A 72089-nucleotide genomic window follows, 5' to 3' on the forward strand; every position below is an offset into this window, starting at 1 on the left:
AGACGAAATTGGGAAACAAAAAACGCCTCCAGTATCTCTTGTTTTACTACAAATACATTCAAAATATCTCAAAAGAGTCATTCGCGGTTTGAAATCAGATATAAAATCATAAGAAATGCAAAATCAGAAAAGTGTTGCAAGTAACCCCGTTTACTGGGTAACTTGCAACACCCCTATTTTCGGTTCATTCTGCAGATTCATTTAGTTTATATTTTTTCTCATAGTCATAAATCAAAAGTATTCACCACTATACAAGTTTTGACTACTTACATTTGGACCTAAACGCTATACTTCGAAAGTTATACTAAGTCAAAGTTCAAAAGTGTTGCAAGTATCCCCGGATGACGGTACCTTCAAAATGGATTGAAGAGCTCGTTGGTCATCTATCATAAAAAAAATTGGTAAAAATGTTTCTCACTGTAGACGTCTTTCCCCTATAATTTAAAATGTTAGCTATCAATGGTTTTATTTAAATAAAAATAATTAAAGAATGTGCTAGGTGCAACAGTGATACAGTGGTAACCCGATTTTGTCACTCTCAGATTTTGTCACGTTTTCGACCCGTTTGTGTGATTTTGTTGTAATTTGTTTTTTCTTGTTCATTGACTTCAATTAATGCTTGTCGGATATAAATTTATCAAACACAAGGTATTTGTCACAAGGCAAGAAAATTGCTTTCGTTGTATGACAAGCTTTATAAAGAAAAGAAATGAATTTTCCGATTCAATTTATATTGTACCAATAGTTGCGTTAATGTTCCCCTAACTAAGTTTGGTGTTCCTTGAATTGTACTATTCCGTATACATTGCTAGGTTGCTAGGTGAAAAAACATTTTAGCGCAACTATAGAAATGAGTGTCTATAGTTGTGCGCTCCAACTGCGCCTATAGTTGTGTTAAATTTTAGAAAATCGGCATTTTAAGAAATATTGCTTTAATTTTAAATAGTGTAGTCTAATTACTACCAATACTCCTAAGAACTTGGTTTATATAATGAACGTAATTGTTTTATTTAAAATGCTACGGTGACGAAAATATGCATTAATAATGAATAGTAGCGCAACTATTGGTACTACCACATCTATTGGATCAACTACACTATAAAAGCTAGAAGGTTACTTTCTTTGATAAAGTTCTTTATAATAATCTTCTCAAAAATTTTGTAGAATATTGTTTTGCTCTAACTCTTACTGCTTGAAAAATAAATTTTCTATCTCTCTTTTAGGGGGGTTAATCAAAGAATCGTTCATGCCATAAGAAAGAGCTTTTTACGCTGTGAAATTTCTCTGAATATAGTTAACCAGTATAATCAACCATTTCTGCGCAATTAAAAAACGCATGTTTTCATACCTTTGGGACCTGTGCTGTGAAAAGGCGACAAATGTCCACAGAGGCGTAGAAGGAAGTGCGAAATGTCCTAAAAGTGATTAGCATGAAATATATGTAGTTCGTTCTAAGTTATCTGCAAAAAAATAAAAATTGAAAAAATACCCGATTTTGTCACTGTCCCGTTTTTGTCACCCCTAAATTCATCATGGGGGTGACAAAACCGGGCCATTACTGTATTTCTCTTCCTGGGGTGCGTAAATATTCCTTAGCGTCACCCAGTTAATTTATTTTATCAACACCTTTATTAATTTCAAATATATTCGTATGGTTAGGAAAATATATCAAATAGATGATAATTTATTCAGTCCTCAATGAAAAATGTATGTAAAATACAGGTAACTACGGAAACAATATGAAATTGAATGAGATAAATAATTGTTTGTCCAGTGCAAGTCTGTTGTTTGCAAGAACGCAATTTTTTTTTTTGAAATTTGTACAAATTTAAATTTGTATAGGAGAACTAGTTCTTGCTATTTTAGTTCTACGAGTAACTATTTGTATAAACCAGCTACAGATTGAATCGATTTTGGTACGTTTCACGGATTATTTTTGACACGGCCGTATTCGAAAATCAGTTTTATTCTTTTTTAAAAACAAAACTGACATCTCAGAATATTTCTTCGAGGCCGACCAGGCAATTCTGATGGCTTAGCGGACAATTCCCGGTTCGGTTTGGCGAATTCTGCGCGAAATTTCGTAATAACATTAGAAACAAAATATATCAATGTTGTACGTACATACAAGCACACGTACATACATCACAAATACACACATACTCATACACATACATGCAAGCACACATATATGCAAGCACACATTCATGCATCAATACATAAAAGCGACTCTTGATAGATGTTTTGGTTATCCACGTTTTGACGGTTTTATATACGTTCCTTACGTGTTCAAGCTTAAATATAGTTTATTTTCGTTTGATAGGTCTAAACAGAACAGTTTTCAAATAACGTATACTGATATAAAATTCAATTGTGATCTTTCATTTGTCACCAAGATCATCCAAATCTATCAACCGACTCTGACAAAAATGAGTGCAAAACTTTCATAAGTACACACATACGTACCCACGTACATACGTACACTCACACATACATACATACACACTATCTAATAAGGTTTCCAAAAATAAAATACGGAAACAGTTTGCTTTTACATTTTATCTGTTATCTGCAGCCAACTGAAGTAAACTATTAATCATCGCCTCGGTGATAAATTTTTGTTCGCTTCTTCATGAAGATCGATGCATTCGAAGAAGAGTGAAGAATATCATGTACGCTTCGCACCGCAAACGGACCGAAGGCGAAGAATAGAAAGCGCAAAGATAAAACACCAATGTTCGGCCTATGTATTACTCTCACGCAAGTCGCATCGCTGCAAGCATTCTAGTGTTAGGGTAATTGATCTTGAATGGACCTATTTAGCGCTTTTTAACACCACCACTCGCACTCCTGCTCAATTTACTCGTCATTTATAAATAATATGTGGTGATGTTACTATTTGTTGGAAAGTACCACCTTTTTTCTACATTATCAGTACTTTAAAAATGTATAATTGATGTAACTTTTATTAAATATATTGTTTTTTGCCAAAGCCTTTTTTTGATCTTGAATGGACCCAACATGATCTTGAATTGGACCTATTTTTGATTTTGAAATGGACCTAAATTAGGATTGTCATAGTTTCTTCCATGTAAATGAACAAAATAATAACAAAGAATTTTTTTTAATAGTACAACTATACTACTGTTATTTATTAATCGGACACAAGGTTGAACAGCTTTTACCTTTCTTATACTCTGTTAGAAAGGTATGAAAGTCGGTTGAAAAATTTGAAATCGGTCACAGTCACCGAGGGTCTTGTTTTTATGTCAGCCCAACAATTGAACAATGTTTCAGTGACTTGATATACGTTGTGTATGTATCTGTGTGTGACATTTGTATATTGGGAATTTATTATTACCTGTTGTTCAGATATGGTTGAAACGATTTCCACGTCATCAAAAAATTATGTCGCCTATTAGTTTCAAAAATTTAAACCATTCATTAAAAATATGTAATATAACTTGTATTAAACGTAGTTTATCAAGTACAATGGGGTTCGAGTTTTTATTTAGTGACTACATATTTCGAAAGGTCAGACTTTTACTGACGTAGGACTACGTCTTACTGCAAAGCATCTAAAGGTTTGCGACAGCCCCTGTCGAACATTTTGAATATAAAACCGTTGCGATCGTGAAAAATTCGTTAATTAGTGGTAATTATTCAATTTTTGACACATTTATATGCAATTTTTTCAGTTGAAAAATGGTCTAGATTTTTCCACGGTTTCGATTTTGGCAACATAGGCGACTCGCATTTGTTGTCAAATTCGAAATCATACTGTAAATGGTGCTTGAAAAAATTAGACTTGGTAATTCTACTAGGTTTAAAGGTAAGCTTAGATACTAGGTTTTAATTTTAAATGATAGTCGATGAAGAACTGTACCAGATAGAAAATAGGAAGTTTCAAAAATGAATATTTTGGATCTCAGAGTCACTCAATTCCGGTGGATAAGGAGGTATTAATTTTGTCACAAGTTAGAGGGGAGAGGTGCTTAAAGAAAACTTTACATCCCCCAAGAAAAAAATCAGAGGGGTTGTGTATAAGATACGACCACGGATGACGTAGTACAACGTTAGTCCGGGTGCATGATTTTGAATATTTTACTAAACTGATTTTTAATCTATCTGTCAATCGACCAAAAGGTGATGTGAAATCAACCTGCTTACTTATCGGCGGAATATAAGGCCTTTGCAAAATATTTTTTAAGTTTTTGTCAACCCCCCCCCCCTTTGGAAATTGGCTTGAAAAATCGGGGGGCTAAAAAATATTGGAGGATATGAGTATAAAATCAATTGTCCGTGGGCTCTACAGCCTGAAAAACTCGAAAAATGAGTGTACTTAACACTTCTAGCACGAAACAGAAATGGAAATTCGAATACGGAGTTTCCGAAAATCGTCCAAAAAAAATTCTCTCGTTTTTGTCTTCTTTTCGTACATTTTTGCATGGAAAATAATAACGTATATATTAAAAGCAAGAACAGATTTGGTGTTCACGCTTAAACTTTAAATAAAAATACTTCAAACCCATGTTTTTTGCTCGATTAAAAAAATCACTTTGTCGCCCCCCCCCCCCTTTAGTGGCCCAACACCGGAAGGACAAAAACTTTATAAAATATTTGTAATGGCCTAATTTTACTTTATTCTGAGCCTCATAATTATTTAAATTAAACTAGAAAATTATCAAATACAATATTATTTTTTTAGGCATATCCAGTTCGAAAATGGTCCAGATATTGATCCAAATTTTATATTTTTTGCACCAAATCATTATCCAGGCCTTTACCTAATTTCTAAATCCTCCATTGATGCACAGATGATTTTATTGCCAAACCGGGTAATTTTGTAGGACGGTTGGGCATCACAAAGTTTTACGAGGGTGAGGAAGTTGGCGTTCTTAACCATCAGAAGTGGCTGCTTCTTTTTACTCAGACGAGTCTGATTTTGTGACTACAGGATCCGGTTGAATTTTATTGGCCTTAGGGTTTTCGGTCAGCGCGCTAAAGGTGTTTTGAAGCTTTGGTATATGCTTGATTAACGTGTTTAAACTATTTCTCATCTGAGTTTTGTCAAAACTTAAACTTACAGCAAAACTTTTTGCTGTATTTATATGGAAAATACAGGACGTTATTTGTCCATGAAAAAAATTTTGATTCCAACCATTTTTACGATGTTGCCTGTAGATAGTTAAGCAGGGATAACCACTTTAAATAGAGTTTGGAATATTAGCTTTGTAACTCAATTCGAAGTTCCAATATTAGAGTTTCCTATACAATAAAGCTATATATAAATCTTCAGAATTGTATTCTCAAATAACTTGTTTCATTCTTCTGTGCATTACTTTTAATGATACAAGAATTGTCCCGTTTAGCATAATTTGGGATTTTTTTTACATAGGACGAACAAATTGGGAAAATTTTGCTCTACTTATACAGATTACTTATATAGATTATATAGATTACACTTTTACTTCGTGCTAAAACAAATACGTAAAATCCAATTGAAAAATTTAAGTGTAACTGGTTTTGTGCTAAATGCAAATGAAGCAAAAATAGCTCTTTTTTAAGGGGCATAGTACCTTTTACACCATATTTTTTGCCTAATTTCAAATAATTTTTTCTCGATAACGCGAAAGGCAAATTAAATCGGGTTTTTTGCATTCGAAACATTGCATTTTATACTAATATTTGCAATTTTGTTTTCATAAGGGAACCTCTTCTCCTTGCCCCTACGGCTCCTTGAAGATAGTCGTTCAAAAAAACCATGAATTGCGGTACCATGGATTGGCGCTGGGGGGCTTATCCGAATTGAAAAATTCCAAAACGACATGAAAGAACATTAAATTATCTCGTGTTTGATCCATCCTTTTTTAGAATTCGAACACATAACAAAATGGCGGACATTGAAACATAAAAGTATGGTTTTTAAGCGAAAAAATTGACTTTAAACATTTCTAAAAAATTCAAAAATTACAATATCAAGAAAAGGATGGGTCAAACACTAGATAATTTTATTGGCTTTCAAACAAAAAAAGAATCATAAGAATTGCTTGAGCCGTTCTTGAGATATTTATGGTACCGACTTTCAAAACCTGGTTTCGAGAAAACGACGTTGAAGTTTTTACTCGTTGTTTAATCGCTCCAGACATGCGCGGTACAAATAGCTGTAACTTTGTCAATATTTGGAATTCATGCAAACGACTTCAAACACATATGGTCAAAATGTTAATCTTTCGAAATAATCAATAAAAAAATTTAGGTTTTAAAAAATTGAAAAAGTACTATGCCCCCTTAACAGAAGGCAGTTAGTATCCCTCTTATCTTTTGATCCATCTTATCTTTTAATCAATGATGGTTAAAATTTACAATACTACAATACTGAGAATAAATTAAGTTTATATTGTTTTAAGCATAAAATGACATATGTTAGCTAACTAATTAGGAAGACTTTTTAGTTTCAAAACTAAAGGCTACAATGTACAAACACTATGAAGCAACTACGAAAAAGGATGAGTGATAGTTACTTTTATCAATATAATTAAGTTTTTATTTAGGCTATAAATCAAACCTACTTTCAATATCCCGTGCTTATAGATTAATTATAAACGGAGATACTATAGTGACAACAAGCAGTTACAATGAATATACAACGACGAGTTCGTTAGTGGTAGGCAATGATAGCTACCATCAGTGATGTCTCGGAGCGCAAAACTAGGTCCATTCTAAAATCAATACTAGGTCCATTCAAGATCAAAAAAGGGGGTTAACATTTTTAAGGAATTTGAAGATTTTTCTGGTTTTACTGAACTTTTAAATACCTAAATTGAAATTACACATATTTTAGCATCATTTTAAGAGTATTTTTTTATTTCAAACCAGAAGGGTTCCGGGTAGTAACAGTTTGAAAATACTCTATGGTGACTGCCAAAACGCTGAAAAACAGCTACTTTTAAATACGCGGCAATAAAGTAGTTTTGGCTATAATTTTAATTTAATTTTAGTATATTTACGTTCAGAAATGATTAAAGATAAACATAAAAGCTAAATACAGTACAAAGACTTGATAATTATATCCTAAAATTCTTATTTAAAAATAGGTCCATTCAAGATCAGAATTCGACTAGGTCCATTTCAAAATCATTTACCCTATTATTATCTTCATTCTGGAGCAGTGAGGCGTTATTGAATCTTCGAATGCGTTCGTGCCTGAAGACTAAATATAGGCGTTATGATGCGATTATCAGCAAGCCTGCTTGAAATATCAACAATTAACCTTTAACACAATGCACTATGGGCAAAAACGAGAGATAAAACGGACGCAATTAAGATACGGCTTGCAGGCTTACAAAATATAGGTGATCTTATGTAAAATTTTCCGGAGAATCGCGTGGTGCCGACCCCTTTCCTGTTTATCATCGGGAAGTGCCCCATTTTGCTCATTTTCCCCTATTTTTAATATTTTGACGTAGGACTACGTCTTACGGCAAGTTTTGAGATAGGGTGTCATTCCAAAAAATCGAAAAATGCGAGCGTCACGAAAAATGAAAGGTTTTGAGCGCTAATAGCTCAGCGGTTTTCCGATCGATTTTCAATATTCTTACACCAATCGATCGGAAAATCTTCTAAGAATTGACCCAAATGAAGAAAAGTATGGATTCTTGATGTTGAACTATTGAAAAATTGAAAATAACTAATCTATGTTTTACCAGAATTCTCGCTTCGTGATTGGTTGGAAGATTCTTTACGATGATCTAAACCTATTCCAATTTGATATCTGTGCTTGGGAAGTAAGCCAAAACAAGTCACAAAGTTTCCTCATTTCAACAAGATTTCTTAACACCGCGATTAAACCTAGACCATTTTGATGTCCTTGCTTGGGAAGTACGCCAGAAAGAGTGACAAAGCCCCTTCGTGCCAACAGATTTCTTACGAACGCGATTAAACCTAGTCCAATTTGATGTCTGTGTTAGGGAAGTGTGCCAGAAAAAATGACAGAAATCCGTTGCCCCAACAGATCGTAAATTCTTTTCTGCGAGACGATTAAATCTCGGCGAATTTGATATCTGTGTTGGAAAAATGTGCTACAACTGTAGTGTTCGGTTATAATACGACTCTGTATTCGCGTTGTCGGCATTAAACGATCTCTTGCACACTCATAGAAATACCCGCCTGTACGTGTGGGTGAAAATCTGCCAAAATGTTTCGATCTCTTGCGCTCTTTAAGAAATTCCTATTCCGCTTCACCCCTACAGTAAACTTTTGGAGGTGGCAGCAGCTTACGTTCGTCAACGCGAATGAATACGCATGCTTGCCGTTTCATTAGAAGTGTAGTGAAAAGATGTGCTGTTGATAAAATAGGATTGAATTGGTGAACTCCCTTCAACGTGGGGAAGCATGGGTAATAAAAACAATCTTTAATTTCAGTAAGGTAGCAGGAAAGCAATAGTTTGTGTTCTTCTTCTTGATTTTGTTATTGTCAATTGCAAGGAAAATTGTACCATGCAAAGTGCGATATCGCTCATAAAAGTGCTATTTTGCATTAAATCGTTTCGGTATCTTCGGCGCACTTATTGCTTGGAAGATAACGAAAAAGTGCGCCGAAGATACCGAAACGATTTAATGCAAAATAGCACTTTTATGAGCGATATCGCACTTTGGATGGTACAATTTTCCTTGCAATTGACAATAAATTGTTTTCAAATGCACAATCTTTTGAGAATTGAACGTATGCAATGTACTTTAATAAATGTTACATACAACGCATGTAGCATGTATATATGTTGCATATAGCACGTATATATGAAGAATCGAATGATTACAAGCATGAATACATGCTACTATCACTACAAAGAGACTTATGTAGTCCTGCGTCACCTATATATGCGGTCGTGTCTTGTACACAACCCCTCTGATTTTTTACCCTTATTGGACTGTTCCAAGCAAGGCTTTGAGAAAACAAAAGTTAAAAACCTAATAATTTTGTGTAAAAAAGTCCGCAGAATCGAATAGGGTTTATCTCATTTAGTTTAAAGCACATTTTTTATTTGGTTGAGCTCCCGTTAACAAACCGACCATACCAAAGGGGAATTTAACCAAAAAAATTAATGTGCTCTAAAATAAATAAGATAAGCCCTATTCGCATTCGCTCTTCATCATTCGACGAGTACGGTTGTGTTTTCGATTTAGTCGTGCTTCTATTGTGCTGAGTGATAAAGAGTACCTAACAATCGCTTTACTATTATTATCAGATAAGCTTTTATTCTATTGTGTGCAAGTGAATAGAACGAGATTTGCATTGGTTGTGACCCATTGTTTGGTGGACGAAACCTAGCTTGAAGCGCAGATCATGGACGAGGAAGATCCCGTGATGGACGTTGACGATCCTTCTAGTAACCGAAAAAGGAGTCTGCGGTCAGAAGAATCACCTGAACTACCGCAAGCGCGTGCTCGCTTACAAATCGAGTCATCTCCGCCGCCCTCTCAGCTTCCAGTTTCGCAAACATCTGCACCACCTTCCTTAGCTTCCTCTTCCCAACATCACCAAGCATCAGTACCATCTTTGCCACCATCATTATAATCCAAAAAAACGAAAGCGACCTCTAGCAAATCTCCGTCCAAGGAAATCGAACCCACTCCTAATGACATGCAACCAGCAGTTCTAAAAAGGTTGTTTCGAACCCGTCTAATTTTAGGAAAAAAGTAACTGAGCCTTCTGCTCGCCAGGATAGTGAAACCTTATCAAGTCCTGACCACACAAACAAGTTCACCATCACCCAACTAATTCAGCTGATTACAGATATATTTAATCTAGACCCTACTTGGGTCAACCTGATGAAAAAATTAACTCCTATTTTGAACACACTTTTCGCGAAACTCGTTGCAGCTTGGCCCATCCTTGGTTTTTTCTTGACTTTCGATGGCTAATGTTGGTCAAGAGAAAATGTTCTCCATTCTGCAGTGGAACTGTAGAAGTATCCTACATAAACAACCGAATCTCCGTTCTTTCCTTGACGAAGTAAAGGCAGATTGCTTTGCCTTATCTGAAACGTTCCTTGTGGAGGATTTATCCTTCAGCGTCCCATCATTTCAAGTTGTTCGACTTGATCGTGAAAATAGAGCCGGAGGCGTGTTATTAGCGATAAAGAATAATTTTTCGTTCAATCGAATACATTTGTTAAATACGTCTCCTATTGAAATTGTCGCATGTTGCATCAAAACAGGAAGAGATTTGATTTCTGTTGCATCTATTTACATTCCCCCAAATGTAAGGCTAGATGCAAGTAAGATTCGTGGTGTAGTCTCCCAACTGCCTCATCCAATATTGTTGCTAGGCGATTTCAACTCCCATAGATGCGCATGGGGTGAGTTAGACGATGACTCTAGAGCTACTATAATATACGATCTGTTAGAAAAATTTGAGTTGACTGTTTTAAACACTGGGCAAGTGATTCGAATAGCTTGTCCTCCTAGAAGATGTAGTAGGGTTGATTTAACATTATGCTCATCTACTGTCGCTTTGAATTCTTCTTGGTCAGTACTAGACGATCCTGCTGGCAGTGATCATCTGCCAATACATGTGCAGTTTCAATCACAGATGATCTCGAAAGTTATAATCCCGTTTGATTTCTGTAAAAACATTGATTGGATTAAGTATTCATCAATGATATCAGAAGCTGTGAGTAATACAGAATCATTGGCAGATGAGGAGATTTATCCATTCTTGACGTCTGTGATTATACATGTGGCTACTCAAGCGCAAACTAAACCAATTCCAAAGAATCCTATTCTAAGAAAACCGCCCACAATTTGGTGGGATAAAGAGTTAGAGTTGCCAAGTCTGAAAATTACAAAAACCGGCCGGTCGGTCCGGCCTTCCAAAAAAAGCGGCGAGGGGGGGTAGTAGTGCAAAAAAAAGTGCGTTATTTGTCGCAGAGAGTAATTCAAATATCGGTAGCAAGAAGCCAAAATTCGTTGAAATTTTTACCCAAAATTTCAGTTTGTACACTTTAAGGGCATTTTGAGTAGTTTCAACCAAGTTTTAACTAAATCTGACTAATTTACAGGTAGAATCACTTAAGAGTGTATATTACCGCTAGAAGCAACGTATAGAGCTTTCCAGTTATGTGTGTGTTGGTGGTGGTGCTTGAAAATGAGGCAAACAACAACAATAAACAAGAGAGAAACATTCTTTTGTCACCAAGGTACAGAATGAATTTCGTCTTCCGCTGGCTTAAATGCCAGCAAATTTTTAAAATGTGTACTTGAATTGGAAACAAGATAACAAATTTGACCAAAATATGTGCTCTGCAGTATGGCGAACGAAGCCGAAGTTCCTCGAGCATCAGCTGTTCCCCAACAGTGAGGCAAACAACATGTATATACACGCGTATTTCGTGTTCGTTAGTGTGGGTGCCTGAGCTGTCAGAAAGCTCTATTGTCACTGCAAAACTGGCTAACTTCAATTTATCAGAAAATTTAGCAAATCAGGCAAAAAGTACAAATCCGGCTTTATATGTCGGAAACCGGTCTTTTTACCGGATTGACCGGCCACCGGCTTTGCAAGTAAAAAACCGGTCGGGCCGGTCAAAAACCGGCCACTTGGTAACCCTATAAAGAGTGCAGTGAAATTGTGAAACAACGTTCAGAAGCTTTTAAAACCTTTCGAAAATATGGTAAATCTGAGCAGTATTTAAAGTACAAATCAATCGAAGCTAAAAGTAAACGCATGTTTAAGATGAAAAAAAGAAATTATTGGCAATCATATGTAGATTCACTGAATAAGGAAACAGCTATGTCCAGTCTATGGAACACTGCACGGAAAATGAGAAATTATAATCCTCCTCCTAATAACACTGAAAGCAATAATACAGATGGATAGATCAATTCACCTTTAATATATGTCCTATGTTTGTACCAGTTGAAACACCTGTTCTCAGTGAAACTTCACACTCGTATAGGACACTCGTACCTTTCTAATGATTTTTCTCTGTCAGAGCTCGAACATGCTTTGGAAGCATGTAATAATTCCTCCCCCGGGTTGGATGAAGTTAAATTTGCCCTGATTAAAAATCTTCCACCACTGGCTAAGACCTTGTTAGTTCAGTCCTTTAACTGGATTTTTAAAACAAACATCATTCCAGACACATGGCGTGATGTAAAAGTTGTAGCAGTTGTGAAACCGGGCAAAAATCCAAATCATGCCGAATCTTACCGTCCGATTGGCCTTATCTCATGTCTTAGAAAGACATTTGAAAAAATGATTCACTTTCGTCTCGAATGTTGGCTAGAAAGTAATAATCTCTTATCACCATCTCAGTATGGTTTTAGACAATCCCATAGCACAAGAGATTGCCAAGTCATGTTGGCAACTGATATACAAATTAGCTTTGAATCTAGAGAAGAACTTGCTTCGGTATTTCTTGACATAAAAGGAGCATATGATTCTGTTTTGATAAATGTATTATGTAAAAAAAATCAGAGGGGTTGTGTACAAGACACGACCGCATATATAGGTGACGCAGGACTACGTAAGTCTCTTTGTAATGATAATAGCATGTATTCATGCTTGTAATCATCGCTCGCCCTGCTGTTCGTACGTTCCACCGGATAGAGCAAGAGACATCGATGTTATTGAAAGTCATATCTCATCGGTTTGTGAGCTGTGGGACAAATGCTCTGATGGTGACTCGTTACTGGTGTGTGGTGATTTTAACCAACCTCGTATTAAATGGGGATCGGATGGGATTAGAAATGTATCCACTGCTCAGTTGCCTGGTGCTAGTGCGGCTTTGATTGACGGCATGAACTTTTTGAATCTCACTCAAGTCAATACACATCAAAACCATCTTGGGCGTATTTTGGACCTGGTGTTTTGCACTTCTGGTTGCTTATTCTCGGTCGATCGTTGTGCCGCCCCGTTGCTTCCTGTCGACCCTCACCATCCACCACTTGTAATATCGCTGCCGGCTGGTGACAATGGTATCGATCCGGTTTTGATTGATGAACTAAAAAAATTGAATTTTCGTAAGATCGATTTTTCTGCACTGGAACAGTTTTTACTTTCTATCGATTGGAGTACCTTACTTGCGTGTGCCGATGTTGATGAGATGGCTCTGCAGTTTTGTGATATTATATTGCAATGGATGGATTCGAACGTACCTCTCGTGAAGCGACCGGCTACGCCTGCGTGGGGCACCCCGCATCTTAGACAATTGAAAAGGCAGCGCAACCGAGCACAACGTGCATATCGTAGATATAAAACAACAATAACTCAACGTGATTTTAAACAGTCTAGTGACGAATACCGTCGTCTCAACGCCGCTCTATATAAATCTTATGTATTACGTGTGCAAACTGACCTCCGGAAAAAACCGAAAACGTTTTGGAATTTCGTCAATTCGAAAAGAAAAAGTTCTTCTATTCCTTCCCGTGTGTACCTTGATGGAACTGAATCTACAACCGTTCCTGACTCCTGTGAGCAGTTTGCAAAGTTTTTTACGTCTGTATTCGCCGATAAGACTGCTTCTAATCTGGACGCACAAATCGCTGCATCATATGTTCCAGCTGATTTGATCGACTTGAGCGTGTTTGAGGTCAATAATGAAATGGTGACAGCCGGTGCAAAAAAGTTGAAGCGTTCTTTCTCCGCCGGACCTGATGGTATTCCAGCTGTGGTTTTGAGTCGTTGCATCGTACCATTGGCCACTCCTCTACGCACTATTTTCAACAAATCGTTTGAACAATGCAAATTCCCGAATATTTGGAAGCAGTCGTTTATGTTTCCCGTTTATAAAGCTGGCGACCGTAGAAACGTAAGAAACTATCGTGGAATTACTAGCTTATCTGCAGCGTCAAAGCTATTTGAGATAATCGTGAGTGGAGTGATGTTGTCCCGCACAAAAAATTATATATCTACAGCTCAGCATGGTTTCATGCCTGGTCGTTCCGTTTGCACAAACATGATGATGATGATGATGATGATGGTCCCGCCTCATACCCCCACAAAGGTTTGAGCAAGACGGTTTATCTATAAGATAATTGATATAATAACCATTTGAACCAGTTATGCAAAAAAGACGAACTGATTTCATAAACAGGTATAAATTCCTTCAAAAACAGTTTACTTGAGATCTAATAAAAAAGCTTTTGATGTCTACCACAAAAGTTTGCAAGTTGGCCCAGCAGTCTGCCGGATAAACCACTAATCATTTATGATTTCTCTCAAAGCATACAATATGAATTATTTTTCATCAAAATGTAAAAATGTCCTTTATACCTGTATTCCGCGCGCGAGGCTCAAACTTTTGTAGACTACTCTTTATTTTTTTTTTTTTTTAATTACTACAATTTAAAAGAAAATTCCATCATCACCATCGTGGTGAACACAGCAGTTAATGTGATATACAATAAAAATAAAAATAAATAAATAAATTCTATACAAATACAAGTTAAAAATATTCAATACAGAAATGAGAGCCGTTCATAAAAACTTTGTTAGTTACAATCTTCGAATTATTAAAAAGAAAAAAAACAGAATAAATATAGGTAATGCTATGCAAAATAAAATTATCCACATGTAAATTAATCCTTTTTGAAATTTCGTCAAATGCATGCTACAGCAATGAGTAAAATATTTTCTTCCGTTTTTAAAAAATTGTTTTAACGTGTGAAATGCATAGTCTCTTAAACTCGGCAAGTGTTAATGCCCGGTTAATGTGTCTTGGCATTGAATTGAAAACGTTTATTCCTTTGTAAAATAATGAATTTTGTGAAGCACCTGACAAAAAATTCGGTGTCCTTATTTCATCCGCGTTTCTGGTGTTATATCTATGAAAATCTCGTCCTCTTTCAATTCGATTACACAAATATTGAGGCAACATACCGTTGACTACTTTGAAAATGAACACCATAGTTAAATAAACAATTCTTTGCTTCACTGACAACCATTGCAAAGCGTCTAACAGAAAAGTTGAGGAGGTGAATCTATCGCATCTTAAAATCAACCGCATTATTTTATTCTGCAAACGCTGTAGTCTCAATATTTGCGTTTCATTGGCCAAAAATAAAATGGAAGGGCAAAAGTCCAAATGAGGAGAGATGATTGATTTGTATAGTTGTATTTTACTACCAACAGTTAAATCGTTTTTCAATCGGCATAAAATTCCATACTTCTTGGCAATTTTCTTGATGACATTGTCAATGTGAGTATTGAACTTTAGTTTGTCATCAATAGTCACGCCAAGATATTTTATCTCCCGAACGCGTTCAATTGTCTCATTATCAATCATCACTGAGACATTTTCATTTGATCGATTCCGCGAAATGACCATAAATTTTGTTTTAGTTGTGTTCAATTTCAGTTGCTTATACTTCAACCATGTACTTAGACAACGTAAATCTTCATTCAAGTGTAAAACGGCTTCATCTAAATCTTTAGCTGCAATGAACAATACGGTGTCATCTGCAAAAAGATTGATGTCACAAAAACGCAAAACTCGCCGCATGTCATTTATATACATAATAAATAAAAGGGGCCCTAATACACTTCCCTGGGGTACACCAAGATTGTTACCCACAGGATCAGATACGAAATCATTAAAGGCAGTCCTTTGAGTTCTGTTGGACAAATAGCTTTCAAACCACTTGAAAGCAATACTCCTAATTCCAAAGCGCTTTATTGTTTTCAACAATAAGGGCCTAGAAATTGTCTCAAAAGCGCGTTTTAGGTCCAAGAAAACAGCAACTATTGAGTCTTTACGCTCTAAGTAGTCGTTCCATTTTGCTAACACCAAGTTCAATGCGGTTTCACAAGAATGGCCTTCTCGATAGCCCGATTGTTCCGGAATCAACAAAGAATTACTACTTAAGTATTGCAGTAGCTGATCTTTAACAACAAGTTCTAGGATTTTTTCTAAAGTGTTCAACATGTTGATGGGACGAAACTCTTCGGCTTTAATCGTTCCAGCAACCTTTTGAATTGGAACAACCAACGATTCTTTCCATACTTGAGGAACGTTCCCAGTTTGCAACGATTCATTAATCAGGTCTAGTACGGTATAACCTATAACATGAAAGCAATCTTGAATAACTCTAGCATTTACGTTATCTACGCCAGCCGTTTTTCCTAATGAAAAGCAGATTTTTCTAAGTTCACCTAATGTGATTGGTTGAAAACCTTCAAATCTACAATTACTATTAATCGGCTGTTTTATTTCATTGGGCTCATCGACCAATTCAATAGACTGGTTGATTAACGACACACTTTCGACGAAATAATCGTTAAACTTAGAAGCAATTACTAGTTCTGACTGTTCTAACGTGCCATTAAAAGTTATGGACCGCGATCTACAATTACTTGGTTTCAATAAAGCTTTTAAAATTTTCCATAACTCTTTGCTGTTATTTTGATGCTGATTAATCTTCCTCTGGATATATTCACATCGAGTTTTCTTAATCTCTTGTGAATATTTATTACGTGCGGTCGTGTACTCATACCAATGATTTTGACTATTCGATCTGCGAAATTTTTTGTACCATTTGTCCCTCTCACGTTTAAGACGCAAGAGATCCAAATTATACCAGCTGTTCGAGTTTTTCAAAGAAACAAATTTTTGTTCAACTAATTGATTCGTACACGTTTTCAAAGCATTCGTAAGAACAGCCGCAGATTCATCTAAACTTCCGGCCGCGAGTGGAAAATCTACGCTTCTCTCAACAAGATTCGAAATAGCATGTTTCGAATATTTTCTCCAGCATTTCAATTTTACAAAATCCTCGCTATTGTTTAAGTTATCCACAACTTTAATAACTAATGTTTCATGATCGGTTATTTTCAAATTTATATCCGTGACTGTGCAAACAGTATCAAAATTGGAATAGACATGATCAATCAAAGTTCTGCTATGCTGGGAAATCCGCGTGTGATTATCTACGGTTTGTCTTAAATTGAAAAATTCAGCAAGACGTTTCAAGCGATGCGAAATTGAGGTATCGAGCCAATTCATATTAAAATCTCCAGCCAATATGTTTAATTTACCTGCATCAAGGAATGTCCCTAGCCAGTTCTCTAAGATTTCAACAAAACGCTGGTTACTAGAGCTGGGAGAATGATACAAAACACCATAATTACCCATCTTTATGCCACGTACAACCGTAATGCCTAAGAACCAGTTACCTTCATTCACTTCGTTGAGACAAAGGTTGAATTGAACTGATTCTTTGACATAAATAGCAACACCGCCAGTATGTCTAGAATGTGATAAACAAGCAGCAACATTATATCCCGGAATAGTGTATTGATCAAACGCTTCAGTTTCAATAATGTGAGTTTCTGCTAGAAAAACCATAAGTGGACGTTTTTCTTCAACAATCTGACGTAATGCAACGTAGTTTGTTGACAACCCCGCAATATTCAAATACAAAAAATCGATTTGATTCACACTTTTCTTGGAACTTTGTTGCTATTTGTTGAAACGCAAGCTGCTTTGCTTTTGCTCAAACAATCTTTTATAAATTGAGCACTCTGAACTAAATGCGGCATGGTTGACTTCCAAATTCATTTTTCGTTCTTTATTAATTTTCAAACAATTAACACATTTCAATACAGTTGATGTGCACTCTGATGTCTTATGTGTTTGGCTACACTTTGAGCAGGTATCACAATTCTTGCAATCCGTACTCTTGTGTCCAAATTCCCCACACTTGAAGCATCTTAAAACATTAATCGCGGGAACAACAAAGCACCGATCAAACTCGACATTTACTTTTTTCGCAGACAGCATAGACTTATACGTCGCCAAATCGACCTCAATCACTGCGCTAAACTTGTTATACATGAAGCGTGGATTTTCATATATATTTATAACTTTTACATCATTAATTTCGATACCATCATTTTGACTTTTTAAAAAATCAATGAAGACATCGGAGGAATATTTATCGCTCATGCCCACTACCTTTAATCTTGGCACCGACATGGGAACAACAGCGCTATAATTTTCACCCAGATTGCTTTCGATACTATTCTTCACCTGGTCAATATTTTCGCCCGAAGCACATTCAACAATAATGGAACCACCTTTACCGTTCCTGAAATTACTTATTTTGTGTGTTCTCGGATCTAAAGCTCTCTTTAAAAACTTACGAGTGTCATCGCAAGCTTGTTTGGATTCTTTCGGTTTAATCACAATGACCGGTCGAGTTTTACGTTTAACCGGTTTAAAACCGGCATTATTATAGTTGCCAGTATCGGTAACATTAGTATCACTAATAGTTTTAGGTTTACTTTTACTGTGATTTTTAACGACTTCCGCAAATGTTGCGTCGTCCGCAAAAACATTATCATCATCACTACAATTTCGTAATTTACGCTTCTTTCCAATTTGGTCAGATTCAGAACGAATCGTCCCCGACAACCCGCGAGCATTATTCATTGCAGCTAATTTCTGATGCGCAGTAATTTCTGACACTGAACAGTTCAATGATTCAAATTTGTCACAAATTAATTTTTCAAGGGACTCATTCATGTTTAGCCTCACTTGTTCCATAGCGTTTCTCAACGCGTTCTCTATCTGGGCAGAAATTTGATCCCGCATGCCAGTGACCGAGTCGGAGAGTGCAGTCTTCATCTCTTCCTCCATTCTCTTGACGTCCGAGATCAAATCGTTCCGCTGCCCACTACAACACTGATCTGATCGATCAGATAAACAATCATTACACTTGAAGCAAAGATTGTCGTTATCTGTTATCATTTTTGCCACTGGCTTGTTGAGTGGCGTACACTTGTAGTGAAATACTCGTGCACACTTACCCACGCATTTCAGCGGCAAATCTGACAATACAATTGCTAAATCACAGGCCGAACAAATCATGGCTCAATACACATTAAACACGGGACGTTAACGTTACACCAACAGACATGCAGTGTGGCACAGAGACAAGAAGAAAAAAAAAAACAAAATCACCGCCGCAGCTGCTGTATAGTAGCGCGCTGGGGGGATAAAAATATATCAATATTTAATAAGAACAAGCTGTAATTGCAACTATTTTTCTACTTAGCTTGAAGTAACTTTAGTTTAGTCACACGGTAGGAAGTTTCTACGGTGGAACACTTCACTATTTCACACGAAAAATATCAATTTATTAGCACCACAAAATCACACGAACTACTGTGTTCGCCATTACAAAAGAATTGATGGAAATTTACTTCGGCTTGCATCTCGCATATGGAGAACAAGAAGCAAGTGGATGTAATTTACACAGACTTGAAAGCAGCTTTTGATCGAATTGATCATGCAATATTATTGCGGAAACTTTCCCGGCTCGGCGCTTCTCCACAGATGATACAATGGCTTAGCACGTACCTGCGTGGTAGAGTGTTGCGTGTGAAGCTTGGTTCCTGCGTTTCCTCTCAATTTACTAACGTTTCTGGAGTTCCACAAGGCAGCAATTTGGGCCCGTTGCTTTTCTCGCTGTTTTTCAACGACGTCACCTTCCAGCTGGCTACCGGATGCAGACTTGTGTATGCTGATGACCTTAAACTGTTTTTGGCAGTTGAAAAAGTTGATGATTGTCGCCGCCTACAAGCTCTACTCGATATTTTTGTTGTTTGGTGCAAACGAAACTGGCTCACAATAAGTGTTGCGAAATGCGAGGTGATGAGCTTTTATCGCTTAAAAAATCCGATCTTCTTTAGTTACCGAATTGATGGGACAGAGTTACGCAGGGTCGAGCGTGTTACTGACCTTGGTGTTTTGCTAGATACTAAACTCACATTCAACGCGCATCGCGAAGCAATAATTTCAAAAGCATTGCGTCAGCTTGGATTTATCTTGAAAATTGGACGGGACTTCAAGGACCCCTACTGCCTCAAAGCATTATATTGTGCCCTTGTCCGACCGCTGCTTGAGAATTGTAGCTCGGTATGGTGTCCTCAACAACTAACGTGGACTTTGCGTATTGAACGAGTACAGAGGAAGTTTATCCGGCTTGCCTTACGGCACCTACCATGGAATAATCCTCAGGACTTACCACCATACTCTGACCGTTGCCGCCTGCTTGACCTCGAGCCACTAGAATACCGACGTAAAACCCACCAGGCTGTTTTTGTAGCAAAAATCTTTTATGGTGAAATTGATTCTCCCTGCCTTTTGTCACTCTTGAGTTTCCGCGCTTCGCAACGTAACCTAAGATCAACCGATTTGCTGCATACACCGTTTCACCGCCCCGCTTTTGGATATAACGAGCCAGTTACGGCATGCATTAGAACATTTACGAGAGTGGAAGAATTATTTGATTTCGGACAGCCGTCACATAGGTTTGTGCAGAGATTAAGAAATAGCAATCTGTTATAAGTAATTGTATTCATGTAGACTAGTGTCAGATGAATTAATAAAATAAAATAAATAAAAAAATTCGATTCTTCATGTACACATGCTATATGCAACATAAATACTTGCTGCATGCGTTGTATGTAACATTTATCAAAGTAGTAACATTGCATACGTTCAATTCTCAAAAGATTGTGCATTTGAAAACAATTTAACAAAATCAAGAACACAAACTATTGCTTTCCTGCTACCTTACTGAAATTAAAGATTGTTTTTATTACCCATGGTTCCCCACGTTGAAGGGATTTTACCAATGCAATCCTATTTTATCAACAGCACATCTTTTCACTACACTTAATGAAACGGCAAGCATGCGTATTCATACAGAGTCGTATTATAACCGAACACTACAGTTGCAGCACATTTTTCCAACACAGATATCAAATTCGCCTAGGTTTAATCGTATCGCAGTAAAGAATTTGCAATCTGTTGGGACAACGTACTTGTGTCATTTTTTCTGGCACATTTCCCTAACACAGACATCAAATTGGACTAGGTTTAATCGCGGTCGTAAGAAATCTGTTGGCAGGAGGGGGCTTTGTCACTCTTTCTGGCGTACTTCCCAAGCAAGGACATCAAAATGGTCTAGGTTGAACCGCGGTGTTAAGAAGTCTTGTTGAAATAAGGAAACTTTGTCACTAGTTTTGGCTTACTTCCCAAGCACAGATATCAAATTGGTATAGGTTTAAATCATCGCAAAGAATCTTCCAACCAATCACGAAGCGAGAATTCTGGTAAAACATAGGTTCATTATTTTCAATTTTTCAATAGTTCAATATCAAGAATCCATACTTTTCTTCATTTGGGTCAATTCTTAGAAGATTTTCCGATCGATTGGTGTAAGAATATTGAAAATCGATCGGAAAACCGCTGAGCTATTAGCGCTCAAAACCTTTCATTTTTCGTGACGCTCGCATTTTTCGATTTTTTGGAATGACACCCTATCTCAAAACTTGCTGTAAGACGTAGTCCTACGTCAAAATGAACACTCTTGGGTTGCCAAGCCAGGTAACATATTTTTTGTTTTCTTTGCTCTCTTTCAAAAGAATGCATTTTTCTCATAGAAATGAAATAAAAGCTATACGTAATAGTTTTCAAGGGCTGACACAAGGTTCTGTGTTAAGTCCGCTTCTTTACAACGTGTATATCAATGAAATTGATAGCTGCATCCATAGCGAATGCGTTTTAATACAATACGCAGACGACAATTGTCTGTACACACATAGAAAAAATGCCACATTGATGAAAAGAAACTCACAAATTTCTCTAGATAACCTTGCTATATGGGCCATGTAACTTGGATTTGAGTTTTCGTCAACCAAAACTGAATTTATGATGTTCTCCAGAAAACGGTCTCCTTCTTCAATTGTGCTTCAGTTGAATGAAATCAACATCTCACAATCTATGTGTTTTAATTATTTAGGAATATGGTACGACAGTAAATGTACCTGAAGACCACATGTAGAATACCTTGTTAGAAAATGTCAAAGACGTATGAACTTTTTACGAACAATCTGCGGTACTTGGTGGGGCTCCCACCCAAGCGATATGGTTAAACTATATAAAACAACCATTTTATCGGTAATTGAGTATGGCTGCTTTGTCTTTCACCAAACGTGTAAAACCCATTTCTTAAAATTGGAAAGAATTCATTATAAAAGTTTGAGAATATGCTTAGGCTTACTGACATCCACACACGTTATGTCTGTCGAAGTCTAACATATCCAGTGATAAAAACATAAGGAAATTTTCGACCCTACCAATGACTAACTCATCTTTGTTCATGCGGCCTACCAATGAGCAAGAAGTCATACTCCTTATTAGAAACCTTCAAAATAATAAATCTCCTGGACCGGACCAGATACCATCATTCCATCATTAAGACACACCATCAAATTATCGCTCGAATTCTTGTGGAGGTTTTCAATGAGATAGCTGAGACCGCGCAGTATCCCGCATCCCTGAAGATTGCACGTGTAATTCCTGTTTTTAGGTCTGGTGATGTTACGGACATGAATAATTATCGACCAATATCGATTCTTTCTGTGCTGAACAAAATATTAGAACAGCTACCAGATTGCTACCAGAATCAATAGCTTTTTGATGACGCACAACCTACTATTCTCTCGCCAGTATGGGTTTCGTCGCGGATGTAGTACGTTGACTGCTAACAGCGAGCTTCTTGAGGATATATACAACGACTTGGACAATCAACGCTTCGCCGGAGCGCTGTTTTTGGATTTGAAGAAAGCATTTGATACCATCTACCACGGCCTGCTGCTGCACAAGCTTGAGAGATATGGAATAAGAGGAAATGCTCTTGAGTTACTGAGAAACTATCTATCGGGACGCACACAATTTGTTTCAGCAAATGGATGCAACAGTGGTCTACAAGAAGTGAAGGTCGGAGTTCCTCAAGGCAGCAACTTTGGTCCGCTTTTATTTTCGATTTTTATCAACGACCTATCGAATTTGCAATTACACGGAAAAATTCGTTTCTTTACGGACGACACCTCACTTACATACAGTGGACACGAAAGTGAGCATATCGTGAATCTTATTCAACAAGATCTTCTGAAACTACTGGAATACTTCAACTCCAATCTGCTGTCGCTAAACCTAAGCAAAACAAAATTTATGACATTTCGTTCCCTGAGACGCCCAAAAGCCCCTACATCAGTTGTTTCGGTCAAGAATACGATAATAGAGGAGGTTGATTATTTCAAATACTTAGGACTCACCTTGGACAGTACTTTAAACTGGGCATTCCATGTTAAACAACTAAAACGTAAGATTGCTCCAATTTGTGGTGCACTGCGCAAAATAGGATCGTTTGTACCCAGTAAATGGCTGTTGAAACTATACTTCAGCATGGTTCACTCTAGACTACAATATTTAGTAGCTCTATGGGGCAATGCCAGTTATTCTAGGCTAAGAGAATTGCAAAGTCTTCAAAATCGCTGCCTAAAAGTTTTTTTCCGTAAACCTCATCTGTACTCGTCGCAGCTGTTATATAATGATGAAAGCCACTCAGTTTTGCCTATTCGTGGGCTTCACTTGCACCAGCTTGCTACTCAAATGTTCAACATAATGAACAATCCCGCCATTCACCATAACTTGGAGCTAGAAAGAGTTGAAAATACCCGAAGAACGCGAGCTGCTGATAATCTTAGACTAGCTCGACCTAACACCGAATATGGCAAGAAAAAGCTCAGCTACTTTGGTAGTAAAATGTTCAATGACCTACCACCAACCATCAAGCAGTCAGGCACCATTGGAATCTTCAAAATCCGCCTCAGAAGTCACCTTAAGCTTAATATCCCCCAATTTCTAAGATAACGCCACTAATTACGCCCCTAAATATCTGCTTATTTTCGTTTCCGCACCGCCACAGCCACCGCCAACGTCAACACCACCGCCATCGAACGCCACACATCACCCAAGCCGCCCACCGCCACGACACCGCACCACCTACAGACCAATATAAATATATGTGATATATGTATACAATAAGTAACATCCTTTTTAAAGAGCATTACTGCTCACTAAGGATGCAATGTATTGTTTGTTAAAAGATGGAGGTTTTTATGCCCTGATTGAGACAAGAAATTAATAGTCCTATTTCTATCTCAATCTAAGTGCTTTTTGCCTCCCACGATACAAGTGAAATAAATAAATTAATTAAATTAATTAAAGTCTTGGCAGGTGTTCTCCCATTGAATATCAGGTTTTACCAATTAAACTGCCGTTACTTGGTTACCATGCATGTTAGATCTTCAAAAATATTAAATAGAATCGAATATTTGTTTAACTTGAACCCAGAATCTGCCTATCTTAAATCTTATAGACAATGTCTTGTAATTCCCTCATCTCAGGAAAATCGACTCAATTACTATGACATAAATGAAGAAAATATGTTCCCAAACATAGAAATTGACACCTCAATTTTAGAAAGTGTAACAAAACTACCAAAAAATTGGCCTAATACGTTTGTGCAAGTCATTTGCAATGAAAAATTATCCAAATATCCTGAGGAAAACCAATTTTTTACAGACGGTTCATTCAAGGATGGAAATGCTGGTTTTGGGATATATAATTCAAATCATTCCGTGTATTACAAAATGAGAAGTCCAAGTTCAATATATGTGGCTGAGTTAACTGCCATTTGGCAAGCTTGTGCACTCCTTAGTATGTTACCGCCAAATCGGTATCTGAGTATTACGGATAGTCTGAGCTCATTAAATGCTATTAACACTCTGCGATTATCAAGTAAAACTAACCAAACAGTGCTGAAAATCAAGGAAGCAATATCACATCTTACTACGAATGGTTACCAAGTTTCACTACTATGGGTTCCATCTCATTCCGGAATCAAAGGTAATGAAAATGCTGATACCCTCGCGAAACGAGGAACCATAGAGGGTGAGGAATTCCACCGGCAACTAGAACCTACAGACTATAATACACTAGTAAACTCAATTGCACTAGACCTATGGCAGCAACAATGGAATGCAAGTTCATTGGGAAGGTTTTGCCATAGTATTATCCCGACTGTGAAGAACAAACCCTGGTTTTCAGACATAAATTGCAATCGAATGTTTGTGAAAAATATGTCTCGAATTATCTCAAACCATACCACCTTGAATTCGCATCTTTTCAGAATCAACCTAACGCCATCAAACATGTGTGACTGCGGCGACGACTATGAGGACATTGACCACGTTGTGTGGAACTGCACTAGATTTGAAGAAACTCGAACGGTGCTTACCACGGTGCTTAGAGATCACTCGAATCGGACGACGAATTGATGTACCTCTGAGAGATATCATTGGCATGAGGGACACCCGTGCCATGTCACTGATCAACGATTTTCTTATTAAATCAAGAATTAAGCTTTAAGAATCTGCTTATGATAGTCTTAATTATTTGAACTGTTCATTAATTAGCGGTAGTTATATTGTTATACTGGTCAATGATTATGAATAATGCATATAGAAGATTTATAAATTATTATATTGTAGTGTGAAGGATAGTCGGCTCAAAGATGGTTGATACCTGTAGAGCCTAATATTAGTTTTTGTGAATAAAAAAAAATAAGCCCTATTCGATTCTGCGGACTTTTTTACACAAAATCAGTAGATTTTTGAGGTTTGTTTTCTCAAAACCTTGCTTGGAATAATCCAATAAGGGTGAAAAATGTTAAAAATAGGGGAAAATGTGCAAAATGGGGCACTTCCCGATGACAAACAGGAAAGGGGTGGGCATCACGCGATTCTCCAGAAAATTTTACTTAAGACCACCTATATTTTACAAGCCTGCAGGCCGTATCTTAATTGCGTCCGTCTTTTCTCTCGTTTTTGCCCATAGTGCAATGTCTTACAATGAAGATAAAATCATTAGACGGTTTGTTATGAATCATGTATTAATTAGAGGCAGTTTAGTTATAATTTTTGATATTTTAACCACTTACGGAGGCTAATTTATACCAAAGGTTGTTATAATATGATCAAATATATCAAATCAATAACAACTGTTGTTATAATATTTGATAACAAAATAACAAGATCTGTTATTATTTTGTTAGGTCCTCCTGATCGGGTAGATGTCGTGTTTCAATTTATATTTAAACAACTTGATATTTAAAAGCCACCAAATTATTCGAAGTTCTCAAATGACGAATTTAGGAAACAAGATCAGGGCCCAGCAACATCACTTATAAGTAAATCACTACTCAACAATGAAGTAATGAAGCTTTAGTTTCAACTGAAGCAACGCCGCTTCGTTTTAAAACTGGCTTCAATCAGCCTCAATAAAACGGTTTTCACTTCATAATGTCGACCGATTTTAAAGTTTCATTTGTCAAATCATATGTCTATCAAATATTCAGTAGAAGGCCAGCAACTTTGAATGCAATTAAATTGAATTTAAGTAACATTTCCTACAATTTAGCGCTTATTATAATTAACCTACTCAGCATCGACAAATCGTGCCTGACTGTCAATCGTCGTCATTTGAAATAGTCACTAACTTCAGCTGAAACTTGCTTAAAACGTTCTGTTCATCAAATGAACAAATCGCTTCATGTATAAAGCAAAGGTAAGAAAAAGTACGCTTCATTTATTTGTTTCGAGGATGCCGAGCCCTAGTCAGAACACGGAAATCTTTCCGCTTTTTGGGCATTCTTGCCATTAAAGGATTTGCCAGGAGAGACTTTGGAATATTTTTTCAAGTATTTCGAGTGATACATTGATCAAACAAGCAGATAAAATTTCCAAGCTCTGCGAATAGTAGGATTGTTAATAGAGAAGAGTAGATATCTGTGAACGATGATGACGCTATGCAAGGGTTCTGCTCTGGGGATGCAGGAAAATTCGTGAAGAGACAATAGGAGACCGGGGCATTTAATATGCTGGAAGCTACAAAACCGGGACATTTAAAAATAGTTAAAAGCGGGTTTCCCTACTATAAATCTGAAGAAATGAAAGAAAAATTCGTGGTGCGCTTAGAGCCGTTTGTCAGACTTCGATGAAAGCAGAAGTTTTTTCAATCGTTGGAAGTGCTGGCAATAAGATCTAGCAAGGGAAATAAATCACTAAGCGTATTATATCTGCTTAAATTCTACTTTGCTAAGGAACAATACTGAAACTAAAGTTTGAAAATAAAGACATTTACTGAAAAACATCGACATTTCTATTGATTCCGAATAATCTGCCAATACCGGTATTTTACCGGTACAGGCCGGACTCGATTATCCGGGGATTCGATTAACCGGGGATTCGATTATCCGGGTTTTTAGACTCGATTATCCGGATGAAAAAAAAATTTTTTTTACACTAATTTATTTTAAACCCAAATGTTATAATTTTCATGCTACATGATGATTCCAACTAGACAAGCATTGATTAACCTCCCTAAAGCTACAAAAAAAACAAACATAAATCCTGCGATGATGAAATCAATTTTTTTACTTAAAAATCATCATTACCATCATCATTATCATCATCGTAATCATCAGTAAAAAAATTGCAAAAAAGGAATTTTATGACTTTAGGGGAGATTGATCAATAATAAAAAATAACATTTATAATACCTAAATATTGAAAAAAAATAATATTGTACAAAAAAAAATCATCAGTGGAAAAAATCGTAAGAAAGGATTTTTCTGACTTTTGGGAAGATAGATCAATAATAAATAAAACATTTCTGATACCTAAAAGTCAAAAAACTTGACATACCAAAAAAATCAGAGAGGTTGTGTACAAGACACGACCGCATATATAGGTGACGCAGGACTACGTAAGTCTCTTTGTATAGTAGCATGTATTCATGCTTGTGATCATTCGATTCTTCATATATACATGCTATTTGCAACATATATACATGCTACATGCGTTGTTTATAACATTTATCAAAGTAGTAACATTGCATACGTTCAATTCTCAAAAGATTGTGCATTTGAAAACAATTTAACAAAATCAAGAACACAAACTATTGCTTTCCTGCTACCTTACTGAAATTAAAGATTGTTTTTATTATCCATGGTTTCCCACGTTGAAGGGATTTTACAAATTCAATCCTATTTTATCAACAGCACATCTTTTCACTACACTTATAATGAAACGGCAAGCATACGTATTCATACAGAGTCATATTGTAACCGAACACTACAGCTGTAGCACATTTTTCCAACACAGATTTCAAAATCGCCTAGGCTTATTCTCGCAGTAAAGAATTGGCGATCTGTTGGGACAACGAACTTGTGTCATTTTTTCTGGCACACTTCCCTAACACAGACATCAGCTTGGACTAGGTTAAATCGCGTTCGTAAGAAATCTGTTGGCAGGAGGGGGCTTTGTCATTCTCTCTGGCGTACTTCCCAAGCAAGGACATCAAAATGGTCTAGGTTTAACCGCGGTGTCAAGAAATCTTGTTGAAATGAGGAAGCTTTGTCACTTGTTTTGGCTTACTTCCCAAGCACAGATATCAAATTGGTAAAGGTTGAGATCATTGTAAAGAATCTTCCAACCAATCACGAAGCGAGAATTCTGGTAAAACATAGGTTCATTATTTTCAATTTTTCAATAGTTCAACATCAAGAATCCATACTTTTCTTCATTTGAGTCAATTCTTAGAAGATTTTCCGATTGATTGGTGTAAGAATATTGAAAATCGATAGGAAAACCGCTGAGCTATTAGCGCTCAAAACCTTTCATTTTTCGTGACGCTCGCATTTTTCGATTTTTTGGAATGACACCTTATCTCAAAACTTGCCGTAAGACGTAGTCCTACGTCAAAAATTTTGTACCAAAAATGATGATTCGATTATCCGGGTGATTCGATTATCCGGGCTGAAAATAAAAATGAGCACCCGGATAATCGAGTCCGGGCTGTACTACCGGTATTTTCTACGCCAATACCGAAATACCGGTTTTCATCAAAAGCACCCAATACCGACAGTCCTAGTGTATGTAAACAAATTGGTTTGCTGTTGTGTCGCTCTGTGCTAATTTACACTTTTTACGTTTTTTCGGATTTTATTCGTTGCTGCATATAACTATTTGGAATCTGCTTATTTCATCGCATCGGAGTAATTTGGAGCGCAACATCTTCCTACGGTTATTAGTGAAAAACCACCAAAAATCTACACTGCTGTTTTACTGACCGCTGATCGTACAAAAAAGCAATGGAGTCGGTTTGTTGTGCTTGTGCTTGCGACTTAGCAAAGCCAGATGAAAATATTTGTAGTGGCTTTTGCAAATCGGCTTTCCACCTAAAGTGTGTTTATATGTCTGCTGAAATGCGCGATGCTGTTGCTAGTTGTCCCCAATTACTCTGGATGTGTAGAGCATATACGCAAATGATAAAAAACGATAGTTTTCGTCAAGTTGTACCGTCCACAAATATGGCGATGCAGACGATGGTTGACGAGCAAAACAAGGTGCTGGACGAAATACGAAAAGAAGTCGCTCTCAACACCACCAAAATCAATACCATACTCGAACGCACACCGCTACCGTCTACACCGCGTCTGCCGAGATCACAACACACGTTAAACTTACGAAAAAGGCCACGGTTGTTGATTCCGGACGAACCCCCGCAACGTGAGAATGCATACGAAGGTACTAGAGATATCGAACCAGATGAAGTAATACCGTTAGCTGCCGCTCGAAAAGAACAACTGTTTTGGCTGTATCTCTTTGGTTTCGATCCTCAGGCCACAGTTCAACAAGTCGAACAGCTTGTGAGAAATAATTTGAAAACCGACAAGACAGTGCAGGTTGTAAAATTGGTTCCTAAAGGAAAATCACTCGATGAACTATCATTTGTTTCCTTTAAAGCTGGTGTCGATGTTCCATTGAATGATGTAGCACTTTCCAAGCCGACTTGGCAGAAAGGAATCATATTCCGACAATTTGATTTCCAACACACGACTAACACACGCGCTCCATTTCGCTTCGTATCTACGCTAGGAGCGGATCAGTCTTAATGATCCAGTTGCACCATTGCCACTTTGTCACCGCACAGCAAATTGCGACACTAGCACCGAACGATCCACACTCCGGCCGAGCCACTCACTTTGTCCTTCCAATTGCTTTTTGACACCAAACAGATCTAATCAGACTGTTCCTATTAAGGGTTACCGCTCATTCAAATGCTATCAACAGAATATTCGGGGTCTTCGTACCAAAACAAACGACTTGCTGTTGGCTCTGACTCAAAACGACTACGACGTCATCGCACTCACAGAAACTTGGCTAAACGATAATATTCAAAACTCTGAGCTCTCGCACAACTATACCGTTTATCGATGTGTGGCGGAGGGGCTCTCATTGCCGTGAAGAACGAACATCGTAGCACAGCTGTTTGGATTGCAGACAGTGATCAGCTGGAGCAAACTATTGTACGAATCTCGATGGGAAATTTTGATTTATTTATTTGCTGTGTTTATCTGCCACCTAATACTGACCCAGCACTGTATGAACAGCATGCGATGTGTGTACAAAAACTGATTGATTTAGCCGGTCATCGCAGTCACGTTCTGGTGGTTGGTGATTACAATCTCCCACACTTATGTTGTCACGTGATGAAGTTCTAAACTATCTACTGCCAATGAATGCATCTTCTGACCAGGAAAATGTTTTGGTTGAATCGATTTATGTCGAATAAACAATATTACAAATTCCAATGGAAGGCTTCTCGATTTGGCTTTCATCAGTGATAACAGTCGGGTGGAATTGCTGGAGCCGCCGTTGCCGCTGCTGCCAATTGATCAACACCATCGTCCCTTTGTTGTGATATTCGAATTTGCCGATGTGAACAAAAATGTTTATAGTGCGGTTGACCCGCTCAGCTTTGACTTTAAAAGATGTAATTTTGAATTGATTAATAGACTGTTTGCTGAGACTCGTTGGGAGGAGTTTCTTGTTGGATGCAGTACTGATGAAGCCGTTTACCGTTTCTATGAACGCATTTATGGTATACTTCGTGATGTTGTACCTACAAAGTAACAATTTTGTCAGCGTGGTAGTAGACAACCGTGGTGAAACAACCAGCTACAGCGTCTGCGTAACCGTCTCCGTAATGCAATAAAAAATATTTTCGCTGGAAAGATGATAGCCGTAAAGCTGAGCTGCGTGACATTGAGAGCGAATACAACTCATTGCTTGCTCACTGCTTTCGTTGCTACTGCTCGCCTGGAAGACAACATTAAGCATGATCCTGCATCGTTTTGGACGTACGTGAAAAATCGCAAGTAACAAGGCGGAATCGCGTGCATTACAACGAAAATGTAGCTGAGTCCCCGTTGGAGTCTGCAAACTTGTTCTCATCCTTCTTTCGAAGTGTGCTAAGTAACAACTTACCACTTTCGTCTGAGGAGTATTAGAACAGTTTACCGTGGTTTGATTTGAGCATGCCGTTTTTTAATTTCTCGGATAGTGACAAGCAAGATTTCTTTCTTATTATGGACAGCAATTATTTACAAAAATCTATGCATGTGTTCTTTGAGTAGTGTGCAAGAGCTACCCAACTACTATAAAAAAAAGTGGAAATAGTTTGATTTATATACTGCCAGAAAATGGGTAGCAGCAGTACCTCTATGAATTGGTAGCGAAAGTTATCAAGCATTGTTTATTCATCAGTATTCGCTATGACGGCACCGCACGACATCTTTTCCACTTACAGAACTGCTCGTAGCTGAATGCGTGAAAGCGAATGCTGAAGCGAATATCAGCTCTCATGCAACGCTCTAAAAAGTTAATTTTTACCTTAACTTTTCTGAGAGTTTGAAGTTATTGGTTGTCCAAGCGTTCGTACACACATGTGTGTTTACCTTCTATCTTTATTTCTCATTTTTCGGTTTATTGTCGCCTTTTCACAGTTGGGATTAAATTAAACTCTTGTACCGGATAGTTGCAACAATAGCGTATTGAACTATTTGCTAGTTACACATAGTTACTTCAGGATTATTGTTAACATACTGGAAAAGCGCAAACTCAGATTGAATTTTAAATGCAAAAGAAGGAACAGCAGGAAACTAAAAATAAGCGCGAACATTATCAAAACGTAGTCGCAGACTATACAAAAAAACAAAAGTAAACTAGTGTAACCGACTATTTTAAACTTACTGAGAGGAACTAAGTATTAATTCATAAAGATCTTGCTACATATTTCTTCATTACAATTTCAAAATACATAAAAATGTGTATCCTATATCCCGGAGTGCATTTTTCGCTTTTGTATTTATCACTTTCAATGATTTTCAGGACTACTTGGAAAAGTTAATCGACCCATTCCCCAATCGATTAACTTTTCCGAGAGTTTACTGTACCACGAACTATATCAATATACTAGAACCATTTTGTTAGTCTTGTGATTGTGGGCAAATACTCAGTTAACCAGCGGCGCCAGATTTGGTCCAAGACATACTAGTTCCAGCTATGTTTGAGCGCTGCATCTGTTCTAGTAACCACTACAGACGGCAGATAAAGTACAGACGCCACCAGACGCGCAAAGTGCGTGGCATAAGGGGTTATAAACAGTTAGAAGACTAAAAAACTACAAAGTATACAGCCCTAAGGGTTGTACGAAAGGGTGACGTAGGACATATGTATGTTTATAAGAATCTCTGAGTGCCATTGTTGAGGTGAATGCTTAAAAGAGAAGAGCGAAATATTCAGATTTAAAAATCACTTGTGCGTATCATAAAGGTTGAAATAGTAATGAATGACCAGCCCACAGATTATTGTATTAAATATAATTATGCGCAGCTTGACATGTTTCAATAATCTTACTTTAACTCGCTTGTGGCCTTTAAAAGAGCCATTGGTTACAAATAACATTAAAGCCAAAGCACGTTCATCGCGTATATGACGTGCGATTGGAATGTCCTTCTCTTTTGACATGAATGGCAACAGGCACGTAAGTTAGCGGCGTCGATTTACTGTCTTTTGCTCCGAGAAGGTTTGACCAGTTTACTTTCACAGCTTACCGCTTGTTACATAGCAGAAAATATGGCACATACCCACGAAATAATACGAAAATTTTTGTTTTATTTGTATGAGAATCCTTATCCTCCTACAACAGAGGTGACGGGTCTCAAGCTATCATAAAATAAATTCATGCCTCTAAAAACCCCACATGTCAAATTTGGTTCCATTTGCTTGATTAGTTTTCGAGTTATGGGAAAATTTGAATTTCGTTTGCATGGGCTCCCCCCTTCTTGAAGAAGGCAAAAGTCCTAATTCACCATAGAAACAATTTTTGCTTCCGAAAACCCCCACATGCTCAATTAGGTTCCATTTGCTTCATTAGTTCTCGAGTTATGAGGAAATCTGTACTTCATTTGTATAGGAGCCCCCCTGTTAAAAGGCGGATAGGTCTCAGTACACCACAAAAAAAATCTTACCTCCAATAACCCCCAGATACCAAATTTAGTTCCTTTTGCTTGATTAGTTCTCGAGTTATGAGGAAATTTGTACTTTATTTGCATGGGAGCCCTCCGTCTTAGAAGGGGAAAGGGTCTCAGTACACCATAGAAAGCAATCCTGCTTTCTAAAACTCCACCATGCCAAATTTGGTTCTATTTGCTTGATTAATAATGAGTTTTGAAGAAATTTGTGTTTCATTTGTATAGGAGCCCCCCCTCTTACGCCCTCCATAAAACTGCTCTCTTACCCAGTCCATAAAATTGCTGGATATTTTATCTATCCAACGACATATAAATTGTTCAGTTTCGTTCAGTAGTTTAGTAGTTATTACCATTTGAAATATTTCATTCAAACGTTACACTTCTATTTTCGTTTTCACAAAGTGCTACCCAGTCTCAGTATAGTAAACAAAGACGTAGTCCTACGTCAAAAAGTGGATTTTTCTCGAAATTTTCCAGACCCTTTAACCTTTAACTTTAACGAAAACCCTTTAACTAATTATAGTGAAAATTTGTATACATCTTACAATAGCCTTTAGCTATATTTTAACATATTTTGTTTTCGAAAAAAATTATTTATATAGCTGCTATAGTTAATCTCCTAGAACTCTTCTAAAATAAGGTGTCTTGCGGTGAGCACGATATCTTTGGACTGAATCGTCGAAAATCGAAAAACCAAAATAAAATCGGTAATAAAATATATTATCTATAGATTGATCGAAGGATTTAGCAATATGTCTGTCTGTCTGTCTGTCTGTCTGTCTGTCTGTCTGTCTGTCTGTCTGTCTGTCTGTCTGTCTGTCTGTCTGTCTGTCTGTCTGTCTGTCTGTCTGTCTGTCTGTCTGTCTGTCTGTCTGTCTGTCTGTCTGTCTGTCTGTCTGTCTGTCTGTCTGTCTGTCTGTCTGTCTGTCTGTCTGTCTGTCTGTCTGTCTGTCTGTCTGTCTGTCTGTCTGTCTGTCTGTCTGTCTGTCTGTCTGTCTGTCTGTCTGTCTGTCTGTCTGTCTGTCTGTCTGTCTGTCTGTCTGTCTGTCTGTCTGTCTGTCTGTCTGTCTGTCTGTCTGTCTGTCTGTCTGTCTGTCTGTCTGTCTGTCTGTCTGTCTGTCTGTCTGTCTGTCTGTCTGTCTGTCTGTCTGTCTGTCTGTCTGTCTGTCTGTCTGTCTGTCTGTCTGTCTGTCTGTCTGTCTGTCTGTCTGTCTGTCTGTCTGTCTGTCTGTCTGTCTGTCTGTCTGTCTGTCTGTCTGTCTGTCTGTCTGTCTGTCTGTCTGTCTGTCTGTCTGTCTGTCTGTCTGTCTGTCTGTCTGTCTGTCTGTCTGTCTGTCTGTCTGTCTGTCTGTCTGTCTGTCTGTCTGTCTGTCTGTCTGTCTGTCTGTCTGTCTGTCTGTCTGTCTGTCTGTCTGTCTGTCTGTCTGTCTGTCTGTCTGTCTGTCTGTCTGTCTGTCTGTCTGTCTGTCTGTCTGTCTGTCTGTCTGTCTGTCTGTCTGTCTGTCTGTCTGTCTGTCTGTCTGTCTGTCTGTCTGTCTGTCTGTCTGTCTGTCTGTCTGTCTGTCTGTCTGTCTGTCTGTCTGTCTGTCTGTCTGTCTGTCTGTCTGTCTGTCTGTCTGTCTGTCTGTCTGTCTGTCTGTCTGTCTGTCTGTCTGTCTGTCTGTCTGTCTGTCTGTCTGTCTGTCTGTCTGTCTGTCTGTCTGTCTGTCTGTCTGTCTGTCTGTCTGTCTGTCTGTCTGTCTGTCTGTCTGTCTGTCTGTCTGTCTGTCTGTCTGTCTGTCTGTCTGTCTGTCTGTCTGTCTGTCTGTCTGTCTGTCTGTCTGTCTGTCTGTCTGTCTGTCTGTCTGTCTGTCTGTCTGTCTGTCTGTCTGTCTGTCTGTCTGTCTGTCTGTCTGTCTGTCTGTCTGTCTGTCTGTCTGTCTGTCTGTCTGTCTGTCTGTCTGTCTGTCTGTCTGTCTGTCTGTCTGTCTGTCTGTCTGTCTGTCTGTCTGTCTGTCTGTCTGTCTGTCTGTCTGTCTGTCTGTCTGTCTGTCTGTCTGTCTGTCTGTCTGTCTGTCTGTCTGTCTGTCTGTCTGTCTGTCTGTCTGTCTGTCTGTCTGTCTGTCTGTCTGTCTGTCTGTCTGTCTGTCTGTCTGTCTGTCTGTCTGTCTGTCTGTCTGTCTGTCTGTCTGTCTGTCTGTCTGTCTGTCTGTCTGTCTGTCTGTCTGTCTGTCTGTCTGTCTGTCTGTCTGTCTGTCTGTCTGTCTGTCTGTCTGTCTGTCTGTCTGTCTGTCTGTCTGTCTGTCTGTCTGTCTGTCTGTCTGTCTGTCTGTCTGTCTGTCTGTCTGTCTGTCTGTCTGTCTGTCTGTCTGTCTGTCTGTCTGTCTGTCTGTCTGTCTGTCTGTCTGTCTGTCTGTCTGTCTGTCTGTCTGTCTGTCTGTCTGTCTGTCTGTCTGTCTGTCTGTCTGTCTGTCTGTCTGTCTGTCTGTCTGTCTGTCTGTCTGTCTGTCTGTCTGTCTGTCTGTCTGTCTGTCTGTCTGTCTGTCTGTCTGTCTGTCTGTCTGTCTGTCTGTCTGTCTGTCTGTCTGTCTGTCTGTCTGTCTGTCTGTCTGTCTGTCTGTCTGTCTGTCTGTCTGTCTGTCTGTCTGTCTGTCTGTCTGTCTGTCTGTCTGTCTGTCTGTCTGTCTGTCTGTCTGTCTGTCTGTCTGTCTGTCTGTCTGTCTGTCTGTCTGTCTGTCTGTCTGTCTGTCTGTCTGTCTGTCTGTCTGTCTGTCTGTCTGTCTGTCTGTCTGTCTGTCTGTCTGTCTGTCTGTCTGTCTGTCTGTCTGTCTGTCTGTCTGTCTGTCTGTCTGTCTGTCTGTCTGTCTGTCTGTCTGTCTGTCTGTCTGTCTGTCTGTCTGTCTGTCTGTCTGTCTGTCTGTCTGTCTGTCTGTCTGTCTGTCTGTCTGTCTGTCTGTCTGTCTGTCTGTCTGTCTGTCTGTCTGTCTGTCTGTCTGTCTGTCTGTCTGTCTGTCTGTCTGTCTGTCTGTCTGTCTGTCTGTCTGTCTGTCTGTCTGTCTGTCTGTCTGTCTGTCTGTCTGTCTGTCTGTCTGTCTGTCTGTCTGTCTGTCTGTCTGTCTGTCTGTCTGTCTGTCTGTCTGTCTGTCTGTCTGTCTGTCTGTCTGTCTGTCTGTCTGTCTGTCTGTCTGTCTGTCTGTCTGTCTGTCTGTCTGTCTGTCTGTCTGTCTGTCTGTCTGTCTGTCTGTCTGTCTGTCTGTCTGTCTGTCTGTCTGTCTGTCTGTCTGTCTGTCTGTCTGTCTGTCTGTCTGTCTGTCTGTCTGTCTGTCTGTCTGTCTGTCTGTCTGTCTGTCTGTCTGTCTGTCTGTCTGTCTGTCTGTCTGTCTGTCTGTCTGTCTGTCTGTCTGTCTGTCTGTCTGTCTGTCTGTCTGTCTGTCTGTCTGTCTGTCTGTCTGTCTGTCTGTCTGTCTGTCTGTCTGTCTGTCTGTCTGTCTGTCTGTCTGTCTGTCTGTCTGTCTGTCTGTCTGTCTGTCTGTCTGTCTGTCTGTCTGTCTGTCTGTCTGTCTGTCTGTCTGTCTGTCTGTCTGTCTGTCTGTCTGTCTGTCTGTCTGTCTGTCTGTCTGTCTGTCTGTCTGTCTGTCTGTCTGTCTGTCTGTCTGTCTGTCTGTCTGTCTGTCTGTCTGTCTGTCTGTCTGTCTGTCTGTCTGTCTGTCTGTCTGTCTGTCTGTCTGTCTGTCTGTCTGTCTGTCTGTCTGTCTGTCTGTCTGTCTGTCTGTCTGTCTGTCTGTCTGTCTGTCTGTCTGTCTGTCTGTCTGTCTGTCTGTCTGTCTGTCTGTCTGTCTGTCTGTCTGTCTGTCTGTCTGTCTGTCTGTCTGTCTGTCTGTCTGTCTGTCTGTCTGTCTGTCTGTCTGTCTGTCTGTCTGTCTGTCTGTCTGTCTGTCTGTCTGTCTGTCTGTCTGTCTGTCTGTCTGTCTGTCTGTCTGTCTGTCTGTCTGTCTGTCTGTCTGTCTGTCTGTCTGTCTGTCTGTCTGTCTGTCTGTCTGTCTGTCTGTCTGTCTGTCTGTCTGTCTGTCTGTCTGTCTGTCTGTCTGTCTGTCTGTCTGTCTGTCTGTCTGTCTGTCTGTCTGTCTGTCTGTCTGTCTGTCTGTCTGTCTGTCTGTCTGTCTGTCTGTCTGTCTGTCTGTCTGTCTGTCTGTCTGTCTGTCTGTCTGTCTGTCTGTCTGTCTGTCTGTCTGTCTGTCTGTCTGTCTGTCTGTCTGTCTGTCTGTCTGTCTGTCTGTCTGTCTGTCTGTCTGTCTGTCTGTCTGTCTGTCTGTCTGTCTGTCTGTCTGTCTGTCTGTCTGTCTGTCTGTCTGTCTGTCTGTCTGTCTGTCTGTCTGTCTGTCTGTCTGTCTGTCTGTCTGTCTGTCTGTCTGTCTGTCTGTCTGTCTGTCTGTCTGTCTGTCTGTCTGTCTGTCTGTCTGTCTGTCTGTCTGTCTGTCTGTCTGTCTGTCTGTCTGTCTGTCTGTCTGTCTGTCTGTCTGTCTGTCTGTCTGTCTGTCTGTCTGTCTGTCTGTCTGTCTGTCTGTCTGTCTGTCTGTCTGTCTGTCTGTCTGTCTGTCTGTCTGTCTGTCTGTCTGTCTGTCTGTCTGTCTGTCTGTCTGTCTGTCTGTCTGTCTGTCTGTCTGTCTGTCTGTCTGTCTGTCTGTCTGTCTGTCTGTCTGTCTGTCTGTCTGTCTGTCTGTCTGTCTGTCTGTCTGTCTGTCTGTCTGTCTGTCTGTCTGTCTGTCTGTCTGTCTGTCTGTCTGTCTGTCTGTCTGTCTGTCTGTCTGTCTGTCTGTCTGTCTGTCTGTCTGTCTGTCTGTCTGTCTGTCTGTCTGTCTGTCTGTCTGTCTGTCTGTCTGTCTGTCTGTCTGTCTGTCTGTCTGTCTGTCTGTCTGTCTGTCTGTCTGTCTGTCTGTCTGTCTGTCTGTCTGTCTGTCTGTCTGTCTGTCTGTCTGTCTGTCTGTCTGTCTGTCTGTCTGTCTGTCTGTCTGTCTGTCTGTCTGTCTGTCTGTCTGTCTGTCTGTCTGTCTGTCTGTCTGTCTGTCTGTCTGTCTGTCTGTCTGTCTGTCTGTCTGTCTGTCTGTCTGTCTGTCTGTCTGTCTGTCTGTCTGTCTGTCTGTCTGTCTGTCTGTCTGTCTGTCTGTCTGTCTGTCTGTCTGTCTGTCTGTCTGTCTGTCTGTCTGTCTGTCTGTCTGTCTGTCTGTCTGTCTGTCTGTCTGTCTGTCTGTCTGTCTGTCTGTCTGTCTGTCTGTCTGTCTGTCTGTCTGTCTGTCTGTCTGTCTGTCTGTCTGTCTGTCTGTCTGTCTGTCTGTCTGTCTGTCTGTCTGTCTGTCTGTCTGTCTGTCTGTCTGTCTGTCTGTCTGTCTGTCTGTCTGTCTGTCTGTCTGTCTGTCTGTCTGTCTGTCTGTCTGTCTGTCTGTCTGTCTGTCTGTCTGTCTGTCTGTCTGTCTGTCTGTCTGTCTGTCTGTCTGTCTGTCTGTCTGTCTGTCTGTCTGTCTGTCTGTCTGTCTGTCTGTCTGTCTGTCTGTCTGTCTGTCTGTCTGTCTGTCTGTCTGTCTGTCTGTCTGTCTGTCTGTCTGTCTGTCTGTCTGTCTGTCTGTCTGTCTGTCTGTCTGTCTGTCTGTCTGTCTGTCTGTCTGTCTGTCTGTCTGTCTGTCTGTCTGTCTGTCTGTCTGTCTGTCTGTCTGTCTGTCTGTCTGTCTGTCTGTCTGTCTGTCTGTCTGTCTGTCTGTCTGTCTGTCTGTCTGTCTGTCTGTCTGTCTGTCTGTCTGTCCCTATGTTCCTTTTAGAATCGAAAACTACTGAACCGATCGGAGTGAAAATTTGCATATAGGGGTTTTTGGTGCCAGGGAAGGTTCTCTCGACGGCAAAAGTCCCCTCCCCCACTAAGAGCGTTCTTAACCCTAGAGCGGTCGCACTAGTGTACTTATTACACGCGTTTTCGAAAAACGCGAAAAACTCATCGAAATTTTAATCAAATTACACCAAGTTTTGGTTGTATTCGAAGATCTACTCTTCGCCTTCAACAATTCCAAAATATTGGAAAAAGAAATAAAAAAGTGGTCGAAACTTGCTTGTCAAAATAGCGTGTACTCAGTACACCAGCGCGACCACTAACGTAACTTCTTCTGAAATGAAAAAAGTTACACAAATGGTCGCGTCGTGTATTAAGTACACGGCGAACGCTACCTCAAGTTTGTGAAGAGATAGAAGGTTGCGGTTTTCGACAAAGTTGCTTATCTTGCCAAGGCACTTCCGGTGATATACAACAATCTTCGGAACAGATTCGCTACTGTTTTACCTGACTCACTGCGAATTTGCGTATTATTGAAATAAAACGTAACCATACGCTTTATTCGTTTATAACGCATATGCAGTTAATATCGATAACAAACGATTTTTTGTAAGTTGTGCTTTTGTTATTGCATTTAATTCGTAAAAAGTTGCATAAATAACAATTCAGTTTCACAATACAACTATTGCGTACTACTGACACATGAAATATAACGTTTAAGTACGTTATTTTTAGTGATCAAAATTAACGATATTTTCGATACATGGGCGATATTTTTCGAAACCTTTCGAACCAACACGATCCCGCGAATACAACGCATTTCGCAGTGTCAGGTAACACAGTAGTTGGCACTAATAAGGAAGGATGTAAATTCATTTAGGAATATTTCGGAACGGTAATGAACTAGAAGGTTGCTATTTACTACAAAGTTGTTTGTAAAGTCAAGACGCATTTGGTAACGGACACCTAAGTTAGGAACTAGTCCGCTAGATGTCGCATATGCTGAAATTTAATTCATTTGGCGATATCTCAGAGCCATGACGAGATAGAAGGTTGATGTTTTCGACAAAGTTGTTTATCAGGTCACGATACTTCCGACGATGAATACTAAAATTCGGAACAAAGTCGGTAGATGGTGGAGATGAGAAGAAAATCAAATTCTTTTCGAAATATTACGGAACTAATTACGGAAAAATATTCCTGGAAGCCCATGCCGCGCTTCATTCACATTGTTCAAAATACTTTAGAAAGTGTTTGAGTACCTATTCTTCCAGCAATGTTGCAGAAATTTATTGATTCGAGTATTCATGAAGCTTTCAATAACGGCAGTACTCGACCAAGTGAATGTAGTGGTTTGCGCCTTGAGTGAAGCTTTGCGTGCATACATTGGGTAACGCACGAATTCAACTTAATTCCTGAACTTACACGAATCCACGCATACAAGTTCGGCTTATGTGCGATTCACCAGTAATCTTCGATGCTTGCTCGTAATAAAGTTTGCCGTTCATTTGCGATTGTTCGCTTTATGTTCTATGTACACTGAGGAAACTTTTCGTATAGTTTCGATGTCTAGATTTTTGCAATATGCCCAGCAAATAAATTTTATGTGCTAAACAGTTATCATTTATGTGTTTTTAACAATTATCATTAAAATTTGCACATACTATTCATATGCGTATAATTTGTATGTGTACTTCTACTGGTTTACCTGATTCACTGCGAATATACGTGTTATTGAAATAAAACGTAACCATTCGTTTTATTCGTTTATAACGCATATGCAGTTAATATCGATAACAAACGATTTTTTATAAATGGTGCTTTGGTTATTGCATTTAACTTGTAAAAAGTTGCATAAATAACAATTCAGTTTCACAATACAATTATTACGTACTACTGGCACTTGAAATATAAAGTTTAAGTACGTTATTTTTAGTGATCAAAATTAACGATATTTTCGATACAAGGGCGATATTTTTCGAAACCTTTCGAACCAACACGATCCTGCGAACACAACGCATATTCGCAGTGAGTCAGATAACACAGTAGGCGGATTGTGTTTATATGTGGCACATAGTGATGTCCGATTTTCTCAGTTAATCGATTAACGAGTAATCGAATAGTTTTTTATCAATTGTTATTCGACACGATTAATCGTCTGTGATTAATCGGGTAATCGACGAAACTTCGATTACTCGTTGTGTATACTGCCGCTACTCGCATGGCAGTCCCATTAATATAGGAAACTCCATAGAAAATGGGACTGTTATGTGAGTAGCGGCAGTATAGGTGGTGGATAAAGCGTAGTAAAAATCGAACACCGTTGCATTGTAACTCTCTTGCTGTTGATAGATTTGGGATTGCTGACGGCAGATGGTTTCCAGTATTTTTAGATAAAAATTCATTGAAATCCTGGTTTTTATTTGTAAAATTATTTTCAATGAAAATAACTTTTTATCTGTATGTTGGATAACTCATCCAACAAAGCTGGTACTACCAACTTGGGGGTGTATTATTTGGAACTCTAAATCAACAAAGTCCGTTGTGGGTGAATTTCACTGACCTACTTATGTCTTGTATTACGTGCGCTATTGCTTCATTGGATAGCAACAGCTTATAATTATCGTTCAAGCTTGAAAATGGTATCCTCGCTTTAGTTATTACTGACCTGTCCTGTAAAAACAAGTTGTATCTGTAAACTGAGAAGCAGTTTAGTATGCGGTAGTTGTCGAAATGAATTTTCAAAAAAGCTTTGGCTCAAATCAAATACAGCAATGATTCGCTTGCTTAAGGATTCGTTAATTGGACGGTTCGTTAGTCGAAAAATCAACTATGGGCTATCTCCAACCAAAAAGCAAAACACATCCAATTGTACGCGTACCCCTGAGAATGAAAAATAAGTTATTTCAAATAATAGCACAGAAACCGGAAACCAGCGGGACCAACCAACAGAACTAATATTTTAAAAATGATTCACGATGACAAATGTAAAAAGAGATATTTGAACCTTTTCGTTCTCATGCGAAATCCCACGCATGCGAATTCGATTAGTCTCTGTTTGCCTTGCCAAAGAGAGTTTTAAGTTTGTTCGCACTTCACTTAAGGGCCAAACCACCCCATCGGCAGGCAACCATGTTTTCGCTGCCAACATCTCGTGTGTACGAAAATGAGATAGCATGTCAGCACTGCGTTTCACTCAACTGCGAACAGTTTGATTTGGGCCCGCTGTCAAATTTTGAGCCCAGGACATGCTGTCGCTGACGTTCACTGCATCTCGTTATAGAGAAGGGGGGGTTAAACAGAATGCTGCGTCAGCGCATCCGCCTGCGTTATTCTGACAGTTTTCCAATGGGTTTACTGTCAAATTGACACTGAGGGGTGCGTTGATGCAGCATTCTGTTTGGGCCTTTACACGGAATCTCTATGCCGAGTTGTCAAGATCGTCAAAAGTTGCTTGAAAACGGTGAAAACACAAACAGAAATATTTCTTTCTCTTTTTTTCTCGCACATAAAAGATATCATGAATAAACCTTTGCACGGTGCCTAACCTTGCACGGTGCCTAACCAGTTGCATTGTTTACATTGTCAAGTGTGTTTCGCTGCTGCGTATCGTGTACTATTTTATCAATTTTCTTTGTAACCGAGTGTGCAGTCATTTACCGATTTGTGTTTCGCCGTTTTACATCGACAACAGCTGCATCGACGTTATCGAGTCTTGTGCTGTAAACGCAAATCTGCCGCAAAATAACAATTTTTCTAGTCCGGTTCGAAGAGCAAGTGGTGTTGTTATTGTCCGGGACGAACTATCACTCATTCGCATTCAGCCTCCATACGGCTGCTGCTCCCACTGTCGGATACAAGCTATCGTTGGTTCATCAGTCCGTACGGAAGTATATCGTTAGGCGCATTCAATTTGGATTGCATTGCAAATTTCATACCTGTTGCGAATATTATGGCTTGTCACCGTTGCAAGAAGACGGTCACTGCTTCTGACCGTATAGTATGCCAAGGATTCTGTGGTGCTACCTTCCATGTCATTTGTGCGAAAGTGGACGATCCTGTACGAGAGGCGTTGGGCATTGGTGGCAATAACGTTTTCTGGATGTGTGATCCGTGCGCTGAACTATTCTCGAGTGGTCATTTTCGAGCGCTGTTAACTGATTTTGATGGGAAATGTTCATCGTTTATGCCAAAAGCAATACAATCGATGAGAGACGATATCGATAAGTTACATACAGCTTTAACTGCCCTAACAGCGAAAGTTGATGCCAAACCGAATGCTAACACGCCATACGCTACCCCGATCCCGTGGCCTAATGTTACTCGTTCGACTGGTCTGCAGAGTACGCCGAAACGACGACGAGGAAACAGTGGCAATCCTGTCAGTCCGCCTTCTACTATGACTGTTAACACCTACGGGACCAAAGCGGCTCATACAATTAGAACTGTTAATCTCCACCGGAAACAAGATGAGGACATGGCGTGGATATATTTGTCTGCATTTCACCCATCTACCACTGAGAAGGAAATCGCTAGTCTCGTCACTGAATGTCTTGCGTTGCATGCTGGAGATCAACCTAAGGTTGTGAAGCTGGTTCCTACGGGGAAAGATCCTGCAACACTCAACTTCGTGTCCTTCAAAATTGGAGTCAACCAACAATTTAAGGACAAAGCATTATGCTGCGAAACATGGCCGGAAAATGTACGTTTTCGTCTGTTCGAAGATTATCGGACAAAAAACGCTGCAAGGATTGTCAAAATTTCGCCGAAGGAAATCTCATCAAGAATGCCGCCGGTGGACTCAGATCATGCTCATCGTATAGAGGTAGACGAATAGGCCAGCCATTCTCACCATTGTCAACGTCGGGATGCACGCAGCAAAGCATCATGGAAGCCCCTTCTGGCCACGATACAGTTAAGCCATCTGCCGTTCTTCATGAGCCTGCATGCAACAATGTAATAGTATCCTGCCAACAGAGTCATCCCGGCCCTGTATCCGGTGGTTTGGAAGGGGTCTTCCAGCCTGCTATCTCAGGCAAGTATCTGTGCATTCCCGACTTCTCTCGCCCTGATGTTTGTCGAAATTTCAGACGCACTGTGGACAGCATCCTGGAAGATCCCGTCGAGTCTTCAGCTAGTTCTTCTCATTTTAGTTGTCCTGGCCCCAGGGTCGTGGCTGGTGAGGAGATCTTCCGACCACACTCCCATGGCGACGCAATCGAAACTGATGCACCGAACAATGTGATGAATGCGACTGCAACGATAATAGGCCAGAACTCAAACGCTTTATTAGTGGGCAGCGAAAGTCATCTGACTCTCGCCAATGGTTCCAGCCGTAACGTCACCTCTCCTACACCGGCCGAAATACCTCATCCCGATAGGCCAATATCAACTTCATGCATGTCGAGTGCAGCCGAGGAATCACTGCTGTTATACTACCAGAATGCCTGCGGGATGAATACTGTCATCGACGATTATTTTCTCGCCATCTCAGAAGGTTTCTACGACGTCATCGCGTTAACGGAAACTTGGCTCGACGACCGCACTCTACAGTCTCAACTCTTGGGACATGAATACGAAGGCTTCCGCTGCGACCGCGGTCCTCACAATAGCTCGAAAAAAACCGGCGGAGGGGTGCTCGTTGCTGTTCGCCGTAGCCTGAAAGCATCCAGAGTCAACGACGTAGCTTGGAACAACATTGAGCAAGTCTGGGTATCTATAAAGTTGAAGGACCGTAATTTATATCTTTGCACCATTTATATTCCACCCGATCGTACTCGTGACAAAACGCTGATCGAGTCCCATCTCAATTCAGTGTTGATGATCGCTGCGAAAGCTAAACCGCGCGATGAAATAGTCATTATCGGCGATTTTAATTTTCCTAACATTTGCTGGCGCGCCTTTCGGAACGGCTTTACCTACCCGGATCCTGACCATTCTTCATTTCACACCTGCGCTCTCGACCTGCTCGACGGCTACAGCTGCTCAAATCTGATTCAGATCAACTGCAACGCGAATGAAAATGGACGCTGTTTAGATTTATGCTTCGTTTCCGCCAGTGAATCTGCTCCTCGGTTGACGATTGCTCCCGTCGCTCTAGTCAAGCTCGTACCTCACCATCCTCCACTAGTTCTCTCCCTCGACAACTCTCAAAGACCTGACTACCACGAAACACCTCCTCCATCTAGTTACAATTTCCGTCAAGCCGACTACAACGGACTTTTGCTTGCATTACAAAACTTCAACTGGTCGATAGTTTTACATCAACACGACATTAATATTGCAGTCAACGAATTCTCCTTGCTAATGAACCAGCTAATCGAGCGCTTTGTGCCTAAATCACGGAGCACGCCTTCTAAACATCCTCCATGGCAAACACCGGAATTACGTCGACTAAAAACTGTAAAAAGGGGTATTTTCCGGAAACTTTCCGCGAACAGGAATCTTCACCTACGTGAACATTATCAACATTTGAACCATGCATATAGACGTCTTAGTCGCCGCTGTCACCGCAATTACACGAGACGTATGGAAGCTAAACTGAAATCCGACCCCAAGCGATTTTGGAAATTTGTCAACCAGCAACGTAAAGAATCCAGTCTACCGACTACCCTAGAGTTTGCCGGGGAGACGGCAGATAATACTCCCGCAATCTGTAGACTTTTTGCAACGAAATTTTCTAGCGTCTTTTGTAATGAAACACTTACTTCAAGTCAAATCGACACTGCTGCTAACAATGTTATTCCTACCGGTCGCGCAATCTCATCTATCGATTTCGACGACCGTGTTGTACTCTCTGCAACTGCCAAAATGAAGCATTCGAGTTCTCCCGGCCCCGACGGAATTCCTGCAACACTTATAAAACACTGTATAACCGGTTTGCTTGCACCAATCTCACATCTGTTTCGCCTATCTCTGGCCAGCGGACGTTTTCCTGAAGCATGGAAACAAGCCTATATGTTCCCAGTTTTCAAAAAGGGAGATCGAACAAAAGTCGATAACTACAGGGGAATATCAGCCTTATGTGCTGTATCGAAGCTGTTCGAGTTAGTAATCATCGAGCCAATCTTCTCCCATTGCCAACAAACGTTAGCCAACGAGCAACACGGTTTCCTCCCAAAGCGATCCTGCACTACGAATTTGCTTTGTTTCACTAATTACGTGACTGATAGCTTCACTGAACGTTCGCAAACTGACGCAATATATACTGATCTCTCCGCTGCCTTCGACAAAGTCAACCATCGTATTGCCGTCGCCAAGCTGGATCGCCTCGGATTCTGTGGGAGCTTGCTGAACTGGTTTACATCTTATCTGACAGGACGAACTATCCGTGTGAGGATCGGTCAGGAGATCTCGGATCTATTCTCCGCCTCGTCTGGGATTGCACAAGGCAGCCATCTGGGTCCGCTGGTCTTCTTGCTTTATTTTAATGATGTACATAACTTGCTCGACTGCCCGCGACTGACGTTTGCAGACGACCTGAAGTTATTCTCGAAAATCAACTGCATCGGCGATGCCCATCTCCTCCAGAAACAACTGGACATTTTCGCGCATTGGTGTGCACTAAACCGCATGCTACTCAACCCATCAAAATGCTCAGTAGTGACGTTTACCAGGAAACTGCAGCCGTTGAATTTTGATTACAGCCTTGATTCAACTCCGATCCCACGAGTCGATCACGTGAAGGACCTAGGCGTAATACTGGACTGCCATCTCACTTATAAACAGCACATGTCATTCATTGTGTCTAGAGCCTCTAGAATGCTCGGTCTAATTATTCGCATGACAAGAGAATTCCGAAACATACAATGCCTTACTGCCTTATACTGCTCATTAGTGCGATCTCCTCTCGAATATTGCTCGTCAGTGTGGAACCCACACTACAACAACGCTGTTTTACGGATCGAAAATATCCAACGTAGATTCGTTCGCTATGCTCTACGCCTTCTACCTTGGAGACAACCTATGCAGGTCACTCCTTATGAGGAACGTTGTCAACTTCTCCGACTCGACACACTCCAGCTTCGCCGCGATACCTCTCGTGCAATGACTGTCGCAGACTTTTTAACAGCCCGTATCGACTGCCCAGACATCCTCCAGTTGATAAACATAAACGCCCCCTCCAGAACTTTAAGGATGGTTCCAACACTCCGTCTACCGCACCGACGAACTAACTATGGTGCTAACAGTGCAATTATAGGCTTGCAAAAAGTTTTCAACAGAGTGTCAGCCGTTTTCGACTATCATTTGTCGCGTAACGTGCAACGCACAAAAATTATTTTAATATTAAGACGACTCTTTTATCATTAGGGCAACTGTGTCTGTTGATATATACATGTAAATAAATAACCTCAACTCTGGTTTGACGTTTTTGTGTGTTTTGTTTTGATTCCCTTTGTAACCTAATTTTATTGCTAGTGGGTTTATTACTTGTAATTGGTACCACTTGTTTGCGGAAACCGGAAATACCCGACTTTTCCGAAGCAGGAAAATGATAACAGTTCTGTACAACATACGAAGGTAAGGTGCTGCCACTTGGATAAGTTTAGTCTATGAATGAAGCAAAAGCAAGATAGGAATTTCTTAAAGAGTGCGAGAAACAGAAAGATCTTAAAGCATTCTTCTCTCACACTCACAAGCATGCACAAAAATCTGAAGATCTGACATCGCTGATGGCCAGTTCCATGAGGGTAAAAGAGAACGTGTATAGCTTCGAAGTCGCGACAAGTTTAATTTAAGCTTTCCGTTAAAATTACCATGTGGGCTTCACGTCATTTTGAGTTCAGCAAGCATAAACCTAAAAAAGCAGTATTCGTGTCAGTAATCGATGCGACTGTAATCGATTAGTTCGATTATGTGTTAGGCGTTATTCGATTAGAAATTATTCGATTATTCCATGCTGTAATCGATTACTCGATTAATCGAGCGATTACCGGACATCACTAGTGGCACATGATAATCATACGGATTTTCATATAGAAATTTACCATTATTTATGTGCAGAATATTTTGAGTGGATGTATTCGTTCATTAATATTCGCAGTGAACCATTCGCGATGAATATGGCGAATCGTGGTGGTGGAGCGACATTGCTCGAAAACAAACGCTAAAATTCATCATTTTCATCATCTAATTAATGACAAGCAGCGTTGCGATTTTTTAATTTCAATTTGAAAATTCCAATTTCTAATATAAAATTGGCCATAGCATACCGTGAATTCGGGTGAAATTGATCACTTTTTCGAGTATTTTTTAAATATCTTTGAATAGAAACATATTTAGGAAGATGATTCAATTTTAAAATAAGTACTGTAGTGCTGGCTACACGACAGTATCATCTATATCTTATATAAATAGTTTTCTTTTAGATAAAACTTAATGTAATCGTGAAATTGAAAATTTACAAATAACGGGTGAAATTGATCACGTAGAAATCAAGACGATATTGCTATTAAACCATACGCTCTGACAGCAATAACCTAACGTGAAGTATAAAATCTGGCGTAATAGAGATATTGCCTGTATGTAGGCAACAATGTCGCGTACAGCAACTAGCACAAAAATCAAACAGTCAGCTCTACATTAGCATGGTTGATGCATCTGCTAAATAAATATGAACGAGAGAAAAGATATTAAGCCAATTTTAGCATCGTAATCGTTTGTTTTTGTTTAAACATTGCTGTATATATGTGTAAATGTACGATTTTCGTACACAATCTTCACCAATCTAGTGAAACAAATAATTTAATTCTCCTCATATACGGGAGCTTGACTGTCTCTTTGAATGTGTAGTTGCATTTCGCTATGTAAGCACAAACCGATCTCTTGCACTCTCATGCAACTGCCATATGGAGCGTTTGTAAAATTTGCGCGAAGTATTGTCTGTCTTTTGCACCCTTTTATAAATCTCCATTCTGCTTCACAGAAAGAATAAACTTTCGCAGGTGGCAGCTCCATTTCGCACCCATAGCGATCTAGAAATCTATGTTGCCTCAGTTCACGATGTTATCAATCGTTTTATTTCGTAACAGGTCAAATCAAACAATTTCTGTCGCATAATTTTATTCATGGAAATTATCAAAGCACAGCCAGATAATTAGAGAATCGAATTAGTTCTATCAAAATTTCCTTCTGCAACGAAATTTGTGTTAACAGCAAGGAGTTTTATCGGGCATGTTGAAAATTGCGATTCGATCAAAATAGTAAATTTTAAAAAATCAAGCCATTTACAAGATCAATCTTGCTGAAAGCCAAGTGACTTTAACCTGTAACTCAATCTTTATATGGATGGGTGCATATTCAGCTTTATGAATCAGTATAAACGTAGAATAAAGAGTTTTTTACTCGTTGGTCCAAGGTGATCAATTTCACCCGACTGATCAATTTCACCCGAATCGACGGTATCAATCGAAAAAGAAAACAACACGCTCTACCCGTAATAATTATTTTTAGGTGCATCGCATCTAAATTAATTTTGTAATGAGGTGAGGAATTCATGCATTAGTTTCAGAAAGCGAGAACGTTAGCATAATATTAGGGCGAAATTAGTCGTCATCGATTCTGCAAATTTAAAAACCAGTTTTTTTTTGAAACAAAAATTTTGTTCACGAAAATATATTTGACTGAAGTTTTTGGAGCGTCTTAGTAGAATACGAAACCTAAAAATAAAAAATAAGAAAACTTATCCAATTTAATTCTACTATGTGTATTTTATTCAATGACAGATACGTATTTCGCCTACGACTTGCAGGCTTCCTCAGTGTCTGTTTTCGAACTAACTTTTTTTAGTTCGAAAACAGACACTGAGGAAGCCTGCAAGTCGTAGGCGAAATACGTATCTGTCATTGAATAAAATACACATAGTAGAATTAAATTGGATAAGTTTTCTTATTTTTTATTTTTAGGAAAATATATTTGCTGTGCTCAGATTGCCAAGAAGAATGCAGTGAATACATTTTTATAAACAGTACCACGCTTTTGGGACCAAAAACTGCTTCCGAAATTGGGCTCCCCGACGAAAAGTAATGACTGATAGTTTCCCCTTAACATTAAAATATTAACGTGTGTCATATTTCTTTTGACATGCATCATGTAACTTTTAACATGCGTCATGTAACATCTAATATGAGTTATGTAACATACATACACATACATACACATGTTACATACTCCTTAGGTGCGAACCAGCACCTAAGTACTACTTACATGTTGCATGTTACAACTTACATGTTAGATATCAATCAAACAATTACACAATAATTTCTCAGCATTTCATTTTAGAAATTCAATATCAACAGCGTCTTAGTGATATTGATATTAAATGTCAATCATTACCGATTACAATACACTGCGCTGCTTTGTGCGAAAAAGGGCTGAGCTTATAAATACAAAAGCAAAAGTCGCGTCCCAGGTCGTTTGCACCCTTGGCATTTATATCACTATCTGATCAATCGATATTACTGATCACATCAAGTAGACCAATCACTACTAAAAAAATCATTGCAGAGAAACGAGCGCTAGTCAATCAAAAAAGTTTGATACCAAAAATGGCTGCTTCCAAAACTGGAAAAGCACGGAAAATTCCAAATCACCGTAGGAGTCTAAAATTATTTATGCGCTAAAAATTGCGATTCGTTTCCACAAATTATTTATGTTGCAGTTGAAATCTGTAATAATCGACGTGCGACTTTCGGTTTTATTCTTGTTCTGTGTGTCGCAACTACGTCGCACGTGGTGCGCTGTGTTCACACATTGATGCGCTATACAGCGCACCATGTGCGACACAGTTGCGAAACATAGAGCAAGAATAAAACCGAAAGCCGCACGTCGATTATTACGGTTTTCAACTGCAATAGCAATATGTACATAATTAGAAATTGCTTTAGAAATATAATAAAATTTATTTACATTTAAGTTAGAAAAAACTAGCCAACTAACTATACGTGCTGCCGAGTAAGCTGGCACGCAACGAGCATACCCAAGCAACAATGTAAATTTTATTGTACTCTTAAGGGCATGTGCAGCACAATGTTTGTTCTATTCTATATTTTATAACAGTTTTAAATTTTGTAACATGTGAAAAATGAAACAAAATGCAGGCAACCGCAATCCAGTTTTAAAGGCAGTTCTATTTGATATTACCCACCTCATCGGCAGACAACCATGTTTTCGCCGCCAACATCTCGTGTGTGCGAAAATGAGATAGCATGTCAGCACTGCGTTTCACTCAACTGCGAGCAGTCTGATTTGGGCCCGCTGTCAAATTTTGAGCCCCGGACATGCTGTCGCTGACGTTTACTGCAGCTCGATATGGAGATGTCGATGGGCTGATATTACCCCATAAACAATCCTTCCTGCTTTTCCCCCTATTTAGAGATGCGTGTTGATTTGTGTGGAACAAATGTCATATGTCACTCGCTAGGTGTGTGAAACGGTGCTGCCACCTGCCTAACTTTGTTCTATTTGTGAGGCGGAAGAGGGATTTGTAAAAAGATTGCAAAACATTATTATCTGTCGCAAAAATTTTAACAAACACTCCATATAGACACTTGGGTGAGTGTACAAGGGATCAATTTATGTTTAGAATAATCACTATTCAACATCCCAAAATGCTCCCTGTACAAGACGCTTATGCGCTTGTTAGACTGGTTGTTCTCTACGGGCCTGAAGCATGGACAAGCTGGAGGAGGACTTGCGAGTGCTCGGAACTTTCGAACGATGAGTGCTTAATGCGATCTTCGGCGGCGTACAGGAGAACGGAGTAAGAAGGCGGAGGATAAACCATGAACTCGCATAGTTCTATGCTGGACCCAGTATCCAAGAGGTGGCTAAAGCTGAACGGATACGATGGGTAGGGCATGTTGCAAGGATACCGGACAAGTACCCTGCAAAGATGATGATTGCCTCAAGTCGGATAGGACCAAGACGACCAGGAACATAGCGAGCAAGATGGTTAGACCATGTGGAGCGAGATCTGGTGGAAAGTACTCGGTGTCCAAGAAATTGGAGAGCGGTAGCCCACAACCAAGTTGATTGGAGACATGTTATTCAACAGGCTTTGTAAGTACTATCCAGCATTCCACTGTCTGTTCAGCATTATCTGTCAGATTTACGCAACCGCTGCCACAACGTAGCAATTCGGCGCGTGCCTTTAACGAAACTCTGTCCGGACCAGGCAGGATCTATTGGTGTCAAATTCTTTACATATGTGTATTACCGCGGATGGTGTTTGGTCCATGACGTTTGAACACTGTCTCGAAACTCTATTCTTATCTACTGCAACCACCCAATAGGCATCTCTATATCGAGCTGCAGTAAGTGACAGCAAAAGGATGACCAGGGCTCAAAATTTGACAGCGGGCCCAAATCACACTGCTGGCAGTCAAGTGAAACGAAGTGGTGAAATGCTTTTCAATTTTCGCACACACGAGATGTTGGCGACGAAAACATGGTTGCCTGCCGTATGGGTGACTGCAACAGATAAAAACTCAATTCCAAACATGCAGCACAGTTGTGGTTTGTGTCGTTTTGATCCCGGTAATGCATTTACCTCCTTTTTAGCATAAATGAAACAAACTAAGTAACTTTTTTTAAGCTACATATACTGGCAGGAGCGTAAAATCGATCATAAAATAGGAAGCAAGAGCAGCTTTTTAAATCATCCCAAGTAACAAAGTGAGTTTTATTGTACTCTTATGGTGGTCTTGAAGACCAATTTTGGTCTTAAATACCATCATAAGAGTAGAATAAAACCCAAATTGTTAACTGGGATGGTCACCTACCTGTCCGTTGCACAATTACTTACCGAATGATCCCCCTGGTCCGGACGACAAGTGGAAGCCATACCAGGGGCTCTATTCTCACAGTTACCTCACCTCACCTCACTTCTCTCTTGCGTTCTATTCTCACAGTCACTCTCACCTCACCTTACCCTCCCCATTTGATTTGTACAGTCACCCAGGTGAGTGGAGTCACCTAGGTGAATGAGAATCGCAAATTGTGCTCTCACTCAAAAAATTTTGGTGAGTGAGAATAGGGCCCAGGTAATCTTCAGCAATGGACGTCTTTGGTTTCATCCCTTTGCTCTGCTGGACCGGCGAATAGTGATGTGAATGTCATCTTTTAATGAACGATAAAGAAAATCCATCATTACTACTATTTTAATAGCAAAGCAATAGTGCTGCCTCCGCGAAATTTAGAATCCTTTGCTATAATTTCGTACTAACCTGCATACGTATTATACTCACAGCAGGTTTTACAATATGAAACAACCAAACAAATAACCGTCGGCCGAAACACACCCCAAATTTGTTTAAATTACTTGTATCATTCTGAACGAAAACGATTATGAAACAACCGGCTGTCAAATGTTTGTATTTTGCTTATCATTGGCCACATACACAATATCCCATCTGTTTGAAACTCCGCTTTACTCGTGTTTCAAATATCTGCAGGAATAGAACACTGTTGTATACCAGTTTCAAATTTTGTAACTCAACTGTTAAAAAAAATAGAACTGAAACGCTCTGTTGGGGTTGCCGATATTTTAAATTTGTTTCATTTTAAAACTTTCATATATAGTAAAACAGTGTTGTGTTGTAAGGCACGTACGTACGTACATGTTGGCCGAAAATGTTGGTGAATTAATGTTCGCCCAACACGCTCGCCGGTGTGTGAGTGCGTCGAACCAAACTGACAGAAGGAAATGTTCGGCTCGCCGCCCGACCGGAATGACCCTCCAACATTTTGTTCATTTCCAACCCAACATATGCGTACGGGTATGGGGGCCTTTATGGTGGTCTTCAAGACAAATTTTGGTCTTAAATGCCATCATAAGAGTGTAATAAAACCCGAAATGTTACTTAAGATATTTTGTTCTTCTTCACGAATGCCTCACAAAGAATGATATACCTGCTCTTCATCACGCATCTTCGCCGGTTATTCGTCAACCAACTCAGCCAGTAACACTTGCTTCAAAAAGTGATCTAAAAAGTAGCTAAAAGTAAAGCAAGATTCATCGAATGAATGCATGCAAGTAACCTGTCGAAAGACAACCATTCGTTCAGTGCTTGTTTACAAGCTTGACAGATTGCGTACAATGAACATTATTATGTGCAATCTTTCTGGCATAACTGATATCGTCCATATTCATGAATATATTCACCAATCTGCAACCTTGCTTCCCAGGGTCGCCAATAGGTTTTCTAGAAAATCTGGCAAACACGAATAAAAGTAAAGCCTTCGGCTTAAATGTCTTTCTAAAACTTGACCCTTCTTTATCGACAGACTTCACAGCCGGCTGGTAGAGTGTAGGACAGCTACGAGGTTAGTGCAACAATCCTACTGACTCTATTTAGCAGCACCGCCTACTTAGCCGAGATTCGAACATACGACGGCTGACTTGTTAGACCAGCACCGTACCTCGAAGTTAACTGGCGCTGGCAAGAACAGAAAGTTAGGAAAAATCTGAGACATTACCAAATACCTGGAAGATTTTGAGTTTTTTTGGAATGCAATAAAGGCTTAATGGTAATATTGACGTTTGCACTTATTAACGGGTGCGTGATAACAAAAGCAAAACTATTTGTTTTGCTATCGCGACTAACACGACTGCCGTGCACTCTCTTGATACTTATTTGCACACAGCTTCCTTTTTTCATTGGGTCCGAATACTTTACTCTTTCCTTGTATTACGTGTGTGTTTTTCGAAGACTACAGAACTTCTGTCAAATCTCGAAGGACAGGGTTAGTACGCCCTCTACGGATGACGTGATAACTTTTAGGTTGTATGTGTGCCATTATTCTAGCATCACAACCACACTGGCATCATTACATGACATCGTACACCAACGTCACACGTATACATTCCTTCAGATGCTTGCGATTACTAACACTCATAAGCAGTAGTAACTCCCTTGGGACTAGATATAGCGTTAGTAGTATCGCCTTTGCATTGCTTATGCGAACCTTCTACTATGCCCAGTCTTCAGTTCTGTAGTCTTCGGTTATTTCCTGTATGTATAAGTGACCATAATAAAAATATTATAAGATTGTTATGAATCTAACGCACATTTTTCATTCTCATAATCATAGCAGGAAATAAAACGAACAAATGCTCGTTTTGCATTGTTTTATAATAAGCACGTACGAACTGACATGACACATAGAAGAAAATCCTTTAAAAACCATCGTCCTGCACATCTTGCTTGAACACTAGCACCCTCTGTTATGTATGTTGCGGAGTAGCTTGCATTTGCAGGGTTTTATGCTGTAGGGTTTTGTACATTTGAATGGTTTTATACTGAAAACTTAAAGCAATACTCGCGCGCCGCTGTGTGGCCATGTTGCGAAACATGCTTTTTTGAAAAATGAGTGGTTTTTGATTGGACGATGGAATTATCGCAAGTATCTCGTCTGTTTATTTATTTATTTATTTATTTACTACGTCTTCAGAATTAGTACTGTACAGACTGAAATCTATGATAATTGCCTTATGCTAATTTTAAAACGATCTCTCCCTGCGTGAAAATCGAAATCTTCTAGATTGTTTAACAAGTTAAAACATTTCTCCAACGGATGGTTTTGTCCAAAAACAGTTCTATGCCTTACAATATGGATTAGCAAACGTTGGCGGGATCGACGCGGTGGGACAAAAAAGTTTGCTAGTCGCAAGAGGTCTGGGCAATCAATCCGGTTGCTCAGCACGTCAAAAGCAAACATTCGTTGAAGGTATATGCGTCGTTGGTGCAAAGACTCCGACCTTATCAGAAGGCATCTTTGTTCGTACGGCGGTAATCTTTGCGAGTCGTTCCATGGTAGTCATCGTAAAGCGAAACGTACGAAACAGCGTTGCACTCTTTCAATGCGAGTAATGGGAGTTGCGTGGTATGGTGCCCAAATTTGAACAGCATATTCGAGGACACTTCGTACAAGCGAGCAATAGAGTGTCTTCAATGCGTAGACGTCACGAAATTCACGAGCGTTACGCCGGATGAAGCCAAGCATAGCAAAAGCCTTGGAAGTTGTCGCACTGATGTGTTCGTTAAAACAGAGTTTGCAGTTCATCGTCACTCCCAAGTCTTTTATCGATGTAACACGATCCAAGCTGAAACCGTTTACTGTGTAGTCATAAGTAACCTGCGACCGCGCTTTAGTAAAACTTATCATTTTGCACTTTGTTGCATTCATCTCCATGCCATTTAAGACACACCAAGTGGCTATGTTTTTAATGTCTTGCTGTAAAACAGCGCAGTCGACCAACGAGCTGATGGTTCGGTATATCTTTAAGTCGTCGGCATACATAAGGTGATTAGAGTTATTTCGGTGGCTCAAGTCATTCACGAACAGGATGAAAATTAAGGGACCGAGGTGACTACCTTGTGGCACGTCTGATGGTGTTGAAAAACTGTTTGACTCGACCGATCCTAATTTCACGACAGCTGATCTATCTAATAGATATGACTTTAACCATAAAATGAGTCAATGAGGAAAACCTAGCTTTTCAAGCTTCTTCAGTGTTAATTCGTGGGGTACTTTATCGAAGGCTTTGGCGAATACAACGTAAACGCTATCCACTTGACATCGCTTCTCGAGACTAGAGTTGAGCGCACTAGTGTATGCCATAAGATTTGTGCTAGTAGAGCGATTTTTCATAAACCCGTGTTGATATTCACATATGATAAGTTTAGCCGCAGAGTACATTCTATCATGAATCATAAGTTCAAGCGTTTTTGCTAGACAACAGAGAATCAAAATCGGTCGATAATTTTTAGCGTCGTGAGCGTTACCAGCCTTGAAAATAGGTGTAACAGCAGATAACTTCCATGCTTCAGGGAAGACACTCTCCGAGAGCGACAAGCTAAATATACGGCAGAGCGGTAGTCCAAGTGCATCCGCGCAACGACGAATAAATCCAGGAGGTAGTTTATCCGGTCCGGGGCCTTTGGATGGGTCAAGAGATTTCAACGTACTGGTGACCTGTGCTGCAGTGAAAGTTGGGCACGGCATGTGTATATTGTACGATGGCAAAGAATTTAATAGCTCCGGGGAAACCATCGGAGAGTGAACGCTGTAAATCGATTTGAAAAACGTGGCTAAGAGTTCGACAGAACCTTCTGCGTCGTTGCTCGTTTTGCCATCGAAAGACATATCAAGTGGAATCGACTGAGTATCTTTTCTACTATTGAGAAATCGCCAGAAAGAGGACGGATCCGACTTAACCTCGTTTTCAATTCTAAAGATATACTCACGGAAGGAAGAAGATACGAGTTCGTCATAGTCTGCTTCGAGCCTACGGAGAACAGCCAAATTTTCTGCTGTACGATGACGTAGGAAACGTCGACGTGCCTTACGAAGAACATTGCGTCGATTTCGAAGTGTAGCGTTCCACCACGGGTGGTTGTTCGAGCGCCTAATATCCGTTCTGCGATAAGGCGTGTGTCTGCCAACAACTCGGAATATTCCGTCGTAGAAAATGCTAACCGCAGTGTTGGTGTTTGCGTCGTGAAAAAGTACTTCCCAGTCTAGTGAGTTTAATTCGGCGATAACGGCATCATAATTACAGCGGTTGAAGTCGAGCTCGGGATCTGCTGCTGTTGAGTGGAGACTTTGCGGTGCGTTTTGAACGATTAGTCGTAAAACGAATGGTTTGTGGTCAGAGCGTAAAATATTGAATGGCGCTTCGATCAACTCAATCTCGCTGCTGTTGCTTACGAAGGCCAGATCTACAATCCTATCGTTCGTGTTGCGTACGTTGCAAATTTGCTGCAGTCCACTAGCGATCATGTTTTCGGTGAAGGCGAGTTCTTGTTCGGAGGACGCATTCGTCGCTAGATAACAGTCCACGTCAAGATCGTAAGACCAAGTCAAGTGAGGTAAATTATAGTCACCAACAACTAACACTGAATCATCGGAGGCTGCTTTAGTCATGATTTGCTGCACACAGTTAGAATGCGCGATGTATCTATCCGGTTCGCTGTTGGGTCTCAAGTAGATTCCACACACATAGACAGATTTGGTCGGAAAGGAAAGTTTCACAACCACCTGCTCGAGCGAGTCACCATTTACACGTACTGGAGTACTGGAGATAGATTTCTTTACAGCAATGAGCGTTCCACCTCCCCTTCGTAAATAGCTGGTCGCGTGGCTGCGGTCACAACGGAAGATGTTATAGTTACATGACAGCTCGGCATTTTTCACATCGTTCTGAAGCCATGTTTCGGTAAGTACGATCACGTCATAGTCACTAGAAGCAGTTGTTAGGTAAAAGTAGTTTGGTTTCGTGCGCATCCCGCCGGCGTTCTGATAATAAACAGTCAATGACGTGTTCGCTTGGATTGTTGATGGCGAATCGTCGGACGATACCGGTGTAATAGATTGCGATGAGTGGCTCGGAACTGTAAAGCGAGGAGTGGTGCGGCGAGCAGGTCTAGGTGTGGTTCTTACTCCCGAAGCAGTCAACGCTACTGGAGCTGACGTTGAGAGGTAGATGGTGCTTTTGGCGTTTCGGTAATACACTCAAGTCTTTTTTTACACGGTTTGTTTTTTTCGATTACTCGAAAACGGTGCAGCTAAGTAACTATTTATAATCTACGTGAGGAATGTCGAGCTACTCCCAAATGCAATGTTGCAAATTCTCATCACGATGAAGGCACATCACCTGCTCGTCAGCGATTTGAATTTTATCAACTGGCAACTCGATCGTATCCTGATTGCTCGCGATGAATCGCCGACGCAAAAACTGATGAGCAAAATATGAATGGATTACGCTCGCAAATACTCGCTCGGTATCTCTGTCTCACACTCATCGCTAATCATCGTTACTTGCTGTCATCCAACCAAGAATGTATTTTGCGGTGAAACGTAAACAAGCATATTTTTTGGCAAATTACAAAAAAAAATATTGCTCGTTCAAAAATAAAACGATATTCGTACCACATATAATAATTAGTAACTTGCCAAACGTCAACATATACTTGCGACGCCATACACAACCAGTAACTTCAAGCGGCACACGGACAAACAAAATGGTTTCAAGATTTAGTTTCAATGAAATGCAAACCTGGTGCAATATTATTATTATTATATGGTGGCTAGAAGGTTCGAAGCTATGAAAAATAATACATCTTCTTGTGTGACTGCTGCACGATGAAGGTTGATAATAAAAATATCGTCGGCCACTGTTCAAAATTTGATCCTGCCAACAAGTCTGAAAAATTGCTTGTATATTGTAAACATTTGCAAACGTTGCTGGTGCTTGTCATTGTCACGAAAAAAAGATTTATGCTACACTAAACGTGAATGTAGAAAAATTACGAATAACATGTTAAAATAATTTTATGAGATTAAAAGTCTTCTGGGTGTAGAAGAACGTTAATGTTTTGAAGCGCATTTATGTATTTTGTCGCAAAAATGTATATTCCATGTACCTCAGGTGCTAATAGTCGAACTAAAAAACCCAAAAACCAACATAAGTGTTAGGTACAAGTTTTTTTGACGGTATAATTCAATATCCGATAGCGCTTTTGCCTGTTTTCCAAAATTGATAAATCAAAGCTACTCATCGCGATGAGTAAAATGCGAGGTATTCGTTTTTGATTAACATCACTAGCGATCAAATCATTGCATGAAAAAGAGTGAGTGGTAATTCGCTTGTCTCTCACTCTCATTAAATAATTCTCAGCTAGAAAAGCATTGCCAGAGAATTTGACGTTATGGAATCACCTTTGAGTGTGTTTCGAACCGAATCAGTACTTTTATCGATGAATAGCAACATTGCCCAAATGTATTGAGAAATAAATGAATGGTGTCTGAGTTACCCCGTTCTTAATACTCGAAAAACTAAGCCGTGTAAAAAAAGTACTTGAGTGTAATGGTTGGTGCATGAGTCGTAGTTGTCGGTTTCCAAAAAAACTGTTTTTTGGTACCAATGTCTTCAAATTTACGAAAGCGAATTCCTCGGGGTCAAGTATCCGTTGCAAGTGCGATAGGCTTGAGTTCAAGTGGCATTCCAATTTTGTATGACACAAACGTAAGTGATCTTGTGTCTTTTCCATGAGGAACAAGCTTGATTACGCGCAGATTGGTAGTTTTCAGTCTAGAATCCGCCAGCTCGGAAACCTTACTATCAGGAATTTCTGGTAAAATGCCTAATAGATACAGCCAGAATTTATTGGAGTCCTGCTGAACAGCTTCAGAAACCGCCAGACTTGTATCTTCGGCTCCTGTACCGACGCCGCATGCAGACTTTGCCGGTCGACGGAGGGAAACATCGTCGTCGTCGTCGTCATTCTCACGCAGTCTTTTGTTCCATGACGATAGTAGAAGCGGTGTATTGTAGAGACGCTGGGGTGCGTGGGACGGAATTAAACAGGGTTTTGAAATTCGTACGAATTTCATTTCTGATATCTGCCAAAATACCGTCACGGATTTCGGTTTTCAACGATTCTATGACAGATTCACTGGCTCTGTTAACTGACACCAAAGTGTTTGCAAAACGTGCTTTAGACATAAGATTTTTGCATGCAGTGCATATCCAGACCAAATGTGGATTTACTTTGACCGAGGCAAGTGCACTATCAGCAATACCAGTACAGCGCATACAAAAAACCGACGAACAAAAAGCACCACAATTCATCGAATCGCCGGTGACGTCCTTTGCACATTTTTCGCAGACTAGCGACATTACGGAAAAACTAGCAACACTGAATAAAATACCTGAACCGGTTACTCTGTTCAAAACACAGTTGGCGCCGATATCCTTTGAGAGAACGAATGGAATGTCAAACTAATACCGCTCTTGCTATCTCACCTCTTACCACTTCGATTGAGTACTATACGCACCGTTGACTCCAAGGAAGCAGTGTTTACGGCCGATGCAGATGTGGGAAGAGGACAGCAGAACCAATGGTATGTCGTCGAACTGGCGATTGTGCGTGATGAATGAAAACACCGAGAGCAGCAAATGGTTTATTTGCATTCGATTTGGTGTAGTTACAGAATGTTTACACTGTATGTAACTTGGTATTCGGACAGATTGCAGCGGGCGGTTGAACGGACTAAGCAGATTTGTAAGCGGAGCTTTGAGGCAAATAAGCGAGTTGTGAACTGGCTTGTTTACAGTGGTAAGCAGCGTTTACAGCAGTAATTAGTGTTGTGGTGGTTCGGAACGGTGCGGTGTGGCGGGGTGGATTGTTGAGGGCGCAACAAAATGTCTTCCACTCTCGAGCTTCTGATGAAAGTTTGGCAATCAAATTCCATATCCTACCTGTACTAGTCACACAGTATGCGGCTTGCGTGGTGAAGCAGTGGACGTGGATAAGATTTTCAGCAAAATTCGTTTGCGATCAAAGCGATTAGCAGCAAAAAAATACTTAGTTTAAAAGGAGTGACACAGAACACGTAAACACAGTATGACAGTGATGCCAAAGTATGTTTGTCTGTGTGATAAGTGTCAACATAACAATAGTTTGAAATTTCGTTAAAAAGAAGAAAACAAAAGTTATTTAAATCCTTTGATTCTACTACTATGTTTTATTGATAAATACGTATTTCGGTCTCGACGTGAGACCTTCTTCAGTATTTTACTAACTTAGACTGTTTGTGGTATAGCAGCTTGGTCCTCTATTTAAATCGAAAAGGGATTGTGGGTGGGATACCCATTGCGAGTTAAATATAGTTCTTCGATTAATATTGAGCATCACTCAAGGTTTCCCATGCGCATCAGCATACATCGATACTTGTGCGGCACATTATCGAGATTACACTTACACTAGCGCATTTCGTATGAACCGGGCTCTTCGGTTTCCTGGCACGGCTCATCGGCCTCTTCTTTCGCAGTCAGTAAGCCAGGTAAGACGTGACGACGATTAGCTCCAGCGTCTTTCGAATGATTCCAGTAGTGGAGTTCCACACCTACTAGGTGGAAAAGCGGCGAAATGTTATTACCTGTTTAATTATTTAGAAGATTAGATGGATTTCCACATCCAGCTTCCAAATTTTATTGACAGGGCGGAGAAAGTTAATATTTTCAGTAGTAATGGGATGTTCTTCTACGAAAATGTGCTCGGTTACTTTGGATTGAACTTTGTAACAACCGTGCCAGTAGGGCAAAGGAATACTATTTGCAAACGTTTTGGTGTTCTTTACCAGACCAGATAAGCCATTTTATCGTCTACTCGGCATAAATAGAAATATCGCTATAAGAAATATGATTTTACCAGCATATATTTTTGTTCTTTAGTTCAGTATACACACAATTTAGAAACTAAGTTGATTTCAAATCTGTCAATATATACTAAATTATTCAATTAACAACTATCGTACACTCAGAAAAATAACCTGACAAAATTCATAAGATTTGCCTTATGAACGCTTGAAAAATCAAAAATTTTCAATTTCATAAGGTACGTATGAAATTCTTAACAGAACAATAAGATTATTGAATCATGAACTGTTACTTTTTGTACGAACACATTAAGGTAAATATTACTCATATAAATATGAAAAACATACTGGCACCACTTCGGCAAATTCGATGAATTTATAATATTACCTTATGAATTTTACTTTGTTGTTTATATTTATTGGCCTTGCCAGCGTTGAAAGAGATTTCGTAAGCTGCTCGCACTTACAGGAAATTCCGTGCCGAACTGTCAACGCGTGAGTGTTGACAAATAAAGCAAAAATACTTCTCTTTCTTTTTTTCTCACGCAAAACCCTGAACAATATCAGCAACGCTGGCAAGGCCAATTCGGCGGTGTTTCTTCTCGGTGTCTTCGTTTTTCAGATCGCTCGTTTCTGGCTAGTTAGTGACTTGTGACTAGATTCTCAACTTTACTTTTAGCCATAATAGTAGATAATAATAGTTGCTGCTTACTTCAACAGTTGGTCGTGGTGGAAAGATCAGTAGTTTGCAATAGTGCACCGGGTATCGCTGAACAGCCAAAAAATGTCTACAACAGCAATTTGGAAGGCTATGAACCGGTGCCGGATGATTTAACCGATTTCATCGTTATCGATCAGGTAGGAATGACGGATGGTGAGTATTCCGATGGGACTGACTCTCCTAAGGGAGCATCGAAAGATGTCTAATCGCAACATTGGGTCTGTCCCGCACAACTATTGCAACTAAGCGGAACAAAGTTACTTCCTGCCAGACGGATTACTCGCTGTAAAGCTGGTTAGCCGCTAGGTACCTTCTGGTCGGTTTATGTTTGTAACTTCCGGCTGTTCCATAAACTTGATGGTGACTATAATTGATGCGTGATGCGGCTCAGAAGTACTTTGCATCCAAGGGTATTGCTTGCTTTATGGTATTTCAGCTAAAAGGATCAGTTCTATGAGGAGCAGAGATGCCAGAAGTGAAGACATGTCTTCATTTTGAAGACATTTTGGTTACATAAAAGTGAAATGTCTTCACTTGAAGACATGTGAAGACATGTCTTCACCATGCAATTTAAATGGGCGGAAAGCCGAAAGCAGACAAATGAAGACATTTTTCCTTGATTCGTGAAGACTTTTCAAAAAATCACCTGGCATCTCTGATGAGGAGTATCAAAAAATTGTTGGTTTGTACGATATGCTGGTTTTATTTTTGTTTGAAAAATGCCAAACTTGTCGTTAAGTTGTGCCGCAAAGAATTATATTAGGGCTACAGGTTGAAAGTTTACAGCGGTCGGGAGCCAAACTGGTTTGAACTTTTTTTTTCCGTTCGATCAAATCTTAGCTTATAAAACAAAAGGGGCACAGTTGCACACTGCTTAAATGGTTGTTTAAGCAAATGCTACAACAGATCTTTCTATTCTATTGCTCGACTGCATAAGTTTTTAACTGTTAAATGCAGATCTCTGCGCAGAGTCTATCATAATTCAAATATATTGCGTCTTCAAATTCGACGAACGCGAAGCCGTGGGATTACGGGCAACTCAAACATTTCTCAACGTTCCGTAATACCAGAAGTCATCCTCGATCTCCTGCTCTCCAACATAAACCTTAGCATCGTGCGGATAGCGGGACATATTTTTAGACGAATTATCGCCCGATACTACTTGATCGTAAATGCTCACTTTCCAGTTAAACAGTTTCCAGAATAGCATAGCGCAGCATATACTAATGTAAATAGCCAAAACCCAAAGTTTATATTGCGCCGACCACGGAGTATTATTTTAAGATCAGTAAGTAACGGCATTGTACCGGATTTGAAAAACAGCTGGATGTTACCGGAATTCTTTGGACATCCTAAATTCCAGGCAGCCTAGAAGCTTCACGGCTCGTAATCTAGTAAACGTAGACTCTGGCCCAGAGAAATTGGTAGAATTATTACTACGATCTTGACCGACGTGAAACACGGACGTTTTTTGATAACCTTCTACAGTACAATACGCAACCTGGTGCGGTCCTTGCAAGGTCGTCGCACCTAAGTTAGAAGAATTTCAGAGCAAATAACCGACAAGATCAACGTAATGAAGGTGAACGAGAAGTAAAACATCTCTAGCATGCCGACATTCTTGTCCATCATGGACAAATCCATGGTCGAATCGACTTTAATATTAAGAGACTCAATTGAAGATAGAATTAACAAAAGGGCGAATGTCGCAAGCGTAAACAAACCGAGTGAGGGTTGGTTTTCCTATGCTGGTCCAGCAAAAATAATAAAAATAGATTGCAGGGTAGCACGGGGCAAGATGCCCACCTTATGTTCAGTATAAATTATATCCGCCTATCACTATTGTTAGGTAAGCGAATATGAGATAAATTATGATTTTTAAGCCATATCATACGTTAATTTCGGGGTTTGTTTATATATATTTATTTATTCATGAACTTTTAAGCATTTTGGTCATTCAGGTCTCTAGTTGACTTTGGGGTATTTTGTTGGGTTGGATTAAGCTTAAACTTTCATAACTTACTTACTTATTACTTACTTACTTACTAACTTTCATCTTAATGAAACTAACCTATCTTGCCCCATGACCCATCTTACTTCACCTGACCCTATACTTACAGTTTCGTAATTCAACGCTTTACAAGTTGCTTTTGGCATGCTCATGTTTCGTGTGATGTTATAGCCTTTTCTTAATACCGCCATCCGGGGTGACATTGTGCCACGGGGGTGGGATTGTGCCAAAAACCAAAAATGTTTATTTGTGAAAATTTATTATATCTATGGAAACTGGTGACTTAAATTCGAAATGAGGATGAACATAACATATTTATTCATATGTGAGAATGGAACACAGATAATATTAGCAAACTATTTAGCCTATACAGGGTTTCAAAGTTCGCGATCAAAAATACTCGGAAATAGCGCTTGTAAAAAATGTCCCGTATAAAGCAACCCAAACAAGAAATCGCATCAACTTGCTAATTTGAAGGAATATAAAGTAATCATTTATTGCACCTGGCAGTAATTTAACGAGTCCTACGCAAATTCTTTTTTTAATAGTAATTATCCTGTACTTACTAAAAACATTGAAAATATGCTTGTCAAGCAAGGAGGGGTGCAGTGGAGCGGCAATAACGAAAAACTGATAGTTCAAATTACTAAATTGCAAACATGCGTGGTAAACGCAGAAAATAACCACGCTAATAATTTTCGCGTGGGACTCTAAATAGGTGGAAACTCCGCAATACAATGTATTGAAAAGTTATTATGCGTTGGAAAAGTTTTGATTACGGATATAATATTTTTCCAAACTTTGTACTTTTCGAGCTTCACGGGGATGAGATTGTGCCAAACCATAATGATCGACCCAATTTGTGGATTTCACTTACACAACAAAAATACGCCAGTATACACCAGTACACTCATATTTTTTACTATTGAGCACAATATTTTGACAGATTAGATTGCATCATTTTTCTTTTATTATTACTAGTCTTCGATAGTATCGCACAGACAGTTCCTAATATATACTTATTCTAAATTTAAACGTCATTCTACTAATCTTAAAATCATAAGAGTCAGACACTACATTGAATTCACGACAACACACATCAATAGGATTGTTCGGGCCAAATAGAGTGCAATGCATTGGAAACCGAAAAAATCTGATCGACGGGTAAGCCTAGGTGGTACGTTGATTTGAAGCGCTCCAGCAGCTCCGGAGAGTCAATATTGTTTCCAAGAAGATCGAAGACAAATAAACCTTGCAGCAAACTTCTCCTGTTTGCCAGCATGGGCAGACGTATAAGAGCGCATCGATGTTCGTACGGAGGCAAACGAATTGAATCATCCCAGGGCAGCGTTCGCAAGGCATACCGAATGAAGTGACGCTGGATTCGTTCAATTCGGTTGATCTGGACAGCATGGTAAGGTGCCCACACTATCGCTTCGTACTCCAAAATACTACGTACAATCGCGCAGTAGAGAGACTTCAGGCAATAAACATCATCGAATTGCTGCGTATTCCTTTTGACGAAGCCTATTAATGCATATGCTTTAGCAGTGGTAATTGCAACGTGCTGAGCAAGACATAGTTTGCTATCGAGGAAAATTCCTAAATCTTTTACAAAATCGACTCGGCTGACACTGAGTTTTGGAGCAGCATCATAGGTCTGCTAAATAATTTAAGCTAATTTTTGCTTTTTCTCTGGAACTTCAGATGCTTTGAATAAACACTCTAATATAAGACAAATATATTATACCTTGTATAAACTGCTAGTTTTAACGAGGGGAGGGGTCCACATATCTTGCGGTCGCGAGTTTTCGAACGAAGTAATGGTTACTTTTGTTAAATGATCAAATAGATATGCTCCCTTAGGATACACGCCCTCCCTATGTCTCTCCCTTGTTAACCCTAGAAACGCTACTTGCTATATAAATGCTGTCCATTGACTACGAACTCGTCTGGTTATTTCAGACCTCTTACTTACTTATGTGTCCATGTCCGCCGGTCCGGCAGAACAAAGGGATGAAATCAGAGATCTCCACTGCTGACGGTTACCCGCCATGGCTTTTACCTGTCGCCAGGACAGGTTCTCGTCTACAGCCCGGATGTCGTTGGCTAAGCTCCGTCGCCATGAGCCTCTGGGTTTACCTCTTCTACGCTGTCCTTGTGGATTCCAGTCTAGTGCTGCTCTGCAAACCTCGTTCGCTCCTTTCCTCAAGGTGTGTCCGATCCACTTCCACCTACGTTCACGAATTTCTGTGGTTATCGGCCGTTGATGACACCGACGATGGAGTTCCTCATTGGATATCCAATTATCAGGCCACCAGGCACGAATAATATATCGCAGGCACCGGTTAATGAATACCTGCAGTTTTTGCGTTGTCTCCGCTGAGACGCACCACGTTTCGCAGGCATACAGCAGTACGGATTTAACGTTTGAATTAAAGATTCGGGTTTTCGTACGTAGAGTGATCTGGTTGAGCGCCAAATGTTTCGCAGACCTGCAAAGGCACCCCTGGCCTTCCGTGTGGCTATATCAGTCTTGGTACCACCATCGGGCGTTGTTTGGCTACCAAGATATTGAAAGGCGTCTACCTGCTCAACTTGTTGTCCCGCTACTGTGAAGTTGGTGGTATTGTCAGTGTTCACTACCATAGACTTAGTTTTCGGTACATTGACTGTGAGACCTGCTGCTTGGGAGCTCTCGGAGAGGTCATCTAACTTGCTCTGCGTGTCGTTTCGGCATTGTGCGAGCAAGACAATGTCGTCGGCTAGGTCGAGGTCATTTAGCTGCTCCATCGTTAGAGGATTCCAAGGCAATCCTCGATTTGGTCTACTGTCAATTGCTCCAACTAATATCTCATCCATAACGATGAGAAACAGAAGCGGTGATAAAATGCAGCCCTGTCTCACGCCAGCAGTAACCCTTATGGGGTCGGACAAGACGCCGTCGTGCAAAACCTTGCACGAGAACGCCTCGTACTGAGCTTCGATGAGATGGACTAGCTTATCTGGAACTGCTCTACGCCTAAGTGCGCCCCAGATGTTTTCGTGATTGAGTCGGTCGAACGCCTTTTCGAAGTCAACGAACACCAGCAGAAGAGAGTCCTGGAATTCGTTGATCTGCTCCAATATAATACGGAGCGTTGTGATATGGTCTACACATGATCGGCCAGCACGGAATCCAGCTTGCTGCCGCCGGAGAGTAGCGTCGATCTTCTCCTGGATCCGGTTGAGGATTACCTTACAGAGTACTTTGAGAATAATACAGAGCAACGTGATGCCACGCCAGTTACCGCATTCCGTTAGGTCTCCTTTCTTAGGGACTTTGACCAATATGCCCTGCATCCAGTCCACCGGAAAAGTTGCGGTTTCCCATATATTGCTGAAAAGCTGATGCATCATCTGGGCTGACAAAGATGGGTCAGCTTTGAGCATTTCGGCTGAAATACGATCTATCCCTGGCGCTCTATTGGATTTCATACTCTTGATGGCTGCTACAATTTCATCCAGCGATGGCGCCTCCGAGTTCACGCGATTTATTCGACGAACTGTAGGCGTCGTACGCTGCTGGTTTTGTTGGTCTCTGACATTTGAAACTCGGAAGAGTTGTTCAAAATGTTCAGTCCATCGCTTAAGCTGTTCTGTACGGTCAGTCAATAGCTGACCAGCTCTATCCTTTAGCGGCATCTTTGTATTCATCCTGGCACCACTAAGGCGGCGAGAAATATCGTACAACAAACGGATATCACCGTTGGCGGCGGCGGTTTCTCCTTGTTCGGCTAGGGAGTTAGTCCAGGCTCACTTGTCCCGCCTACAAGCACGTTTAACAGCCCTCTCCAGTTCGGCGTATCGTTGACGGGCAGCTGTCTTAGCCGATCTGGTCCGCGCTCGCTCAATGCCGGCTTTCGCCTCTCACCGCTCGTCGATCTTCCTCCAAGTTTCATCCGAAATCCACTCCCTTCGCCCACTGCACGCTTTGCCGAGGGTTTCATCACTGGACGTGATGAAGGCGTTCTTGATGCCGGTCCATTGCTCTTCGACGGTTCCACCAGGTGGCAACTCCGAGGCTCGAGATTCAAGTTGTTCAACAAAGGCCTGTTTCACCTCAGGATTCTCCAATCGGCGGACGTCGTAGCGGCACCCAACTTTCTCCTCCCGTCGTTGGACACGTGCGAAGCGCAGGCGTATCTCAGCGATAACAAGATGATGGTCGGATGCAATGTCAGCGCTGCGTTTGTTGCGTACATCAAGAAGGCTCCTTCTCCATTTCCGGCTGATGCAGATGTGGTCGATTTGGTTTTCTGTTCGGCCGTCGCGGGAAACCCACGTGACTTTATGTACTGGTCTATGGGGGAAGAGCGATCCACCAATGACCATGTCGTTATTACCACAGAATTCTGTAAACAGCTCCCCGTTTTCGCTCATCTCTCCTAGGCCATGGCGTCCCATGACGCGTTCAAGGTCCGCGTTGTTTGAGCCAATGTTCGCGTTGAAGTCGCCCATGTGAATTTGGATGTCCCCCTTCGGGATTTTCTCAACCACGCTGTTCAGCTGGCTGTAAAAACTCTTTCTCCTGCAGGTCGGCAGCATCTGTTGGCGCATAGCACTGGATTGCCGTAAGGTTCCTAACCCGTGTGTTCTGAATCTGGCAACGATTATTCGCTCATTTATTGGTTCCCACTTCATCAGGGCCGCATGTGCCCCTGGGCTCAGTAGGAATCCAACTCCTCTTTCTCGAGTAGCATTTTCACCTCGTATGCCAGAGTAGAGCAAGACTTGCCCGGATTTCAGACCTCCCCGGGTTATTTTCGTTCATACTTTTTGTATGATGCGTTGTTTTGGACCGGCCCCTTGACCCTAATAGTCCACTTTTTTTATGGGCTTATCACTATGACCACAACATTATTGATCTATTGTAATGTTTCCCGGGTGTATGCTGTATTTTGCACTGCATTTCTGTGCTTTATCGTTATTTAGTAAACGATAAACTTATATTGTTTTTTGTGCGTGCTTATGTGTATGAGGGTTTTACCCTTGTTTCGATGCATGTCCTACTATACCAAACCTGTTTCGCCTCATTATAGTTAGAACTGGTGAGTCCTCATGAGGTTCAAAACCATTACCTCAGTAGGTCCTCATACCAGTATACTAACCATAAGAAGCGTCTTCGGGATAATGTAGAACTTAGCATGAAGGAAGGGCGATGAGGGGCCTGAGAATAAACCCATGCTAAAGTCACTTTGGCATCTAATGGCCTGATTCTACTAAGATTCGAACCCACGACCATTCGCTTATCAAAGCAGACTCGGTAACCTTGCGGTTACAGAGCCCCCCACTTAGTTCATGGACGGCTCCATATGAACTACTTTGTATTGATATTTATGTGTATTGTTTATAAACATGCTAATGTTCACTGTTTAGGTATTTACCTTAACTTTATGTTTTTGGCACAATGTCACCCCCTAGAAGGGGTGAGATTGTACCAAAGTTCATGCACTTCCAGTATAATTAGGTTTCATTGTAACTAAAGCATCTCTACGGTAGTTGTTAATTGACCAATTTAGTATATATCGACAGGTTTTAAATCAGCTTAGTTGCTAAATTGTGTGTATACTGAGCTAAAGAACAATAATATATGCTTTTTTGGCACAATCTCGCCTCGGATGACGGTAGTAAAGAAAATAGTAATTTAGGCGCAAGTCGTGTACCTTTAAAGTACTATAATTTCATTCTTTCTAAATATTTTTAATTTTTAGTTTTTGAGAAATCGCCAGTGTCCGGGCATAGAAGCCTGTCCGGCCATACACGACTTCCCCCTAATGGGTGTATTTTTTCTTACTGTCACCTTTTATTATGCGCTGATTGTATGTGGTAACATGAAGGTAGATGAATCTATCTTGATTCACGCTACGAAACTTCCTAAAGCGAAATTTTCCGCAATTGCAAGACAAGAATATCAGCAATTCACGAGACTATCCGTTCAAACAAATTGTAAGGCGCGAAACGCAGGGTGTCGTTGACTTGTTGGCAAGAGTGTGGTGTAACCTTTTCGATCGATACTAATGTGAACAGAAGGTTTTGCAGGAAGCCATGAATTCCTGGAGGCGTTTCAATTTGGCTGCCGTACTTCGAGATGGATTACTGGAAAACGGCACCGAGACCGACTTTCAGATTGTTTGCGTGCCATTGTATATCCTGATGCGAGCTACTTAATTTGCTTTGACTGTCGGCAGTCGTTTGATTCACCTAGAACTTCTACCCACTATGGAACTATCGGTGATGCCGAACTGGTACTGGAGAATCTTGATGACAACGAAACCGTTATCGGTGGTATCGTGCCACAGCGTCTGATCGATGATGGTTACCGAAAAACGAAAGGCCGCAACAGGCGCAGTTGCATTGGTCAATTGAATCCAAGTATTCTAGGGTTGAATGTCTTCGGCAGATGCTTGAACAAAACCTGCCGACTGATTCTACTGGACAGACCGACACGGTACGTGAATTGATATACCGAAATTCAGAAACAACGCAATGCCAATAGGGAAGTGGACCAAGTGAAGGACAAAGCTTTCGCATTGGCGTACTTTGGTACGGTGTGCGTCAATTTGGACTACGAAAAAAATGGCTTTCGAGCTTGAGATTCTAAAGATGTGGGAAACTAGGTTGCAGAAATGCGCCGAACTCAAACTGGTGTGAGTGAAAATTCAATATTCTCAACTGGTGGTTCTCAGCTGGTAAGTCTATTAAACAATGGTTTCCCACATTCAGGTTCACATTTACTAATGTATCTCCATTTTTATAGCTTGACACCACAGCTGTTATTCGAGCACAAAATTATCCCCAGCCATCTGCATAAACTTTCCTCCAAAATTAACACTCCTGTTAAGCTTGTGAAGCTAATGGAACATTATACTAAACTATAAGGAGACTATGGTCTGTCTGAGGTGAGACCTAATTATGATGATTGAATTATTGTATGAAATGACGAACGATTCAATTTAAATCGCGGTACTGTATGTACAGCACGCAAGCGAATGTTTCTTTGTTATGCCGCGGTGTCGTCTTGCCGGGAGTTTTCACTTCGGAAAACCCATAGCCAAAACTCA

General features: G+C 40.1%; 2 protein-coding genes across 2 annotated transcripts; both read left to right on the forward strand.

Annotated features, from left to right (window-relative positions):
• Positions 1-43043: 43043 nt before the first annotated feature.
• LOC128735880 (uncharacterized) lies at positions 43044-43928 on the forward strand. The gene has a single exon (XM_053830363.1). The coding sequence runs from the start codon at positions 43044-43046 to the stop codon at positions 43926-43928; it is 885 nt and encodes a 294-aa protein (XP_053686338.1).
• Positions 43929-43978: 50 nt separating this feature from the next.
• LOC128735881 (uncharacterized) lies at positions 43979-48201 on the forward strand. Its single transcript, XM_053830364.1, has 2 exons — positions 43979-46647; positions 48135-48201. Exons 1-2 carry the CDS (start codon positions 43979-43981, stop codon positions 48199-48201), a joined length of 2736 nt encoding a protein of 911 aa, XP_053686339.1.
• Positions 48202-72089: the final 23888 nt, after the last annotated feature.

The sequence above is a fragment of the Sabethes cyaneus genome, chromosome 2 (genome assembly GCF_943734655.1).
Source record: "Sabethes cyaneus chromosome 2, idSabCyanKW18_F2, whole genome shotgun sequence".
NCBI classification, from domain to species: domain Eukaryota; kingdom Metazoa; phylum Arthropoda; class Insecta; order Diptera; family Culicidae; genus Sabethes; species Sabethes cyaneus.

Excerpts from the sequence above, each read along its gene's own strand:
- LOC128735880 (XM_053830363.1), top strand. The coding sequence starts at position 43,044 with ATGGCTTGTCACCGTTGCAAGAAGACGGTCACTGCTTCTGACCGTATA.
- LOC128735881 (XM_053830364.1), top strand. The coding sequence starts at position 43,979 with ATGGAAGCCCCTTCTGGCCACGATACAGTTAAGCCATCTGCCGTTCTT. Across the intron at positions 46,648-48,134 it reads CTGGACATTTTCGCGCATTG|TGAACCATTCGCGATGAATA; the intron begins GTGTGCACTAAA and ends TAATATTCGCAG.